The sequence below is a fragment of the Podarcis cretensis genome (genome assembly GCF_951804945.1).
Source record: "Podarcis cretensis genome assembly, chromosome: 8".
NCBI classification, from domain to species: domain Eukaryota; kingdom Metazoa; phylum Chordata; class Lepidosauria; order Squamata; family Lacertidae; genus Podarcis; species Podarcis cretensis.
In genome coordinates this window covers 62,239,050-62,311,138 of record NC_137177.1, presented here as the reverse complement: position 1 = coordinate 62,311,138, position 72,089 = coordinate 62,239,050, and the positions used below count along the sequence as shown (strand labels likewise).

General features: G+C 44.8%; 1 protein-coding gene across 2 annotated transcripts; it reads right to left on the bottom strand.

The window, feature by feature from the left end:
• Positions 1-22,761: 22,761 nt before the first annotated feature.
• VSTM2B (V-set and transmembrane domain containing 2B) lies at positions 22,762-67,980 on the bottom strand. Of its 2 annotated transcripts, none has more exons than XM_079988926.1 (6): positions 67,960-67,980; positions 66,207-67,064; positions 64,984-65,168; positions 57,336-57,365; positions 52,104-52,584; positions 22,762-23,521 (listed from the first exon to the last, which is right to left on the bottom strand). In XM_079988926.1, exons 2-6 carry the CDS (start codon positions 66,277-66,279, stop codon positions 23,433-23,435), a joined length of 858 nt encoding a protein of 285 aa, XP_079845052.1. In that variant the 5' UTR covers positions 66,280-67,064; positions 67,960-67,980; the 3' UTR covers positions 22,762-23,432. The 2 variants fall into 2 exon arrangements, with proteins under 2 accessions (XP_079845052.1, XP_079845051.1); XM_079988925.1 differs by lacking the exon at positions 67,960-67,980 and adding an exon at positions 67,637-67,845.
• Between the last annotated feature and the right edge of the window lie 4,109 nt (positions 67,981-72,089).

Genomic DNA, 72,089 nt, shown 5'->3' with positions numbered 1-72,089 from the left:
TAGGAACATAGGAAGCTGCCTTATGCCGAGTCAGATGGTTCGTCCACCAGCCCAGTATCATCTACAGTGACAGGCAATGGCTGTCCAGGGTTTATGACCAGGAATCTTTGTCAGCACCACCAGGAAATGCCTGGCTGGGATCGAACCTGGGACTTTCTGCATACAAAGCAGACCTTTCTACCACTGACAAGCAGCCCTTCGCATAAAATCCCCTTGAAAGTTGACACTTGTTGTTACTATGCCAAATTTATGGGTCACCAGCTGAAGCGTGATCTGCATAGGGACATAAGAAGAGTGTTCTGGATTAGGCCAATGGCCCATCTAGTACAGCATCCTATTCTTGCAGTGGACAACAGGATGCTCCAAAGGGAATCCACAAGCAGGACCTGAGCACAAGAGCTGAGTGCGAGAAATGGAGATATAAAACCTAGGAGTTAAATGGCGCCTTAAATCTAGGCTATGGTCACCACAACGCTAAGTCTAGCCACTTATCTTTGTGTGTGAAGGTTACAAAGCAAATGGTCTGTATGGCAGGGCGGCATCAAAAGACACACAGTGGTGCTGCACTGCCCCACAGACCAGCTGGCTGGTACTGCATCACAACCACACCAGTCAGATGGAGATGTTAGGTGCCAAACCTGGTGACCAGACATCTCCACTTCCTTGCAAAAGGCTGGTTGCATGTTGCAAACCGTGCCGGGAGCCCAGTTCCCCTGTCAGTTGCTACTAGGCATTTGGTAACTTGCCTAATGTCCTGCCTAAACTTGTTTTTCTTCCTTTCTACTAATGCTGTAGAATCAAACAGTTTTTCCCCTACTGTACCTACATTTCATGTCAGTAATTCTCAAGGCTGGTAAGGATCCAGCAAACTGTGCCAGTTATGGGCTTATCTCTTTTATTAATGCAGAGTCGGAAAGCCTGACAGTGGTCCAAGCTGAGAGGCTGCAGACTGTAATATTTACTCTAAAACATAAAAACAAAGCGGGTTTTGATAGCGAAAGAGGCTGACAATATCAGACATTAACAATTATCAATGCCCCGTGCTGCACTCTCGGACCCGGTTTCCTGGAAGTAAGCCTCGCTGAATTCAATTAAACTTCCTTTTGAGTAGACACATTTACTAGGATTGTGCTGGCTTCTGCACTGATTGATTTCCATTCTTTGGCCCAAGCCAAATGTGATGCAGCAGCAACCGCTGTGATTAATGTAGAGAAGGCTGTTGATACTGTTCATCGGCATTTTCTTGTAGCCTCCCCCTCCCAATAAGCCTTTGGGTTCATCAAATGGATTAACCTTTATATACCTCTGCTTACAATTTCACATGGTTGCCAGTTGCATAATCTCTCAGCCAGTTCTCTCCATGGCTACTAACCGCAATGGCTATTTTCCTGCCTCCGCTGTTGGAGATGCATCTGAATACCAGTTGCTGGAAACCACAGGAGGGCTCTTGTGCTCAGGTCCACCACAGGCAGGTTCGCCACAGGCATTGGGTTGGCCAGTGGGAGAATAGAATGCAGGACCTGATGGACGACTGGCTTCATCTAACAGGCTCATCTTATGCTCTTAGGTCCAGTTCTTTTGCAACATGGACCCATATTGGTTGTCCTCTCTGCTACTTTTCAGTCAAGCATGTATTTTCAGGCAAAGGGCAAAGATTTGAAAATTGGTATCGTTGAGTAAAAAGCGACATACAGTTGTGCCTTGGAAGTTGAACAGAATCCGTTCCAGAAGTCTGTTTGACTTCTGAAACGTTCGACTCCCAAAGCACGGCTGCTGATTGGCTGCAGGAAACCCCTACAGCCAATCAGAAGCTGTGGAAGCCCTGTTGGACATTCAGCTTCCAAAAAAAACATTCAAAAACTGAAACACTCCTGGTTTTCGATTGTTCGGGAGCCAGAATGTTCAACTCCCAAGGCGTTCGGGAGCCGAGGTACGACTGTACTCATTTCAATGGATGGTCCCAACTTATGGAATTTGGTCATTTGTACAATTAGACAATTCATTGGGATTATCCATTCCTGGGGATCCTGAACTGGAATCTGTGGGCCACTAGTGGTCTGTGAGCTTCATTCAGGTGGTCCATGGAGTGTCTGGGGATTGGAAGGTGGGAGGCGGTGCACCCATTATGTTAAATATTCACATTGAATTTACGCATTGTATTTTATTCATTCTTTTATTTCTTGCATTGTGTTTTATTGCATAATATATTACCAATAAAAGCAATAAAAATACATTGGCCAGCCAGTTTTTGCCCTTGATCTGCCTTCAATGCTCCAGATTCCATCTAGTGTGCTTCTGCCATGACTCCCCACTTTCTATTTAGCATTTCCTCCTTAAACTTCAAATGTCTAGCAACCAATATTTAAGGAAAGAGTAAGGATTGTGAGCCTCCACTCTATTTTTTTTAAAGTTTGGAACGTCCTCTGTTTTAATTGCCTAGTCTTAAGTGGACCTGGTGTAGATAAATGTTGTCATCCCATTTCAGAAACTTCAGTACCTCCTTTGAAAATAGTAGAAGTTGGGGTGGGGGAAACCTTGCCTTTGTTTTGTGAAAGGGATCGATTATATTCTTTTCTTTTTGTACTTCCAAAAAGTTTTGGTATTTAAGCAGAGGTCACCTTCCCTTCTTTCCTCCTTCACCTTTGAGGAAGAATGTCCTCTTCTCTTTCAATTTGATTATAGCCCATTTGCTAAACACTTCTCTCTGAATGTCTGACCTAGATTTGCAAGTGACATAACAAGAAGCCATTCTCCCCTCTCCCTCTCTCCCTCCTGGTGCCAGGAGCAAATGGTCCCAAATAAAATATTATTTAATAAAGCAATTAGTTCCAGCTGAATTTCCCCAATGGGAGGGGAAATATGCTCCCATTTTAAGCTGAATACGATGAAGGCAGGTTAAGGTCAAGAGGGAAGGCTGTAACATTGTCTCCAAAGGGCATCTAGCAAAACATTTTAAAATTTAATGTCTCCATAAGGGCACTTGGCTTCCTTCTCGTCCGCTTGTCAGTACCTTTTCTCAATCATGTTATGCAATGGAACAAAACCTCAGACAAGATGCTCTCATCTCCCAGTGTAAAAGTTGAGTTTCCTCCAAACTCTGCAGGCAGCAGTGGTGTAGTGGCAAGGCCATGACAGCTAAACTGGTGTCAAACCAGCATAAATTTGTAGTGTAGCTAGGTCTGATGTAATTGCATTGCATAGAATATATGTGGCTTGTGTTTTGTGAGCAATTGCTTGTTTTGCAAGTTCTGCCCCCCTACCAAGAACCACAACATTCAGTTTCTGGTTATCACAAATTGCCCATTACTTGGGATGTCAATTTTGCTTTTGTCCCTTGATGTCACAAGTTCAAGAGCAGCTGGAGCCTCTTCCATTGCAGGATGATTTACTTAATCCCTTAAGTCACTGGTCTGACCTTATAAATCATTCTAATTATTGCAGCTAAATAGACTGTAGAATGAGATGGGTTGAAATGATGGCATTTAGTCTCGCAATACTGTGCATTCATTATAGAAAAAAAAAATTATATTAGCCAACTTCGAGGCTAATTGTAATGCAAGAAGATAGAAATTTAATGGAAAGCTTTTGGTAAGGAATTGCCAACTGATACAAATTAGGAGATGCCTTCCGTTGTATGTTCTTAGACAAGAAGACATAGTGGTCTTTGAGACAATGAAAAATGAGACGAGTTGTCAATATCTCCCTGCATTATGTATATTCCGTTTAAAAAGCCAGTTCTCGGCAAAATTGCTGGGGTTTGGGGGCCACAGGGGAAGTGGTAGTGAATACCAGGGCCATTTCCAGGGTAAAATAATTCAGGACCCTGGACAGCTACCAGTTCTAGCTAAAGTTGCAAAGCTGTCTCAGTAAAGGCATACAGCAGGTGGGGAACCTTGGCTCGCCAGACATTGCTGAATTACAACTCTCATCGTCCCTTGCCATTGGCCATGATTGCTGGGGTTGATGGGAGCTGTAGTTTAGCAACAGCTGGAGGTTCCCACTCCTCACTTAGAGTAATCTTAACATGACTTGGCCTTCCAGTAGCTTGGCCTTCAAGGGAGATCTGCTTGCCATTTTTGAAGGGACTATGGCCTCTTCTGCCATTGTACCCATCTGTATGGAGATGGAGCAGGAAAGACTGCAGTGGAATCAATAAGGATGATAAAAGAGTCACGTCCTTAGGCTGGGTCAGTGTAGAAAGGGATGTGAGTAGGGTGGCTTGTGCACTGGGGCAACACTGAGACCCTGAGGCAGGGAACATGGCAGTAACTATACCATTATCACTCTTCAATTGAATTGAATTGAATTTATTATAGTCCCAGACCAGACTCACATACCATATTAAACAAAATTGAGACACAATAAAATTAAGTTTGAATTAACAATCAATATAATGATAGACAATACAATTATGGCAGCATTTATAATATGGCTTAAGTCTTAATCTCTGCAATATTATCTAAAATTTGCTTCTATGGCCATAGTCTTTATAATAGCACAGCTTGTTCTCTAAGTTTTATGGCAACCGCTCAAAATTTGGCCACCTTTAACGTGATCTCCATCCTTGTCCTCGATCAAAGATTTTAGACATTGAGGTTCGGGCCCACTTGGAATTTTTTGTATAACAGGGGTGATAAAAACCGAGTGTATATCCCTGTAAAAATGCATCGTAGCAGACATGAGAGACGGTTTCTACCTCTATCAAGCCACAGGGGCAGACTTGTTCCAAGTATGGTTTACCCGCGTATCTCCACTGCAACAAGGTGGATGGCAGCACTTTGAATCTAGCGAGGGTAAATGGCCGTCTATATTTAGGTATTTGTAATTTTGACAAATATGCCACTGGGGTAAACCCTCTCCCATTATCTTTGATTGCTGGATGCTTATTCATCTCGCTCACGTGATGCTGAGGTTCTACATCCCAGATTCGTTGGCAAATTGTTACTCTGGCTTTCTCATAACTGATGGCTAGATCACTCTTCAATGAATGGGAAATAATTTGGCGCCATAAACCCCATGTACACCAAGTGGATATATCTTCCCAAGTATGCTAGGTTTCACAGATACATACATATGCAGCAATTAGCACTTGCAGATATAGATCACAATTTTTTGACTTTAATTCTGGAAAGTTTAAATTAGCACATGTGGGAACGGTGTTTGCAAGTTGGTCTTGGAGATGAATATTGTAATTTTCACTTCTTTCTTGAGAATATTGCTATCACTGAGCGGTGTGAGATTCCAGGGGTTCCAGACACTTATGGGTCTGTGTTTCAGTTGGAAATGAGGCACAGTAGAGCCTGTGCTGTCTTTATGATATATAGCTTATTTACACATATATACAGCCTAAGCATTTGCATACTGAGGGGGTCCTTTTCCTTCCATTGCTGCAGCCTTGGATTCCAAAGAGCCCCCAAATATTGTGTCTGACCCTCTATGCAGCACAAAGCCGACCACCTGCCTTTTGCTTTCACTGCTAACAGACTCAAAGGGTCTCCTGCCACACCAGGCAACCTGCAACTCTAAATATGATTCTGCAGACTCTGACAGATCTGGAAGGGCATTCAGCAGAGAGTAACTGTTTTGATAATCACCATTACCTTTCTTTTATTCTACATGCTGACACTTCTGCAGGTGATTTCCTGAGCAGAGAAAAACTGGTTTGACCTGGGTTTTTTTGATACTGCTAAATTCAACATCTAGCACGTTCTTGTAATACCCCAAGTATTGGTTAAGTTCTAAAGTTTACTAAATCTAGGAATTATGAGGAGGATCTGGCACCCAGGAATTTAGGGGATCCTTGCCCCCCACCATTTATAAAAAAATATTTATAGATTTTCATCAAAATCTAGCACAACATACTGACATCGGGAGATCGAAGGATCTGCCAGTTTTGGTTATCTTCCCTTCTTAAATTCAGTTCTCGATATTTTTGCTGCGATTTGCGATTTATTTATTTATTTTTTAAAAAACCTTTGTGAAACTTCATCAGCATTTCACTGTGAAATGTCCCTTAAAAAAGGTAAAGGAACCCCTGACCATTAGGTCCAGTCGTGGCCGACTCTGGGGTTGCGGCGCTCATCTCACTTTATTGGCTGAGGGAGCCGGTGTACAGCTTCTGGGTCATGTGCCAGCATGACTAAGCCGCTTCTGGCGAACCAGAGCAGCGCACGGAAATGCCATTTACCTTCCCGCCAGAGCGGTACCTATTTATCTACTTGCACTTGATGTGCTTTCGAACTGCTAGGTTGGCAGGAGTAGGGACCGAGCAACGGGAACTCACCCCGTCGCAGGGATTCAAACCGCCGACCTTCTGATCGGCAAGCCCTAGGCTCTGTAGTTTAGACCACAGCACCACCCGTGTCCCTTTTTGTGAAATATCCCTAATAAACACATTTTTATATGCAGGTTTGACCAAGGAGGTCCACAGTTCAACCTCCAGCATTTCCAGGCAGGGCTAGAAAAGATTCCTGCCCTAAACTCTGGAGAGTCACTGCCAGTCATTGCAGACAATACTGAGCTAGATGGACCAATGGGTCCGACTCAGTATAAAGCAGCTTCCCATGTTCCTCGGTCTACTTTTCTCTCCCATTCGCTGTTTTGTATGGGTGGTTAAACCTTTCTTTAGATCCTCAAGCTCTGCAGCATTTGAATTACCCACTTCATTGAACCCCAATTAGGTGGGAATGAGCAGTGTAAATGATTTACCAGTGGGAATCATTCATGGAAGTGCCATGGTTTATATTGGGTTGAAAGCATTTCGAGACTTTCTAAACATTTGCTAAGCGACTTTTGTGATTACATCAGGCCCTTTTGAGATGAGCACAAAGTATTCTTTTCAAACTTTCTGGGCCTTGTTTGCACCCAACCCCTTTACAGTAAAGCAGAATTCTTAACAGGGCAGGGGTGCCAACTTGAATATAATATTTTTTTTGGGGGGGGGGCAGGTAAGCCCTGCCTTGCATAATCGATGTGGTGCACACACACTATTTGAACAGCAATGCCGATCAACTTTGGAGGGCCCAGTCCCCTCAGATATTTTATAGGGAGGGCTGAAGCCCTGTCAGACCCTAGGAGTTGGCTCCTTTGTAACAGGGTAGGATTAGACCTACATCAAAAAAACTAAGATCATGGCCACTGGTCCCATCACCTCCTGGCAAATAGAAGGGGAAGAAATGGAGGCAGTGAGAGATTTTACTTTCTTGTGCTCCATGATCATTGCAGATGGTGACAGGAATCACAAAATTAAAAGACGCCTGCTTCTTGGGAGAAAAGCAATGACAAACCTAGACAGCATCTTAAAAAGCAGAGACACCACCTTGCCAACAAAGGTCCGTATAGTTAAAGCTATGGTTTTCCCAGTAGTAATGTATGGAAGTGAGAGCTAGACCATAAAGAAGGTTGATCGCCAAAGAACTGATGCTTTTGGATTATGGTGCTAGAGAAGACTCTTGAGAGTCCCATGGACTGCAAGAAGATCAAACCTCTCCATTCTTAAGGAAATCAGCCCTGAGTGCTCACTGGAAGGACAGATCCTGAAGCTGAGACGCCAATACTTTGGCCACTTCATGAGAAGAGAAGACTCCATGGAAAAGACCTTGATGTTGGGAAGGATTGAGGGCACAAGGAGAAGGGGACAACAGAGGACGAGATGGTTGGACAGTGTTTTTGAAGCTACCAGCATGAGTCTGACCAAACTGCGGGAGGCAGTGGAAGACAGGAGTGCCTAGCATGCTCTGGTCCATGGGGTCACGAAGAGTCGGACATGACTAAACAACAACAACAACAAGGATTAGACCTTGGTTTTGAAAGGCTTGATAAGGTAGGAAACAGACAAGGGTGGGTGGTGGAGGCATAGGCTGCGCTGGGAGACAGGAGGTGCCATGCCGCCCTCTTCTTTTGAAAAATTAGTTCTTTAAATTTCCCTGGAGACCTCCCCCCAAATATATTACGAAAACCTGTATCTCCATACATACGCTACTATTTATAACACTACACACCTGTAAAACACATTCTTATTACACAGCCCACAAATTAGTATAAGTCTGTGGTTTTCTGGAGAATTTGTGAGCGAAACCATGCGTCACTCCTGCAAAGGTGTCTTTGTGCTTTGTTCCTCTTGCCAATCTTAATTGGTGAGTCAGTTTTTCCGTAAGGGCACTAGGTTGTGCTCACTTGTACCAAGCATACAAGTTTGCAACTTTTAAGTCCCTCCAGAATGTGGCCATGCCTTCGCCTCCTCAAGTCTCGAAGAGTTTTTCCAAAGGAGAGGAGCCACCTCCAGCTGAAGATGCTCAAGGATGGTTAATAAATCTAATGGTAGGGATGGTGATGGTGATGATTCTATGAATTTTGTCACTGTGCTTATTAGTAGCATCCACTCGTCCTTCTGCTCACTCACTTACTTGGGTTGGTGGTGGGAAGGCAAAATCAGGATTGTGGCCATACACTCCCCCTGTGAACTAGGTGCACTGCCTAGTGGATTGTGTGAACAGACCCTACACAAACTGCACACATGTGTACTTTTTGCAAGGTTTCCAATGGCACGTCAAGCATGTGTGTTGTGTCTATTCACTGCAACACACTGAATGCATGTATACTAGGGCCTAGGGGAGAAGCTACTGCTGTGATCCTGCTCCCTGTTTGTGTGTGTGTGTCAGTCTGCATTGACTGTCTAAAAAGGGTTACAACTGCTGTGCTGCACCATCCTTCACTATGCCAATTACTGTATATTTCTCGTCTCCCCTTCAAGCTAGCCCATATGCAGGAAGTGGCTGTGTAAGGATGTAATCTCAGCAGGCCTACTTAAGGGAGCCAACTAATTTCAAATACCAAGTTTTATTGTGCTCTCTCTTCCCATTTGCGGCTGTCAGACGCTGTGCTGCATCCAGGTAAACAGCTCCTGCGCTCCCTGTTTCATGATTTAATTGGCTTTTCCATTGTAAGCAACAAATCAGGTGGCTGCTTTGTCTCCAGCTCTGCAAATGCCACTGGTGGTGGCGGCGGCGGCAGCAGCAGCAGCAACAGCAGATGATCGCCGAATGGAGTGAGACGCGCAGTGTGAGACACATGGCCTTTTCATGGCAGTGAGCATGAGCTGTACACTTCCTGGCACCACACCGCTGCAGCGAGGTTTAAATTATCTCTGGGTAATGATCCCTAAACTTGCTGGAATCACCCATGCGCATTTATGATCGTGTTGACAAATTCTTCTCCTTTTTTTGCAAAACAGAAAACCGCTGGATGTTTCCTTTGCAAAAGTTTGCCTCTGTACACGCTCTGGGCCGTTGCACAAGAAAATGAGACACCCTAAAGAGACTGATAATAACCACATCTTTTTAAAACAAGGTTGGAGTTTTTGGATGAATGAAGTCGCTGAAAGCCTGTTAAATCTCAGTGCCTACAATTCCAGGAGTCCTGGGATTGTTTCCATTTTTGAAGGTTGTAGTCTTAGGCATCCTTATCTGGGAGCAAGCCTAGTAGGACTTACTTCTGAGTAAAGGTATGCAGCATTGCATTGCATGACAGGGAAGGGCAATGGCACTGAACCAAGATCCCAGTCCGTACCCCCATCCATTTTCCCCCCGTGTACTACCAACACAGCTACTGTATATAAATATATGCGTTGTACTGAGTCAGACTCTTGGCTTGTGTGTGCATTACTGTTTACTTTGGCTCCAGAGTGTTTCCACCGCTGGTGTTTGAAGCCAAGGACACTTGATATTAGTCACAATCCATCCTGTATCCTGTAGTTTCTTGAGAAATACTGCTGGTTGATGTGTCTTCCATTCGATTTTGAAACCGCAGCTATAGTTATGCTGAGGTGCCTACACTCCAGACAGCCATTGCACACATGCCAGCTTCAGTTGAGTTTGGCCTGGGGAAACAAATTAAGTAAAGGGTTATGGGTGAAGACATCCCCATCTCTTCTCTGGCATGTACAGCAATGTAAAAATGTGACTTGAAATACATCGGGGGTGGGGGGAGACTGACCTTGCTGTGTTTCAAGCCACTAATCTCTATGTAACCTTGGCCTATGTTGCCCAGGGCTGCTTTCTCTGACACCTCTGCAAGTTCTCAGGGCCAAATGACATATTATGTTAAATGCATGACTGTATCCACATACCTTTAAAAATAAAATAAAATTACTGAAGCTATGAAGGAATGTCCAAACAGGGTAGGACATGTGACATGCAAGATTATTTTTATTTATATACATATATTTTAAAAAATATGATCTGTTGATGCTGCAGCCTGAACAATAAGATGCGATTACCCTCCCACAGAAGCAGTATTGGTTTGTGAGTGCGTGATTTTCATCAGGAAATGTGATGCAGTATAGGAATGGTTCAAATAAATGCATAAAGGAGACAAGGGGGAAACTTTGGGTGCATTTCGAAAGCCCTTTCACGATGAGTGATCATGTAAACAAGCCCCGTAAGCAGCGCTGTTAATTTTAACAGACCTATTTGATTCATCACTAGGTAAAGATACATCTGGTTTTGTCAGTACCGGTAAAAATAAATGAAATAAATTAAAACCTGCATGTTGAAATACTGTAACTAAAGCTGATCTATCAATATGGAACAAATCTGGCAAAATTTGGTAGTGTATGTGATGTTACCTTGATCCAAGGCTAAGCATCCTTCTTTGATTCGTGTTAGCTGGCATTCCCTCAGAATCCTACACTGCTTGTCCCTGCAGAGTGCTTATGGCCTCCTGTTGTTCCAACAGGTTGATCAATAGCCACAACAGGCATTGCTTGTTCTCAGGCAATGCTTGTTCTGGATCGTTGCCCAGAATAGTTATTCCTCCAGCTGACTTCAAACAGACAAACACACAGGGGCAGGAGCTACTGAGTACTGTTTGCCCACAGGCCTCAATTATCCTGAACTGAAGTGTTGGCGAGAAGGGGGATAACATCCCCTGCAGTAGACGGTGGTGTGGTCCTTCAGCCCCTGCTGAGCAAGGCATTTCATGTTCAGCAAATGCCCTGATTATTCCGCTAACTCAGCAATAACTGGGAGTAAGACTATGGTCTTCAGGCAATTAATTAGCCAGTTCAGTTCAGATCTTTTTGATTGACTAAAACTGTGCGTTGATGAATCAAGTAACCAATATACTTTCATATAAGTATACTTAAACAGTGCAATCTTGTACAAGTCTACTCAGAAGTAAGTCCCACTAATTGCAACAGGGCTTACTGCTAGGCAAGCAGGTATAGGATTGTGCTCCCAAAGCTTCATCAGAGATTGAGAAACCCAGGCTGGATCTATACTGATAAAAAAAAAAACCGCTATAGAAAAAAGTGCTATAAAAGTTCTCAGTGCAAAATCCCATTGGTGATGGATCACTGCCCTATAGGGCCACCTGGTGTCTCATGTTTATGACGCAGTTATAACGATATAATTGACAAGTGTTGGGAGCTGTGGTCCAACAACATCCAGAGGACTGCAGGTTCTCCAGCATGAATTGGACAGATTTGCCTATCCCTACTTGGAAATAAGCACCATTGAACAAAGTGGAATTTACTTCTGAGTAAAAAGGCATACTGGCACACAGTTAGAACTCTACTGATTTCCATGGGAGGACTGCATGTTCAACTCTGCTACTGAAATCAGTGGGATATAAAAGTACTTAAGGGATATGTGTTCTCACCATTGCCCTTTCTGGCTGACCAAACCCCTTAAACCCTCAAGCCTGCTTTTTAATTTTTATCCACTGTCTTTCATTACGGCTGCTAGTGTTTTATTGTATTGTCATTAGGTTTAAGCTAATTTATTTTCTATAATGCTGTTGTTCACATTACCGTTGAAAGAGGCCATGGGATCTGTTTTGATGAAGGGCATTTTAAGTAAATGAATAAAAATAAATTAAGGTGGCCACCCTGTATCCACTTACCTGAATTAAACTTGCTTCTGAGTGGACAGGAATAGGAGCATGCTATAGGCATTGGTTGTAGCTTGCCCACTACTTTTTCCTTTTTAACTGCGCTGCATCATACTTTTTGAATTAATATTCTCACAGTTACCCTCCACCAATCTTCTCTTGGCTAAAAGCATTAATTAAGACATTAACATTTTTGATCCCATCAAATTTTTCAGTTCCTTTTTTATTAAATAGAAGTACTAAGGGACTTGCAATAATAACTGCCTGAATTTCAGGGATAATGAAAAATGAACTTGACGAACCTCTGGTTGAGCCTGAAATATATTGGGTCCTTGAGATGCTGTGGATACGAGCTTGCATGTTAACCACTAGTCTGTGCCACCTCCTGCATGAAGAACTCCATTGTGCCCTCCTCTCTTAATCTTCTCTTTTCCAGGCTAAGCATGCCCTGCTCTTGCAATCATTCCTCACAAGTAGAGGTGCAGTGGTATAGGATCTCGTGTGTGTGTGTGTGTGTGTGTGTGTGTGTGTGTGTGTATGTGTAGGTTATTCTTTCTGTAGCAGGGTCCCTTTCTCCAGCATCCTAGAGCCACCCACTTAACATGAAAGGGGAGCTTCTTAGCCAATATGTCTTCTCACCTTTCATGCCAATAGGAGTCAATCGGAGTGAAAAGAGGAGAGTCGACCACTGAGGATGGGCTCCTAAGGTCCCTCTGGAGAAGAAGGGGAAGAACTCCAAGGAGTTGTTGTTTCTGCATGCTCCCAAATGAAGCATTTGGGAACGTTGGTGGCATTAGACAAAGAGGATAAGGTTAACCCTTTCTCATCCAGCTGCTACCCTCTCAAGGTGTCCCTCCCCCAGTTTTCGAAGAGTGCACGCAGATGGCTAACTCTTCCTTCTGCAGTTTTCCCCATACAATGCATTTAGGCTTGGGATGGGGGAGGTCCCATTTGCACTAATGGAAGCTCACCTCCCAGCTGATGTTGACAAGATGGGGATGAGCAGGGGCAGGTTTGAGCTGAATCCAGACTGCTGGCCAGAGGTTCTCTGCCCCTACCATAGACAGAACGCCAAAGCCAAAAAGATCTCTCTAGTTGTCACCCATTTCACCACTAACAGGGAGGAAACAGAGACAAACACACACACTTAAGCTGGGAGGAGTCCAGGAAGGAACACATTCAGCTTCTAGAGGTTCCACACCTGTTTAAGCATTAACATTCATTTATCATTGTGTTTTGAGTCCCTTCTAATTCCCAGTGAGGGTTTGCATCTACCAGGGGAGCTTGCTGGTCAAACATTTTTTTGTTTTGTATGACAATGTCCTCATCAGTTTCCCCAAAGAATGAGCTAGGTTGCAAGAGTGACAACTAAATGATGGTGCCATATAGGGTAATGGGTGGGCCTTTCCTCCACACACCTGCTGCTAGGTAGGAGAACAAAAGCCAGAGTGGTTTGTGCAAGCTAAGCAGGAAGCAGGCTGGAAGCAAGAGACAGCAGAAACATGCTCGCTCTGTGCAGGATCTAAAGTGGTGCCAAATAGAGAAGCCAGATCTCTTGGGGTGTTGAGGCTGGGAGCATCTCCATTTTAAACTCAGGTTTTATATATCTGCCAATAAAACCATATATTCTAAAGACACCAAAGTCTCTGCTGACTTTCATTTCATGGAAACAGAACCCCTGGAATCTCTCACGACTTGGAGTGGCATGCAACGTCACGTTCATAATTCCCAATTTGGAAACATTTTAAGAACAGTTTCAAGGCAGGGATGAGATTAGAGAATGGAGTTGGTGATGTCACGTGTGCTAGCCAATGCATGCTCAGCATAACTGGCTTTTCCTCTACATGCTAGAAAACAGTGGGACCATTCCCCCTCTCCACAGCTGAGCTCTCCAGGACAGAACCCCCCCCCCCACATGTAAGTGCATTGCAGGGCAGTGAAGTTGCTTGCCAGCTATTTCTCTTGCTTTTTAAAGGACATCTATGTCATTGTCCTGAGTATCTTATGCCCCAAGCCACATAGGGCTCTGCTGGTTAAGAAGAGGGCATTGCTTTGTGCATAGAATGCTTAGAAGAAGTCAATGTAGATTCCAGAGCACTGGTGTAATGTGCTTAAAATAGACACTCTCATCAAGATGCAGGCTGTTGGGTTGCCTGTGATGTCCTTTAACCCTGCGCTGCTCGGTGCTGTGGCACAGCCAGAGTTTGTGACCTGTTTTGATGCACACTGTCCGTACAAGTTAAAAACCGTCCACAGCACCCAGATGGCACTTTGAATTATCGTAGCACATCAAAGGTTCAGCTAACCCATCGTTAGATTCCGAAAGGCTTCAGAACTGAAGGAGATTAGGTTTGGGGAGGATACACACACACACACACACACACACCCAAAACCACAAAGCCTTCGTACAGCTAGGGCAGTGTCCATTTCTAATCCACCATGACAGCCTGCACTGGAAAGAACATAGACTTCTTCTGAAGGAGTAAGGCTTGCCCCAGGCCTCTGTCGATCAAAGCCATGGCAGATGCACTGTGCCCATCTCTCGTCCTTTGCAAAAAACGGTCAGTAAATAAAAAGTAGGACTCTCAAAGCACCATGGGGAGGGGGAGGATTTCAAAGCTCCTCTGCCTATGACGTGCGCCCACTCGACCACTTTAGCACTATTTTAAGTGCTGCATAAGAACTCAATCATAACTGGATCTTTAAGTGTGGCAGCACCTACACTTTGGAACTCCCTGCCTATTGATATCACAAGGGCGCCTTCCCTGTAAACTTTTTGGTGCCAGCTCAAAACATTTCTTTTAGGCAAGCCTACCCAAATGTTTAGGAAGTAGAGTTTTAATCTATTGTTATTTTTAACTTTTCAAAAGTCTTAAATGATTGTTGTTAATTCTTCTTATTGGTAATTTTATTGTTGTATCTTCTTATTCTGTAAATTGCTTCGAGGGCTTTTTTTTATTATTACAATCAAATGGTATATAAATGTTATGAAGTACTAAGAAGTAAATCTAATCCAAATCAGGAAATTCACTGCTACACTTGACGAGCTGTGAAAAGCTGGAATTAACCTCACCGAAAACAGGTATGTATAGAAATGATGTTTTCACCACTTGGAGAGGCTCACATCACTCTCTCCAGTCTTTCATTTTTAATTAATTAATTTTATAATGAATGATTTTAGAGTGTTGCTTGTGCTGTACTTTTGTACTGTTTTATTGTTGTTAGCTGCCCTGAGCCCGGTTTCGGCTGGGGAGGGCGGGATATAAATAAAATTTATTATTCTTATTCTTATTCTTATTCTTCTTATTATTATTATTATTCATCACATGGATAAACTCTAGTGATGGTTAGGGCGCTAGACCAGGACTTGGGAGAGACCAAGATCGAAATCCCCGCTTAGCCATGAAGCTCACTGGGTGACCTCAATGGCCAGCCACCATCTCTCAGCTAGCCTACCTCACAGGGTTGTTGTGAGGATAAAAATGGGGAAGGCACACCACCTTGAGCTTGTTAGAGGAAAGGCAGGACATAACTGTAATAGATAAATAAAAAAATAAGGCTGAAGTCAATATGGATGACAGGCAGATCGACTTTTTAGAGTGAGGACTGATTTTGTGAGTTGGGGGGGAAAGGGGTACAGCAAAATGCAAGACCTGCTTTCCTTAGCCATGCTAGCCCTAAAGAAAAGGAATAATCCAGTTGGGGGGGAAGGTAATTATGTCCCCAATAACCTAATGCAGTGTTTCATCCCTGTCATAATTCCAGAGCGAGGACAGGACATCTTCCATCATAGACACAGGAAAGCTGCCTCTTGTTGAGTCAGACCATTGGTCCATCTAGCGCGGTTCTCCCAACACTGACTGGCAGCAGCTGTCCAAGTTTTCAGGTAAGCAGCCTTACCTGGAGATGCCAGGGGAGGAAGAGGATGGAACATGGGACCTTTGACACGCAAAGCATGTCCTCTGCTACTGAGCCATGACAGTTCCTTTCATTTTTTAAAAGTTTGTAGTTGCTGGATCATCCAGATGAATTCTGATTTCACTGTTGATTAAAAAAAAAAGCCCTCCCCACCTCTGCTTCTAATTCTTCCCTTCGTGCTCCCCGCAGCCCATTCTTCTAATGTGATTAAAGGCTGATGCAGGGGAGATGGGGGAAAAAAAAGCATAACACCCCTTGGTTATTACATACGGTTTCTCAGCACACACAAAAGCCTTTAACTGATGTCAAATCCTCGCACAGATAATTGATTGTATGACTAAAATGTAGCGAGTAAATGTAGAGGGAAGACAGGGAGTCAAGGGCAATGTCGCCAGCTCAAGTCATGTGATTCATTTGGACTGAATCGGTGTTTATCCAGAGCCCAGAATTTCAGAGGGCAGCTTGGATTTAGAGGGGCCTTGGGAGACAGAATCTTTTTGTTTCAAAATCCTCTACCAGGTTTGCAAGGGCATAGCAAGAATGCATGCCTCTACAGCAGGGACAGATGGGAAATTCGATTCCGTTTGCATTTAAACCCAGTTTGATCCCGTTCACACTTCCGGAAACAATTCATTAACTGAACACAGCCATCCCTCTGGAATCTATCCAAATTTTTCCAATGCAAAGAGCATTTATAAAAATGCATTATATTAAGGCAGCATGTGCACAAGAACTGAGATGTTGTTGAAAATGACATACACAAATGCATTGTGTTAGGAGAAATAGCTTGCAAAACTGTGTGCTTTTATCAAAATTGCACACAGAATCCGGATGGATACTGGAATCAACAGGGGAAACCTACATGACCTGAAGGTGTTGCTGTGTAATGCCAGGTCAATGATGAATAAAACCACTGCCATCCATGACCTGATTGTGGATGGAGGATTTGACCTGGCATGTGTGACAGAGACCTGGTTGGAGGAAGCAGATGGGCCTGTCCTTGCCACTGCTTGCCCACCAGGTTTCTCTTACGCACAGCAACCCAGGTCATGTGGGCGGGGAGGGGGGGTTGCAGTGATTTTTAGGAAGTCACTAGCTTGCACCAGGCGTCCTACTGGGAAGATCCAGTTTTCTGAGTGCATGTTCTGGAAGTTGGGCAATAGGGGCAGTACAGGATTCCTTTTGGTGTACCGACCTCCCCGCTGCACCAAGGATTCCCTGTCTGAGCTGCTTCAGGTCGTGGCGGATTTTCTCCTGGAGACACCTAGTTTGGTTGTCCTAGGGGATTTTAACATCCATGCTGACACGACCTTACAAGGGGCTGCTCGGGACTTCGTGGAAAGCATGGCCTCCATGGGGCTGTCCCTGAATAAGTTTGGCCCGACTCATAGTCATGGACATGCCTTAGACCTGGTGTTCACCTCTAGTGACGTGGGTGATCTGACACTAATTAAAAGTGAAACAAAAGAAGTGCCATGGTCAGATCACTTCTTGGTGCAACTGGACTTCTCCGCGACCCTTCCTCTCTGCAGGGAGGTGGGACCAATTCGGATGGTCCGCCCCCGCCACTTAATGGATCCAAATGGTTTCCAGAGAGTGGTAGGGGATGCTTTATCCCATGTTGATGGCCTTTCAGCTGATTCCCTGGTGGCCCGCTGGAATGCGGAGTTAACCAGGGCTATCGACTGTCTGGCTCCGAAGCGCCCTCTCCGATTGCATGGAGCCCGGACAGCCCCGTGGTTTTCTTCAGAGCTGAGGGCGATGAAACAATCGCTGAGACAGCTAGAGCGTCGGTGGCAAAAAACGCACTCCGAATCTGACCGGACACAGGTTAGAGCTCATCGTCGAGCCTACCAAGTGGCGATAGCGACGGCGAAGAAGACTTTCTTCACCGCCTCTATTGCATCTGCAGAAAATAGTAGCAGGAGACTATTTCAGGTGGTTCGTAATTTAACGGAGCCACCTTTACCACCGGGGCCTTGTAAAGACCCCAAGATCTCCTGCAATGATTTTGCAAAGTTTTTTGCAGATAAAATCACTCATATTCGGAAGGAGCTAGACACCACCGTGGGAGCAGGGCTGGGGCGGGAGAGTGCTAGAGCCCTGTCTGGTCAAGTTGCATGGAATCAATTTCAATCCGTTACCCCCGAGGATGTGGACAGGCTGCTTGGACGCGTGAAACCAACCACCTGTCTCCTGGATCCTTGCCCATCCTGGCTAATAAAAGCAAGCTGGGAAGCGCTGGGCGATGGGCTCTGTGGGGTGGTGAATGCTTCCCTCTGTGAGGGAACATTCCCAGATCTGCTGAAAGAGGCAGTCATTAAACTGCTTCTTAAAAAACCATCTTTAGACCCGGCCAGTATGGCCAACTATCGGCCAGTCTCAAATCTTCCATTCTTGGGCAAGGTGATTGAGCGCGTGGTTGCTGAACAACTCCAGGCACGCCTGGAGGATGCGGACCATTTGGATCCCTTCAAGTCAGGATTCAGGCCTCATCATGGGACTGAAACTGCCTTGGTCGTGCTGGTTGATGATCTCCGGCGAGCTAGGGACAAAGGTGAGAGTTGTTTCCTAGTTCTGCTGGATCTCTCAGCAGCCTTTGATACAATCGACCATAACATCCTTCTGGACCGTCTAGAGGGGCTGGGAGCTGGGGGCACTGTTATACAGTGGTTTCGCTCCTTCCTCCTGGGCCGTGTTCAGAAAGTGGTGGTGGGGGATGAGTGTTCAGACCCCTGGGCCCTCACTTGTGGGATGCCTCAGGGTTCCGTCCTCTCCCCCATGCTTTTTAACATCTATATGAAGCCGCTGGGAGAGATCATCAGGGGGTTTGGACTGGGTGTCCATCAATATGCAGATGATACCCAGCTCTACCTCTCTTTCAAATCAGAACCAGTGAAGGCAGTGAAGGTCCTGTGTGAGTGCCTGGAGGCGGTTGGAGGATGGATGGCGGCTAATGGATTGAGGTTGAATCCTGACAAGACAGAAGTACTGTTTTTGGGGGACAGGGGGCGGGCTGGTGTGGAGGACTCCCTGGTCCTGAATAGGGTAACTGTGCCCCTGAAGGACCAGGTGCGCAGCCTGGGAGTCATTTTGGACTCACAGCTGTCCATGGAGGCGCAGGTCAATTCTGTATCCAGGGCCAACTCCACCTGGTACGCAGGATGAGACCCTACCTGCCCGCGGACTGTCTCGCCAGAGTGGTGCATGCTCTAGTTATCTCCCGCTTGGACTACTGCAATGCGCTCTACGTGGGGCTACCTTTGAAGGTGACTCGGAAACTACAACTAATCCAGAATGCGGCAGCTAGACTGGTGACTGGGGGCGGCCGCCGAGACCACATAACACCGGTCTTGAAAGACCTACATTGGCTCCCAGTACGTTTCCGAGCACAATTCAAAGTGCTGATGTTGACCTTTAAAGCCCTAAACGGCCTCGGCCCGGTATACCTGAAGGAGCGTCTCCACCCCCATCGTTCTGCCCAGACGCTGAGGTCCAGCGCCAAGGGCCTTCTGGTGGTTCCCTCATTGTGAGAAGCAAAGCTACAGGGAACCAGGCAGAGGGCCTTCTTGGTAGTGGCGCCTGCCCTGTGGAACGCCCTCCCATCAGATGTCAAAGTGATAAATAACTACCTGACATTCAGAAGACATCTTAAGGCAGCCCTGTTCAGGGAAGTTTTTAATCTGTGATATTTTAATGTATTTTTGGTTTTTATGGAAGCCGCCCAGAGTGGCTGGGGAAACCCAGCCAGATGGGCGGGGTACAAATAATAAATTATTATTATTATTATTATTATCTCCCCCGCCCCGAGTTCAGATCTTACAAGCTGCTGTGATAAAGTATAAAATGTGCTTAGGAAGGCTAAGGAAACATCAACACAGACATGCACACTCAGTGGAACAGGTGTTTAATTTATTTCAAAGCCCAAATAGTCTAAAGAGTGAAAAGAACCACATGGAAGAGAATGAAGTTGAAGAGAGCCAGTGTAGTGTAGTGGTTTAAGTGTCGGACTAAGACCTGGGACAGACCACGGTTCAAATCCCCACTTGGCCATGAAGCTCACCTTGGGCCAGTCACTGCTTCTTAGTCTAACCTACGTCACAGGGTTGTTGTGGGGATTAAATGCAGAAGGGAAGACCCATGCACAGCACCTTGAGATCCTTGGAGGAAAAGGTGGGACATAAATGCTATAAATAAAACAGCTAATAATAAAATGAAATCATTCAACGCTCCACCACCAAACAAATTTAATTCATGTTCATTTCGCCCATCAATTCCGGGAACTACTTGCTGGTGCAGTTCCAAGATTCAGTGAACTTTGTGAAATGGAACTACCGGTAGTTCATTCCAAGCGCTGAGCTCAACTACCAAGTCCAGTACTCAAAATTCCCTCACTGCAACCACTAGTTTGAAGAGAGGATTCTGAACAGTTGTGGCTCTGAAACAGCTCTCCAACTCTACGCTATGCTTCTGAGAGGAGGATGCAGTTAATCATAGTGTGAATCTGTCAGTGCTTTGACTGCAAGTTGCTGGCATCCTTTTAAAGCACTGGTCCTGTAGATTCTGCCATCTTCAGATTGCTTTGTTTGTGGAAACAATCAGCCAGGTTGCCCATTGTACAGCGGCAGCCTCAGCAACTCCTTAATTAAGTGCTTTGTTGAGGTATATTAGAGAGAGAGAGAGAGAGAGAGAGAGAGAGAGAGAGAGAGAGAGAGATATGCATTCTGCCAAGGACTCTCACATCTGTTTCAGGGTTTTCAACCTCTTGAAATGGCACTCAGGGAACTGCGTCTTGGTGGGGGCTTGGAGCTCCCTGGAGGCTCCAGACAAAGGAATAAAAACCCCCCTCATTGCTCTGATATTCAGGCTGCTGTGCCAGCAGGGTAAGATCCATTCATTCCATTCTTACGATGCAGTGATCAAGTAGCGAGCGGACAGATTCTCTGCTGGAAGGCCAAAAGCCACCAGCTGCAGGCAAATATCAGAAGAGATAGTCCAAGTCAGTTTGGAGTGCCTGAAAGTTCACATGATGCGCCCCTCCCCTTAGTGGTGCATCTATCTATCATCTATTTATCTATCTATCATCTGTCTCTATATCTCTATATATCAGTGGTTCTCAACCTGTGGGTCCCCAGATGTTGTTGGACAACAACAACAACAACAACAACAACAACAACAACAACAACACTAATTTATTATTTATACCCCTCCCATCTGGCTGGGTTTCCCCAGCCACTCTGGGCGGCTTCCAACAAAACACCAAAATACAATAACCTATTAAACATTAAAAGCTTCCCGAAACAGGGCTGCCTTCAGATGTCTTCTAAAAGTTTGGTAGTTATTTTTCTTTTTGACATCTGGTGGAAGGGCGTTCCACAGGGCGGGTGCCACTACCAAGAAGGCCCTCTCCCTGGTTCCCTGTAACTTGGCTTCTCACAGCGAGGGAACTGCCAGAAGGCCCTCAGCGCTGGATCTCAGTGTCCGGGCAGAATGATGAGGTGGAGACGCTCCTTCAGGTATACTGGACCAAGGCCATCCCTGACTTGCTAGCTAGGGGTGATGGGAGTTGTAGTTCAACAACATCTGGTGACCCACAGGTTGAGAAAGGCTGCTATATGTCTATATCTATATTACCAATCGTTCACAATCTGACATGCATATAAATATCAGCTGCATGAGATGGCCACTTGGATCTGCATGCCGTGGTCCAGGACCTCAATTATGAACTGTTGAATTGGAAGGGACCCTGAGGGTCATCCATTCCAATGCCCCCTGTGATGCAGGAATCTTGCCTACAGCCATCCCTGGGTGGGCTCAAACCACCCACCTTCTACTTAGCAGCCAGACACACCAACCCATTGCACCACAGAGATAGAGCTGTATCCTCCTTGGTCGAGGAAGAGCTCCTGAGCCGAAGATGACTGGGTCTCTGAATGTACCTAGTAGTGGCATACGAGAGCCAAAAATATTTCCAATATATTTCACATCCGGCAACCAAGGTGCCCCTTTGGTTTTGATAGTACATGGGTAGACGAGTCTTCAAAGCTGGGGACACCAATTTTCACGGCCCTCTAGCAGCTGTGTACCAGAAGTAATATATTAAGCAGGTAGCGTCTCTGCATGTATATTTTGCTCTGGGAGGCTTAGTTTGGCCAGAATTGAGTATACACTTCCAGAGTGTAGCTGAAGTGAATGGGAAAGGCTGCTTGTGCAGGAGCAATGTGCTCACACAGTATGGGTCAGGACAGAAGACTCTTGCTTATAGGATTATAGGAACATAGCAACATCCACTTTTGTACAGGGGAGGTCCCTTACCTCGAATGGAGGGGTTCATGGGATGGTGGGCTCCAAACTTAGCATTGTGCAGGTGTGTAGTTGCCGAATGGTGGGCAGAGCCCCGTGTCGGTTGCTGAGGTCATGTTCCCTCCATCATTCACATCACCTACACCTCCTCCACTGCCTTGCAATGTCTTTTGGCAAGCAGGTCATCTCATCCTGCCCCATGGATTTCTGTTCAGTGGCAGATGCTGGTAGATTCCAGAGAACTGGCTTGCGAGCAACTGCTGGTTATGCTTAGAACAGATGTGGGGAAACTTTGGCCTCCCAGATGTTGCTGGGCTGCAACTCCCATCACCCCTGGCCATTAGCCATGCTTTCCAGGACTGATGGGAGTCGTAGTTCTACAACAGCTGGAGGGACACAAGCCCCTCACATCTGGATAGGAACAAGGACCAATTCCCTTTATGGACCCAGCTGAAAGCAGGGGAGAATGAGCATTAGGTCTAAAGATTAATGGTATTTATGTGTGTGTCTTTACATGAGGAAAAAAACCTATAGGAAGCCTCCCTGCTCTAAGAAATCTAGCAGCACAATGCTGGATTTTTCATGGGTTGTTTTTTTTTGGTGGAAATTTATACCTCAATGCAGAAATGTTATTTCAAAATCTCTCTTTTTTAATTCAACTGTTATTCAGCAATATACAATACGGTTTATAAACAAATGTCTTACCTTGTTTCCAATCTTTCTCTTTTTTATATTTAAAAATAAATATTATCGACAGTGAATATCCATTATGGTAAGATGTGCCTTTTTAAAAAATCAATAGTTCCCCCCAAAAGAAATAATTTAATTAAAAAAGTGGGGGAGGGGAAGGGAGGAGGAGAAAGGAAATAATAATAATAAAAATAAAAAGCCTAACCACAATAATCTACTAAAAAATAGGACCCTTCCTTAGAAGGGCTTTGCCCCCCCCCCATGTCTTTACATATCATCATAAAAGCAACTGTTCAACAGTTCGTGCAAAATTAATTGTCAGAGGAAAGGTTTAGAAAAAAAAGACGTTGGAAAAGAGAGAAATAATAGCTACCTTGTGTGGAACAGGGCATTGATACCATAGAATCTCAAAACTAGATGCATTATTTCAGGTGACTGACCTTTGTGTAATGTCCCAAAAATATGCTTTACCCCTCCCCTTGTTGAATGTGTTCATGCTTCTTTTCCAGTCTCTTTCTGTCCATCTTTAAGATTCTAGTTTTCATTGAGGGTTCTTTTTCAGTGTGTTTTTTGTTTTTGTTTTAAATAGTTTCCTTCTCATTTGGCTGAGGATTATCAGATAAAGAAGTCCATCAGTGGTCTAAGAATAAGTGTACAAGCTTATGGAACATCAACAGGAACGAATAGAGGAAAGGATCTGTCACGTAAATTGGCTCAGTACCTAGGAGGGAACAAGAGGAAGAAAAATGAAGGAGGGAGGGAGAGAGAAAGAAAGAAGAGAAAGGTTTAATTTTTGCAGCAGTTCAGAATCATTGATAACTTTAGTGTTTTGGTGAAGTACTGAGTGGTCACAGGGCAGGCATGGGGAACCTTTGACCTGTCAGGTGTTGCTGAACTACAACTCCCATCATCCTTGGCCATTTCTTCTGGGGCTGATGGGAGTTGAGCTTCAGTAACATCTGGAGGGCCACAGGCTCCCCACATACCCCACAGAGAATGCCTTCAGTTCAGGCAGTTTAGAGCAGAGGTGTGCAACCTGTGGCAGTAGCCGGTTAGATGATGGACCAATAATGCAAGGACCATTTTTAGAAGTGTATGTCCATAAATACGACACATCCCATGTTCATTGTCCAGGCTGAGTGTCATTCTTAATGTGTATATAGGCAAAGGGAACTCTTGGATTGTTCTGTCTAGCCCAGGGGTAGTCAACATTTTTATACCTACTGCCCACAAATGCATCTTTCTTTATGGTAAAATTTCCTTACCATCCATCAGTGCTCGATGGAAGGAAGATTCAGCTTGTGCCGTAGAACCCCCTACCACCCACCTAGAATCCTGAAATGCCCACTAGTGGGCAGTAGGGACCAGGTTGACAACCCCTGGTCTAACCACTACAAATCTTTCTGGACTGATCTATGCTCACAACTGAGATAGGGCTGGCTGGCTCCATAGTCAATATTGTTGTCTAATGCATGCTGATTGTGAGCATGAAGACGTTGAACTCCATTCAATGTTTAGAGCTTCAAAGATATTCTTTTAAAAGAAATCTTATTCCCCCCCTGCCTTATTTATTTGAAAATAAATAAAGGCATACTTGGAACATAAATTCTACGGTTGATTACAGCTTGCGTGGATCGAAACAATAAAATATCATATTGCCTAGATGATGAAAAGGGATAAAAAGCAAGCAAAAACGTGCACTCTTCTCTGCCTCTATCAATTGATAACACTCATCCCCCTGTCTGCATTCCTGCTATTAGATTTCAGTGCAATCCAATTTGGAGAGCCCTGAAGAGCGTTCCAAGAAGCCACCTTGCAGGAATATGGCTGGCCTCCACTGTTCATACGCAACTGTAATTAAAAGCTCTGCATAAATATTTGTGTAGAGTTGCATCACCATGGATTAGCTGTGTGTGTTGAAAAGAGAAAGGTGAGCTGACATGCCTGTGCTTCTGGTACAAGCGAAATACCAGCCAATGTAAAGGCACATGTAAAGGTAAAGGGACCCCTGACCATTAGGCCCAGTTGTGGCCAACTCTGGGGTTGCAGCGCTCATCTCGCTTTATTGGCCGAGGAAGCCAGCGTACAGCTTCCGGGTCATGTGGCCAGCATGACTAAGCCACTTCTGGCAAACCAGAGCAGCGCATGGAAACGCCGTTTACCTTCCCGCCAGAGTGGTACCTATTTATCTACTTGCACTATGACGTGCCTTTGAACTGCTAGGTGGGCAGGAGCAGGGACTGAGCAACGGGAGCTCACCCCATCGTGGGGATTCAAACCGCCGACCTTCTGATCGGCAAGTCCTAGACTCTGTGGTTTAACCCACAGCGCCACCCGCGTCCCTAAAGGCACATATACTGCTCCCTTAAAGCAGAACAATACTGATGTTGTGTAGATGGATGAAGAGGGGAATCAGAAGAAGCTTCTTCTCCTTCCTAGGGATGGAGAGAAACTGGGTTCTTTTCACGCTTCAATGAGAAATGACACAATTCACACTTTTTGCAAAAAAAGCCCCTCTGTGCATCAAAACTTGGTTCTCTTTCCAAGATGGCACACCTCCAAATTTTGCAAGGTGTTTCTTCAACCAAGTGATGTATACAAAAAAGTGTATATGGGGAGCTGGTGTGTGTATAAGAATCCATACATTCATGACAATAATGTACGAAAATATGCATTGCATCAGCAGAAATAGTGCATAATAGGGAGAAAGTGCACAAAAACGCAGATGAATTTTTATGATTCAGTCACTGATAAGGAAATATGGAGAACAGAACTTAGAAAGAGAAATGCCTGTGGGAAACTCACAAGCAGGATTTGAACTCAAGAGCACCCTCCCCTGCTGTGGTTTCCATCAACTGGTATTCAGAAGCATCACTGCCTCCAACTGGGGAGGTAGAGCATGGCCATCACAGCTAGTAACCAATAGTAGCTTCATTTGCCATGAAATTGTCGACTCTTCTTTTAAAGCCATCTATGTTGGTGGCCATCACTGCCTCCTGTGTGAGTCAGTTCCACTGATCCTTCAGTTTGTCTAATCGTGGGTTGTTGTTTTTTTAAAAAAAGCAGTCTAAGCTACTGGCCATAGTGATGTATTTGGAAACCCAAAAGTTAATTAATTTAATTTATTAAGCAGATTTATATCCCACTTTGAAAGTAAATATCTTCACACAGTGGCATGTAATTACATGTAAAATACACATAGCACTACAGATTCACCCCCCCCAATTTGGGAAGCAATCATACAACCTCACGGAGGAGAGAATGTGATAGCTTGCAGAGCCTCTAACCAACATGGCTTGGAGCAAAATGGCTTTCTGACCCCCCAGCAATGCCATGAGTACACAGGGAAATCCCTGCGGCATGATGTATTTCGAGAGCATTCCAGGCCTGAGCTCTGTAAAACATAAACAGTAGAAGGAGTGCCTCTGTGCATGCGGTGCCTTTCTCTCTTCTACTGCTGGGTAATTTGCAAACAGCCCCCGCAGGTCTTAGATTAAATGACCAGACACTGTGCAGAAGATCCACTTAAATCAATAGTTAACTACAGCCTAAATATAGTTTGAAGACACTCGAACTCAGGACGCAAGGGAGAAACGTGCTACAAGGAAAGCATGCTTGGCAAATCCACAATGTGATCAGCTGCCACCTGGAAACCAATGTCCCCACTGTGGAAGAACGTGTGGATCCAGAACTGGCCTCCACAGTCACTTACGGACTCATTGTTAAAACCGTGTTTATGGAAGACAATCTTACTCAGCTACGAGTGATCGCCAAAGAAGAAGATAGTTTGAGATGCTTAAAATGTCAAGGCTATTATGATAGAAGCTCAAATCATACACCCTTAAAAAGACACCACCCTTCACTACAACCTGAACTTATTTCCAAGATGTGCTGTTCATTAAATATATATCATCCCTGAAAGACTGATGAAACCTGAGTATGATCCAGGAAAAGTTACACTCCATTTCACACAGGCTCACAGGTCTCTCAGTGACTGCAATTCTGGATGATTGGCAGCTGTACATAGGAACTAACAATTCCTCTGACTTGCATTGCAGACGATGCACCGTGGAATAAAAAATGCTGTCTGTGGTGCAAATCAGGCGCGGATGCAAGCCATTCTTTGGGTTTGCCCCCAAGCAAGTATCTATTGCTTTTGCAGCTTAAAATTGTGTGTGCCTGCAATCTAGTGTTAAGTCCCACTTGTACCAATGGGATTCAAACATTTCAGCTTCTCTGCTACCCAGCTACCCTTCTGCAATAAAAATCTGCAACAAATATAAAAATGAATTCATGATGATGGAAAAGCAATTATTTGCAGAATTGCTTTGCAAATTATGTGGCCTGGGAAATCCAGTGGTTCACTAAGCGTTTCCATCAAGACTCTCTTAGAAACACGGTACTGTTGGGGAAGAGTCAAAAGCTCTGCAATACAGCATCCGCTGCCAGGCAGCGTGTAGGCAATAGATGGACCAGTGGTCTGGCTTGGGATAAGACCATTTCCTATGCCTGTCAAGTTCAGTGAAGACAAAAATCAGCACAGTTCACCTAGACAGGATGGGACAGGATGTAGCGCAGTGGCAGAACACCTGCTTTGTGTGCAGAAGGTCTCAGGTTCAATCCCTGGCATCTCCAGGTAGGGTTTCTGCCTGATACCCTGAAGAGCCTCTGCCAGCCATTTTAGACAACACTGAGCAAGTTCTACTGATAGTCTGGGTATAAGATAGCTTCCTATGTCCCTATGTACCATCTTTAAAGGTAAAGGGATCCCTGACCATTAGGTCCAGTCGTGACTGACTCTGGGGTTGTGGTGCTCATCTCGCTTTATTGGCTGAGGGAGCCGGTGCATAGCTTCCGGGTCGTGTGGCCAGCATGACTAAGCCACTTCTGGTGAACCAGAGCAGGGCACGGAAACGCCATTTACCTTCCCACCGGAGTGGTACCTATTTATCTACTTGTACTTTGATGTGCTTTCAAACTGCTAGGTGGGCAGGAGCACGGACCGAGCAACGGGAGCTCACCCCGTCACGGGGATTCGAACCGCCAACCTTCTGATCAGCAAGTCCTAGGCTCTGTGGTTTAACCCACAGCGCCACCCGCATCCCATGTACCATCTTTAACCTTTGCCATTTGGAGTATCTGAAAAGGAGCTGATGGAAGAGCATTTAGTACAGGCACGGCTGCTGCAACCAGTCCGTTTCAGAGCTGATCTAACCCCAGACTGTAGCTTTCTTTGCACTTTGCTGTGACCAGACAATGGCCTCTGCCCCATCTGCTTGACACATCTGCATTATAAGTTTATTTAAACAAGCTTGAAACCAGTTCAAATGTCATGGCTTCCAGCCCACTGGATAGAGGCAACATTCTGAAAGAACTGACAATGACATGGCACAAAATTCCTGGCTGCTTTATAGAAGCACAACTCTCAGGGATGTGCAATCTCCAGCGGCTGTTAGTTAGGATGGCTTCATTACCTCCCAAATCGGAGAGATACTTTGAGACTGATTTAGGGCTGAGCAATACCTGATTTTCAACATCACAATATATCACGATGTCTGAAATACGGATGAAACTATGTAGAAGGGAACAGCAGGGTTGGGTGATATCTGGTTTTCAGCTTTGTGATATATCAACAGCTAAACATTGCAATATACTAATATATGAAATAAGGATGGGATTATGAAGAGGAACTGGCTAGGTTCAAGGTTTTTTTTTTTCTATATTGTGATTTTTGCATAACACGCCCCCCCGATTTGCAATAAATTGTGATTTTTGCATAACACCCCCCCCCCGATTTGCAATAAATTGCCAGGTCAAAAATTATGAAACCACTACAGTGGTACCTCAAGTTAAGAACTTAATTTGTTCTGGAGGTCTGTTCTTAACCTGAAACTGTTCTTAACCTGAAGCACCACTTTAGCTAATGGGGCCTCCTGCTGTTGCTGCGCTGCCACTGCACAATTTCTGTTCTCTCCTGAAGCAAAATTCTTAACCCGAGGTAATATTTCTGGGTTAGCGGAGTCTGCAACCTGAAGCGTATGTAACCTGTAACCTGAAGCGTATGTAACCCGAGGTACCACTGTATCATGATATGGACCTCAAACTGGTTTTGGACGATATGTTGATATATCGCTCAGCCCTACTCCGAATACCAGTTGCTGGGAAACACAAAGGGGGATGGTGTGGGATAGTTTCTGCCTCACACTTTAATCAGTCTTGGCTCCCCCCAAAGAATTCTGGGATCTGTAGTTTGTTACAGGTGCTGAGAGTTGTTCGCAGGCCTCCTATTCCGCTCACAGAGCTACAGTTCTCAGAGTTCCCTGGGAAGAGGAGTTGATTATTAAACCACTCAATGCATATTCATCTTTTCCTGCATGCAAACTGCGGAAGTTTAAAAATGCAGGGCAAATGTTAGTTTACAACAGATGGCTTGTGGAATCCCCAGGGATATTTCCCTGTCTTTTGAGAATAATCTCTTATCTGTCTTGTGAGTAGGACAGCAAAGAGCTAGATAATTAATCTTTAAAGGGATCAGGTCATAACCCTATAAAACGTTAGGCTTAGCATCATAGTTCAACACTTGGTCAGTTTTTTCAGACCAGTGGGTCAAACTGAGTTGAATTTGCTTCTTCCGTATGCCTGTGTGGATCTCTTAGATGAGTAGTGCAACGATGCTTAATATTTGTACAGTGCTTTCCATTGCTTAGAATACTTCATGAGAATGCGAAAAAAGCTGGATCAGATCAAAGACCAGTATCTAGGCCAGTATCCCGTTTCTCACTGGACAGAAAGGTCCCTCTAGAAAATCCACAAGCAGAACCTGAGGGCAATAACTCTCTCCCAGTGTTGCTCATGAACCACAGGCATTCAGAAGCATACTCCTGGAGGTAGCAGCGCACAGCCATTTGATAGCCTTATTTGTCACGAATTTGTATAATGCCTGTTGAAAGCTGGGAGCAGTCTTGAGGAATTTGGGGCCAATGTGCCATCATTGTGCTGTTGACACTCAGCTCTGTTTCTCCAGAACATCTGAGTTAGGAGAGCTGTGCAGTCCCTGTATCCGTGTTTGGATGCAGAGGTGAGAGGGATGGTGAAAAGGAAGCTGACCTTGAATCCTGGCAAAGCAAGGCCAGTAGTTCCCATGACCAAGACATTGGTACAATTGCCTAACCTGGATGGGATTGCACTCTCCCTGAAGGAGCAAGTCTGCAATCTGGGGTGGGTGCTTCTGCATCCAGTTTTGTCATTGGAGGCCCAGGTAGCCTCAGTGGTTAGAAATGCAGATTGAAGCAGATGCTTTACGTAACTGTTTTTTGACTGGTAATTTTGCTGTGTTGTGCTTTTTGAGGTCTTAAAAAAATAATAATCAAACAGTATGTGCATTTTGTGAAATAATAATAAAGAAAGCTGCCTTAAGTCTGCAGCCATCAGCATGTCTTGTGGCAGTGAATTCCACAGGTTAACTACGCATGATGTGAAGAAGTAGTTCCTTCCTAGCCTGTCCTGAATCTCCCAATCATCAAGAAGTGGAGGAAAACATCTCTGTAGACACTATGCCCAATTTTATAGACCTAGGAGCATAGGAAGCTACCTTGGACCAGGTCAGATCTTAGCTGATCTATCTCAGTATTGTCGAAAGTGATTTACAGCTGCTGTCCATGGTTTCAGACAGGAGTCTGCACAAGTACAGAGACATTTTGTTGTTATTATTGGGGGAAGGAAAAACTTCAAAAACAGCCATGTGAAGACAGAGAGCACTTTGTAGCTGCTATGGAATGCCAACTGTTTGGGGTGGGGTAGGGGATGCAAAACCAGTTGAGGGAGGAGGTGGAATGGAGTATCATTTCAGGAGGGCATGGCTGGCTGCATGGCTGGAAGATCTCTGCCCTGCCTCTCTTCAATAATAATAATAATAATAATAATAATAATAATAATAATAATAAATTTTATTTATATCCCGCCCTCCCCAGCTGAAGCCGGGCTCAGAGCGGCTAACAACAATAAAATAGTACAACATTCTAAAATCATTTCATTATAAAATTAATTCAAATCAAATTGATGGCAACCATTGGGCTAGAATTCTGTGAAGATTGCCGAAGGAGGGAGTCAGGCTGTGCCCTGGCCAAAGGACTGGTGGAACAGCTCTGTCTTGCAGGCCCTGCGGAAAGATGTCAAGTCCCGCAGGGCCCTAGTCTCTTGTGACAGATCAGAGCCATTCCATCATGGAATTCAGTGCGGCCTCAGGTTTTCAGCCAGTCTCCCTCGTACCTCCGCGTGTTCAGCAAGGGCTGGCGCATCGCATGCCTCCCAACCATCATTCTCTCCCTACTAAGCTTTGTCCTTTTGAAGTCGGAACTGGTGCCGCACTGAATGGTGACATCCTTTCCTTGCCCAGAGCCATATTCGCAAGATACAGATTCCGCTATTCTGCTAAAGTGCTCCACTTCTCCGATGACAGCAATTTGCCTCCCCGATGGTAACAGCCCAGCAATGCAAAAATAACGGTTGCTAAGGACTGTTGTGACAAATAACCCCCCGTTTCACTGACACCCCGGCTTTTACCAATGCAAAACCCAACAGGAGCTGTTTAATATTGATGCACACAGTTGCTTTGTTCCTGCCTTGCTCGCAGGAGCGCAGTGGTACATACAGGCATTGTGCACTTGCCACAAGACGCACTCCTTAAATTAAAAACCTATAATCAATTCATCTTCCTGCTAATACAATGCTGTCAGAGATTTGTACGGGGGGGGGGGGGAAACAACAGCAACAACACAAACCGGGTCCTTTCAAAATACCCACAATTGCTGTGCTTTTCTTCTCTACTTCCAGACCTTTTTGGCCCTTGTTAATAAAAACATTGGCTTTGCTTCACAGAAAAGAAAGAAGGAAAAAGACTCCAGCATGCAACCAACTCCAGTGTCAGAGACATCATGTCTCTGTATGTTTGTGGCTGAGAATCACAGGTGAGCAGGGTGCTCTTGTCCTGCAGGCTTCCCACAGGCATCCTATTGGCTACTTTGAGAACAGGATGCTTGGACCAGACAGGCCATTGGCCTGATCCAGCAGGCTCTTCTTATATTCTTAACTAAGGTTGATTCATGGCAGATGAAAGGAAGGACTTATTTACATAGCACATAGTTAGACTATGGAACTCACTCCCACAGGAGGCAGAGATGGCCACCAACTTGGATGGATTTAAAAGAGGAATGGACCAATTCATGGAGGAGAGGATTATCAATGACTACTAGCCACCATGCTCTGCCTCCACAGTTGGAGGCAGCAAGGCTTCCAAATACCAGTTGCTGGGAACCACAGAAGGGGAGAGGGCTCTTGAGTTCGAATCCTGCTTGCTGTTTTTTCACAGGCAGCTGTTCGGCCACTGTGAGAACAGGATGCTGGACTAGATGGTCTGATCCAGCAGGCTCTTTTTATGTTCTAATGTTTTGATCTTTACCTGGGAGTAAGTCCCATTGAACTCAAGGGGGCTTATGCCTGGGAAGGCATATACAGTGGTACCTCGGGTTACAGACTCTTCAGGTTACAGACGCTTCAGGTTACAGACTCTGCTAACCCAGAAATAGTACCTCTGGTTAAGAACTTTGCTTCAGGATGAGAACAGAAATCGCATGGCAGCAGCTGGAGGACCCATTAGCTAAAGTGGTACCTCAGGTTAAGAACAGTTTTAGGTTAAGAACGGACCTCCAGAACGAATTAAGTTCTTAACCCAAGGTACCATTGTATACAACTGCACCGTTAAACACCTATTTGCTGTTGCAGTTCCTGCTACTGCTGCTGTATTATGAAAGGAGCTGTCCAGCAGATCAGGAAGAAGGTTTTCAAAAAAACAGGACTTGTCCAGCTAAAGCAAGGATGAGAAACCTGTGGCCCTCCAAACATTGTTGGGCTCCAACTTCCATCAACTTCAGCCAGAGTGATCAAATGTTGGGAATCCAAACCATATCTTAAGGCTCACAAGGTTCTTTACCCCTGAGCTAAGAAGTAAAGCAGAACTAGGAAATGGAAAAGAAGGGGTGTTGCATCAGGAACAGCTAAGCGTCACGTGAACAGTTTTTTTTAGTTGCCCCACCACTTTCTAGAGCATCAGCATAGCCATAATACAGAGCATGATTCTGAAGTCATCTTCCCACATAGAACTCAATACTGGAGACCTTGTGTTGCTAGATAGTCACTGAACCTCCTAGTTTGGGTATCCACTTGGCCTCAGTGCTCCTCCTGTTGTCCCAGGGATTTGGGCGGTGAGAGCAGTGAGGGTATCCTAAATTGGCAGCATTTCAAGGTAGTGGCCTTAGAGGCAGATGCTGTTGTGCACTGTCATTAGCCCATGATCCTGGGGCTTCAGATTTCAAGCTGCTAACATACTATCAGTGACTACTATAGGTATATGAAAGCGACTGCGCTAGCAAAACTTTTGTCTTTTTGGGTAGACTCACAGCATTGTTGGATGTATTTACTAGCAAATCTTGGGTTTGTGAACTCTCAGCAGGAACAGTCTCTTTTCTCAGACATTTCACAGTTAATGACTATATTGGTTGTATCTTCCAATTTTTTTTTTAAAGGAGAGAAGTTTTTACAGGGTGCCTCTCCCACCTACTACACATAATTATATATCTGTAAGTCATCCCACACACATCTGGATTAGAGGAAAGACCTGCCCCATCAGATAATGACAAACCCTAAAGGCATAAATGTGATTCTATTACTGCAAACACCCCACAAAAGGAGCCTTATAACTTAAAATATTTCTGTTGCAAACTGTTAGGAGATCCCCTATGCCACTTACAGAACTACTCTTTGATTGCTGTACAGATTGCTATAGCAATCTGTGATAGGAATAGGAGTCTCCTAACAACTCTCAGAACCCGTAACAAACTACAGTTCCCAGAGTTCTTTGGGAGATGCCATGGCTGTTTAAAGTGGCATACTACTGCTTTAAATGTGGGCCATTCTCAAGGTGCCTCTGTGGAAAGAGGCAGCAAGAATTCAAGTCAGACTCTGGCTACATCCAGGCTTTTGCAAGGGGGAAGTCAAGTGCAGGTTAGAAATCTAGGTTTGGATAATTAAAGTGGATCTGCTGCCCTGATGCAACAAATCCATGTTTTTTGTTTGTTTTTGTTTTTAAATGGTACCTTTGTGGTTAGGAAAATGAACTGAAAAGGATGGGATGAATGGATCACCATACAAACAAATCTTGATGAATTCACGACAAATGCTCATTGTCATATAATCTCTCCCAGGGCCAGATTAAAACCTTTAGAGGGCCTAAACACTAAAAAGATGATGGTGCCCCTCCATACATAATTCTAAATAAAAACAACACAAAATTATAAAATGGAAAGAATTTGTTTTTTTAAAAAAATGTGTCAAATCTACTATTCATGCTGAAATTAAAATGGCTTCTTTCTAGTTTTCTGATGGCAAAATTCTTGAAAAGTTCATTGAAGCTGACTCGACAAAGCAGGCCCGCTTCCAGACACGGTGGAGAAAGTGAATCAAGTCTGTCCTTACATATTGTTGTTATCTGAGGATTTTTTCATTTCAGCCAAGAAAAAGAGTGATCTGCAGAGCATTTAGTAATAATCAGCATTAGAAAAATGATGACTACTTTGATGATTTTTTTTAAAAAAAGTCAATTTTTTTTTTTAATTAAAAAATTTCCTCAATTCTAGTTGGGTGTTCCTGTTTTGCTGGTGGCTTAAACACATGCTTAGTCTACCTATTTGGCAATCCAGCACTGGCCTCTGCACAAACAAATCAGGACTGAAATAGACTGAATCAGGACTGAAAAGACTAACCTCTCTGTAAGCTTGGAGGAGCCCTAAGCTACAAACTTTGCAGGTTTCATGTAGCACCCAGGGTTGCTGGAAAGATGAAACATACAAAAGCCAATCCCCTATTTTGGGAAAGATAAAATCCAGCTCTCATGCAGATCCACCTCCATTTTTAAGAGGCAGATATTCTGCGTACCTGTGAATAATCTCCTGTGTACCTTTGGGGACTCCTCTTTTTGCATTCCTGTCTGTACATCAGCTATCTGAGAACAATGTTCCAGGCATGTATCAGATGAAATGAGCTCTAATCTAGGACCACAATAAATCTACTAGTCCTTAAGGTGCTTGGAGACTCTTGTGTTTTTTTTTAAAGAGTGTGCATTCATAGCAGGGACTCCACATTCTGGGCATGTCTGATCCCTCATTTTAAGAATTAAGCACTGCCACATATAGCTCTTGACCATCACAAACCTTCCAAATGAGGAAGTTCAACCACCCATCTGTTTCCTCTGGTGGACTCTAAGGACATTTTTCATACTCTAGGAATTCATCAACATCCCATTACAAAAAAAAACAACCCCTTGTTCCCTCGCTTGACCTCACCGCAATTCAAGGGAGTCCTTAATAAGACCGGCTTTAAAAACCTCTAGTGATGCTTGTTTAATAAGAAGTTCCTTTTGCATGTTTCTTGCCTAGTGACATTTAAGAACCCTATCTTGATTTCAGTTATGGCAAATATCCTTTCTGGTATTTAATATACCTAGAATAAGTAGACTAGATGCTGGGCCCAGATCTCTTCTACATCAGGGAGCAATGCTGTAGCCCTTAGTTGTTAAAATGGGAAAAGTTAGTGCACACCTTCTCACATTTCTCTGATGAAAAGACGAATGTCCTATTTCACCATCATCATCACCATCATATTTATACCCCACCTATCTGACTGGGCTGCCCCAGTCACTCTGGATAGCTCCCAACATATATAAAAACATAATAAAACATTAAACATCAAAAAACTTCCCTATACAGGGCTGCCTTCAGATGTCTTCTAAAGGTTGTATAGTTACTTATCTCCTTGGTTTGGGAGTTGCATAACTCTATTCCCACCAGCATTTCTCCAATGAAAATAGGGACATCCTAAGGAAAAGTGGGATATTCTGGGATCAAATCAGAAACCACAGACGGCTTCTGTAAATCCAGAACTGTCCCTGGAAAATAGGGACACCTGTAGGGTCTGTTAGTGAAGTGACAGTACTGTATGTACCATGGGTAGCCAATGTGGTATTTCTCTCAGACACTGCTGGACTCCAACTCCCATCATCCTTGACCATTTGTCATGTTGGGACGGATGGGAATTGGAGTCTAGCAACCACAGAGGCGCCTCCTATCATAGGAAGCTGCATAGGAAGCTGCCTTATATCGAGCCAGACCATTGGTTCATCTAGTTTAGTAATGTTGGACTAAACACTCATCATCCCTGATCATTCACATGCTGGCTCAGCCTGATAGGAGCTATAGGGCATCAGGTTCCACATCCAAAGTCTATTGACTAGGATAATTGGGGAAGGACAATATTAGCAACATGGGAAGTTGACTTACACCAGGCCCAAATATTTTCCCCGGCCATCTCACAGCCCTGACCATATCAATACAGTAATTATAATGTATTATCAATTTTAATCCCATGCTTTGTTACCCCCAGGATGGTATACACAGCTATTAACAGTTGTCCTGTGAGCTTCCACAACAACATTTCCCTCTAATTCTTGTGTTGCTTTGCAAATTTTGTATTTTGCAAAGGTCTTTGGCTATGCACAATTAACTTGACTGACTAGAGCCCACTGTTATCTGCTTTGAATGGCAGTAGCTCGTTAAGAGTCTCAAGTTCCCATCACTTTCTACCTGATCCTTTTAAGACTGGCGATGTCAGAGATAGGGATGGAGAAGAAATTCAGTACACATGCAAAGCCAAATCACACTCTCAGTATGCAAACTGAAACACAGCAGTGCTTTGAAACTGGCATTTATCCAAATTTTGCAATTCAGTAGTCCAACCACTGTTTAGAAAAAACGCATATATTATGGGAAAGTGTGTGTACCGACTGAAGATATTAGTGAAAATAACATGCAAGAACACATTGTATTAGGAACAACGGCTTGCAAAGATGTGCTCATGAGTCCAAACTGCATCTAAAAATGTGTTTACTAGGAGACATTCTCACTAAAATGCTGATAGATTTTAATGAGGATTTTATAAAAGAAAAACCTTCCAATCGCTGCAAAAAGGCGGAGATCTGAATTTCAGATTAGAAAAATGAGAAGCAGAGTCAACCAAAATTGTCAGGTCCTTCCATCCCAAAATAAACTGGGATGCATGCATATATATATATATATATATATATATATATATATATATATATAATAAAAAACACATTATCTTAGGCAAATGCATTAAAACATTTAATGAGTTTAGTTTTGAGCATCTATTTCTTGTACAGATGCTTTTAAACACATTATTCACAGAGCGTCTGCCAAAAACACACATTTTATTAACCTCAGGATCAGAAAGGTTAAATCACACAAATGCAGAGGTGCTATTAATGCTTCAGTAATTAGGCAAGGTTACAAAATGTACTGCAAACATCTGCTAGTATATCACAAAACTGAAGACCTCCTGGAAGCTCCCTTCACCCTCCAATACAGAGACTTCCACTAGGCATAGAGGCCTAGTGGAAAAGAAATGTTTTTTCCCCTGGCTCCTGCAGATATGTAATGATGGTGCCAGGTGAGCCTCCCTGGGGTCAGCAGTCCACAAGCAAGTCCATGATGCATTCGTGATGCACTTATAATGAACCATTCACTCCTCATTCCACCTTTTCCGGAGGCCAAAACTTGACGCACCCCTTTGCGCTGCCTTCCCTGGCTAAGCAAAGCACTGGGAAGGAGGCGCAAGGCTCTGGCAGGATCCTAGAGCCCCTCAATCTCCTTCCCCCAAGCTGGGAAAGCACTAACTAGGCTTTAGGAAGGAGGATGGAGGGCTCTACAACCCTGTCAGAGCCCTCATGCCTCCTTCCCAAAGCCCAGTGGGGTGTCAAATGTTGCTGAGGGCAACCAGAAAAGGTCTCAAGGGCCACCTGTGGACTGCCCGCGGATAGACTGTTGACGGAGACAGACTTGACATCAGCACGTAAATCCGGTGCTTAAGAGCTTGCACCAGAACTCTCCCATTGTTTGCTTATGTGTTTCTTCCATTCACATGCCATTGTTTCACCATAATGGAACTCAGGGAAGCTGCCATGTTTTTCCTGTCCCAGGAGTCCTCAGAGCCTCAGAAGGCCTCTTCACCTCCTGGAAGAGGCTTTGCTCTTAGAGTTTAGTTATCCCTTTGCACCACTGGATACCCCTCTGTTTTTGAGTCCCAGCCAGGGGGAAATGGGGGGTGGGTATAAATAAACAAATAATTTTCCTGTCAGATCTTTCCCCTCCCTCCTTCATTCCCTCCCTGCCGCTGGCCTCCCACTTTTTACTCTTTGACTTTTGCTCTTTCCCTCCTGCACTTTTCCCTTTGAGGTACTGCTTCGCTGTCTGTCTCTTCTGCCTCCTCCTCCATCTCCCCTCACCTGCCTCTCTTCCCTTGTCCTCTCAGTGTCACTCCTGTTTCCCCCTCCTTCTCCTCCTGCTTCTCGCTGAGGATAGAAACTGACTCTTCCTGGATGTTGCCTTTTCATATTGCTCTGGAACACTGTCAGCATCCTCCTGATGCCTGTTGGGATCCCTTCATAATAGGGCTTCCTCCCCAGAAGATGCCCCATGAAGGCACTGACCAGACCCAGACCTGCAAAACTGTGCCTTCAGAACACATTCTGGGACCGGCTCCACCCATCACACACCTTCTCACTTTGCACTGAATTCTCTTGTCATCTAAGATTGCCTTTCCGTTAACTGGCTACAACATTTTCTGCCCAATCATCAGTGCAGGAGGCTTCAAATGGTTTGTTAACACGGTGTTCCCTGTTCACGAACATGCCCAACCACCAGAGATATAGAGCAGATAGAAAAGATAAGGCCAGATTACCAGGGGCAGGGGATCTTTGCCCTAACAGACATATCTGACATGCTCTTTTAGCTGCAAATGTTTATGCCCATCTGTTAGCGTGGCTTTGTGCCCATTACAATCTGATCTGGCTGTTTCATTAGGGCATATGCACTTCACAACCCACAGGCAGTCTACGCAAGGTTAAATAAATCAGCTGTGCAGGAAGCTTGGTTTTTCTCTTTGATAGACGGAAGGCTCAGGCCCCATCTGCACTGTAAATTCAAAGCAGTATCATACTGCCTCTCCCCATATGAACCAACCCAGACCGTGCCATCATCATCTGAGGCCGTTCTTCATGTGCCTCCTTCGCAAGAGTTTGGGGGTTTGGCAGCTCGGGAACGGGCCTTTTCTGTGGTGGCTCCCCGCTTGTGGAACACTCTCCCCAGGGAGGCTCACCTGGTGCCTTTGTTACATATCTTTAGGCACCGGATAAAAACATTCCTCTTCTCCCAGGCCCTGGACTAATTCAACCATCTATGGCATTTTAAATGGTGGGTTTTTGTTCACTCTGTGTTTGTTATTTTGTTATGCATTTTCATGTTTTTATATTGTAAACCACCCCGAGATCCTCAGGATGAAGGGTGGTATAGACATCTTAAAAATAAAAAAATAAAAGCAGTCACGGCTTCCTCCCAAAGAATCATGGGAGTTGTGGTTTGTTAAGGGTGCTGAAGGTCGGTAGGCACAGTGGCGGCTAATAACACTTTTACTTGGGAGGGATGCAATTTTTTCACCACAAGAGGTTCTGTTGTTGTTGTTTAGTCGTTTAGTCGTGTCCGACTCTTCGTGACCCCATGGACCAGAGCATGCCAGGCACTCCTGTCTTCCACTGCCTCCCGCAGTTTGGTCAGACTCATGCTGGTAACCTCGAAAACACTATCCAACCATCTCGTCCTCTGTCGCCCCCTTCTCTTGTGCCCTCCATCTTTCCCAACATCAGGGTCTTCTCCAGGGAGTCTTCTCTTCTCATGAGGTGGCCAAAGTACTGGAGCCTCAGCTTCACAATCTGTCCTTCCAGTGAGCACTCAGGGCTGATTTCCTTCAGAATGGAGAGGTTTGATCTTCTTGCAGTCCATGGGACTCTCAAGAGTCTCCTCCAGCACCATAATTCAAAAGCATCAATTCTTCGGTGATCAGCCTTCTTTATGGTCCAGCTCTCACTTCCATACATCACTACTGGGAAAACCATGGCTTTAACTATATGGACCTTTGTTGGCAAGGTGATGTCTCTACTTCTCAAGATGCTGTCTAGGCCTGTCATTGCCCTTCTCCCAAGAAGCAGGCGTCTTTTAATTTCGTGGCTGCTGTCACCATCTGCAGTGATCATGGAGCCCAAGAAAGTAAAATCTCTCACTGCCTCCATTTCTTCCCCTTCTATTTGCCAGGAGGTGATGGGACCAGTGGCCATGATCTTCGTTTTTTTGATGTTGAGCAGGAAACCGGCAAGCCACTCCAGTATCCCTGCCAAGAAAACTCCATGGACAAAGACAAGAGGTTCTACCCAACACTTATTTAGAAAAGTGTGCCATTATACACACACAGAGTGCCCTTGTCTCCTCGTCTCTACCCCGCTATCTGTTATTCTCTGCTCTTCTATGGACAGGGAAAGGGCTTCCATGTAAGAGGACCCAAGTATGATTTTCATACAAGATTTACTCCATTCCTCTTATTTAAAAAATATTTTTTTTTGTTTTTTTTTATAATAATTTTTATTAATTTTCCACACAGATAATAAACAGCAATATAACACAATATAACTTCATACTCATCGGTTCATAACCTTTTTTCTTTGACTTCCCCATACCTCCCTATCCCTGCATCCTTGTTTAATAATTCTTTAGCAACCCTTAAGTCCATTGTCTTAATTCCTTTTCGTAAATATTTCTTAAGTTTTTTTTTTTTTGTTTACTGCTGCAATTCTTTACTTCTTACCCCCTGACATCTTAACATTCCTCAATTTTACAATTATTTTTAAGATATATTTTGAAATTCTTCCAGTCCTCTTCCACTGTCTCTTTCCCCTGGTCCCGGATTCTGCCCGTCATCTCGGCCAGTCCCATAAAATCAATCACCTTTGTTTGCCATTCTTCCAGAGTAGGTAATTCTTGCGTCTTCCAATACTTTGCCAGTAGAATTCTTGCTGCTGTAGTGGCATACATAAAGAAAGTCCTATCCTTTCTTAACACCACTTGGCCCACCATACCCAAAAGGAAAGCCTCTGGTTTCTTAGGAAAAGTCCACTTAAGGACCTTCTTAATTTCATTATAGATCATTTCCCAGAAAGCTTTAACCTTTGGGCAGGTCCACCAAAGGTGGTAGAAAGTGCCTTCAGTCTCATTACATTTCCAACACTTATTATTAGGCAAATGATAAATCTTTGCTAGCTTGACTGGGGTCATGTACCACCGGTAGATCATTTTCATAATATTTTCTTTTAGAGCATTACATGCAGTAAATTTAATACCGGTGGTCCATAATTGTTCCCAGTCAGCAAACATGATATCATGACCTATATCTTGTGCCCATTTGATCATAACTGATTTCACCGTTTCATCCTGTGTATTCCATTTTAACAGCAAGTTATACATTCTTGATAAATTCTTAGTATTGGGTTCCAACAATTCTGTTTCTAATTTTGACTTCTCTTTCTGAAATCCTATTTTCCTGTCCTGTTTAAACGTCTCATTTATCTGATAGTAATGCAACCAATCTCGAACCTTAGGTTTTAGTTTCTCATAACTCTGAAGTTTCACCCTTTCACCATCGTATTCTATGATCTCATGATATTTTGGCCATTTAGAATCCATATTAAGCTTTTTTACTTCCCTAGCTTCCATTGGTGACACCCACCTAGGGGTTTTACTTTCCAACAAATCTTTGTATCTAATCCAAACGTTGTACAATGCTTTCCTTACAATATGGTTTTTAAAACTTTTATACACCTTTACCTTGTCATACCATAAATATGCGTGCCAACCAAAACTATTGTCATACCCTTCCAGATCCAAAATGTCAGTATTCTCAAGAAGTAGCCAGTGTTTCAACCAGCAGAAGGCTGCTGATTCATAATAAAGTCTTAAGTCCGGCAGGGCAAACCCCCCTCTATCCTTTGCATCAGTTAAAATCTTAAATTTAATTCTGGGCTTTTTGCCCTGCCAGACAAATTTTGATATGTCTTTCTGCCACTTCTTGAAACAGTCCATCTTGTCCACAATCTGCAACGTCTGGAATAAAAACAGCATTCTAGGCAATACATTCATCTTAATAGTAGCGATTCGGCCTAACAAGGAAAGTTTCAGCCTTGACCATATTTCCAGATCCTTTTTAACTTCTGACCAACATTTTTCATAATTATCCTTAAATAAGTTCACATTCTTGGATGTTAAGTTTACCCCCAGGTATTTTACCCTTTTTGTAATTTCCAAACCTGTTTCATTTTGAAAACTCTCTCTTTCTTCCATTGTTAAATTTTTTTCCAACACTTTCGTTTTTTGTCTATTCAATTTAAAACCTGCTACTCGACCAAATGTTTCAATTAGTTCTAATACTCTTTTAGTACTAGTGTCTGGCTGTTGCAAAGTCAATACTAGGTCATCTGCAAATGCTCTTAATTTATAATGTCTAACTCCGACCTGAACTCCTTTAACCAACTGGTCCTTTCTAATCATGTTTAACAAAACCTCCAGGACCGATATAAAAAGCAAAGGGGATATTGGGCAGCCCTGTCGTGTACCTTTTTCTATAGGTATTTCTTCTGTTACCACGTTATTTACAATTAATTTGGCCTTTTGTTGAGAGTATATTGCACCTATACCGTTTTCAAAACCTTGCCCTACCCCCATCCCTTGGAGATTCTTTTTCATAAAAGTCCAACAAATATTGTCAAAGGCTTTCTCCGCGTCCACAAAAATCAAAACTACTTTCCTATTAATGTCAACGTCCAGCAACTCCAAAATGTCTATAATGTTCCTCACATTGTCTGACATATGTCTACCTGGGAGAAAGCCTGTTTGATCCTTATGAATCTCTTCTGCCAACACTCTTTTCAATCTTTTTGCCAAAATGTCTGCAAAAATTTTGTAATCCACATTGAGTAAAGATATAGGGCGGTAGTTTTTAACCTGGTTCTTCTCAGTCTCTGTTTTCGGTATAAGTGAGATGAAAGCCTCTTTCCACGATTCAGGTGCCTTTTTCCCCTTCAAAATTTCATTGCAAACTTCCTTCAATGGTTGTATCAGCCGTTCTTTCAGCATTTTGTAGTATTTGGCCGTCAGGCCATCTGGTCCTGGTGATTTTCCCAATTTCATATTTTGAATGGCACCCTCTATTTCTTGTTCTGTTATTTCCTCGTTTAAGATCCTTTTACTTTGTTCTGAGATTTTTGGTAAACCGTATTTTCTGATGAATTCTTCTATTTCTTGCTCGTTGGTTGGCCCTTGTGCATACAATTTCTTAAAAAAGCTTTGAAAACAATTGTTGATCTCGTTGGGTTTGTGGATAATCTTTCCATCCATTTCTAAACTTGTTACCGTATTCATTTTCTGCCTTTTTTTCAATTGCCATGACAGAAGTTTCCCACATTTATCCGCTGATTCAAAAGTTTTTTGTCTCATTTGCTTTATCTTCCATTCTATTTGTTGGTTCATGAGTTCCATGTATTGCATCTGATGAAACTTTATTTCTCTCAAAATCTCATGGGACTTTGGTTTGGACCTCAACTTCTTCTCTCCTTCTTTTATTTTTTCTAAAATTTTTTCCTTCTTTTCATTTTGTTGCTTCCTCTTAATAGAATTTTGTTGAATTAGGAAACCTCGCATCACGGCTTTGCTTGCGTCCCAAATTATTCTTTTTTCCACATCTGTTTTCCTGTTGATCTCAAAGTAATCTTTTAATGTTTTAAGGGCCTTCTTATGGATCTCTTCATCCTTGAATAGGGTGTCATTCATTCTCCATCTAAAGGAACCAGTTGTTGTTAGTTTCATCTCCATCTTGACCGCATTATGGTCGGAGCACGTTTTTGGGCAGATTTCTACTTTTTTTGTTCTTGACGCCAGACTACTAGAAATCCAAATTTGGTCTATTCTTGTCCATGTCATTTTTGCTTCTGAGAAGAAAGTTCCCTCTCTCTCTAAAGGATTCTTTGTTCTCCAAATGTCAATCAAGTCCATTGTTTCAGTCATTTCAAAAAAGATCCTTGGTAGTCTCCCTTCTTTCGAAATCACTTGTCTCTGTGCTTTATCCATGTTTGTTGAGACAACTCCATTCATATCTCCCATCATTAGGATTTTATAATCTAAAAAGTCAACTAATGTCTCATGCAACTTCCTAAAAAATTCAGCCTTCCCTTCATTTGGGGCATAAACTCCCACAATTAATATCTTTTCTCCTTGAATTTGTATTTCAATTGCCAGGTATCTTCCTTGTTCATCTTTAAATATTAATTTTGGAGCCAACTTTTCCTTTGCATAGATCACCACACCTCTTTTCTTTACTTTGTCTGATGAGATGAATTCTTGACCGAGTCTCTTATTTATTAGTAATTTCCTGTGTATCCTGGCAATATGGGTTTCTTGCAAACATATTATGTCTAATTGTTCTTTCTTCAAAATGTGAAAAACCTGTCTTCTTTTCCGAGGAAGGTTCAAACCATTACAGTTCCAACTAAGGAGTTGCAGAGACATTTTGTATTTAGGTAGCTGTTCCTCCAACTGCTCCAAGCTTCTGCTCTTCCTCCGATGGTGGTAATGAAAGTCCAAATGACAGATTTGCTATATCGGGTGGTTCCCTCTCCTCCACGGTTCCTTTCTGCAGATCCTCCAGGTACTTCTCTAGAAATAGTTCTTTGTCCTGAATTGTTTTTATTTTAATCTTCCTTCCATTGAAGTTAAAGGACAATCCTTGTGGAAACTCCCATCTGAATGATATGGTGTTTTTCTTCAGCAGGTCTACTAAACTCTTGTAATATGTTCTCACCTCTAAAATGTATTTAGGAATGTCCTTAAAAATCTGTATCTGGCAATTTTGGATCACCAATGCCTTTTGATAATGCAAATTCAATATTCTATCTCTTTCTTCTTTTGATCTCAATGTAATTAGGCAGTCCCTTGGTTTTTTGTCCTGCCTTCTACCCAGTCGAAAGGCTGATATTATCTCAAGTTCCTCATCTTCCTCCCATTCCTCCTGCCAAAAAGTTATGATGTTCTCTGTGAGAAATTTCACAAGGTTGTCCCCTTCCCCTTCAGGCACCAATCTAAATTTTAAATTCTTCTCTTTACGTTGAAGTTCCAATAAGGAGAGGGCTGCATCATGCTCATTCACTTTTTTAATAATAGGCCCAAATTTTTCCCTTGTCTCTTCAGCCGTTATTTTTGCACTTTCTGCAATCTTTCGTGTTTCTGAACTTTCCTGAATTAATCTATTTATAGAATCTGTGTTCGATGCAACACTAGCCGTATTCACATCCAACCTTGTTGTCAACTCTGTTAATTTTTTAGAATTCTCTGTCGAAAGTTTTGTCAATGCTTCCAGGGATTGATTTATTTTAAGTAGAGCCTGAGTCATAGGATCCATAGAAGCTGGTGTTTTTTCCTGCACAGCTGCAGTTCCTGATATAGAGGCCCTTTTCTTGTGAGATTGTTTTGCTTTCTGCCTTGTTACTATCTCTTCTGTAGGGGCACTCATATCCTCAAGGTCGTTTTCACAGAGTTGATTCCCAAGTGGAAAATCCCACTGTTACTTTTTCAAGTGCAACAGTTTCAGATAGAGCCCTCTAGAGGGAGCATTCAATTATATCCAAATGGCAGAGATAGAAGAAAACAAAGAAGCAAGGAAGTATAACAGTAGCCAAAAGTTTCCAATGTCCAAATTGTAATGTCTCTATTTTTCTATGTGGCCAAAATGCAGCAAAGTACATCTAAGGTCCGATAACTTTTTTGCAAACAAATCCCCACTTCTCAAAGTTTGACAGTCCACGTCCCGGTGTCTTGTTTGGGCAGCCCGACCCCAGGGGATTTGGCAATGGAAGGTCTTAATTCTCCATTAATTTTCCAGCAGGTTAACAACGTTCCAATCCCTTCCCCCCTTCTCCTGCCAATCTGGGGGGAGGTTTTAAGTCCGATGTCAGTTTGACAGCTTAAAAAAATTAGAAAGGTTCCCTTTAAGTGCAGCTTGATTTTCGTTGCTTTATTCCTTCTGCAGTTCCGGGGAGGCAGACTTCCTTAATTTTTGCCTTTCCCGTTTTCAGCCAAATTTTTTTTTTTTTTAAAGTCCCGTTACTTTTCCAATCTTACTCACGGGTGTTGTGGTCAAATTCCAATTGCAGGAAGGAATCGGCGCTCTCCGCTCATGGCGACGCGGCTTCACTCCGCTAGCTGGGTGACGACTCTCAGCACCGCGCTTACCCCGATGCCGCTCAGAAGCCTTTAAAAAGGCTCCCTCACAGTACCGGGGGGCGCAAAGGGTGCCCACCGAATCTCCTTTGTTCACAGGCTCCGCGCCTGTGATTTTAGGGGTCCCCCGCTTGCCGTAGCGGGTAAGACCCGAACTAACGGAGCAGTCCTGCCTCGGAGCTCGAGGCTCGGACCGCCATTAAGCGCTGGCGCCGACCGGAAGTCTCTTATTTAAAAAATAAGCCATAACACACAATGTAATTTTCTGAATTCATGCATTGTTTACACCTGCTCATCCCTTGTGCAAAAACTTAACACAAAATAAGCTTTTAAAAAGTGAATAAAACTTGTTTCAAGTTGCGTGCAGGAATGTAGATTCCTGCATCTGCCTCTCAGCCACTGCTTACTCATGGTGAGCATAGAGAACATGGGCTGTATCCAACTAACCTTTACTCAGAGTAGACCTATTAAAATTAAAGGCCATAAGTTTGTTTTGTTCATTATTTGCAATAGATCTCTTCAGAGCATGGCTGACATTGGATACAGCCCCATGCTTTCATCTCCTAAAGGCACCTCTAGATGGAACAGTTTTCAAGCATAAATTTCCATATTTGATGCATGCAAGCTGCACTAAATACCAGCTCTGAATCTAGCAGGATGAGTGCAGGCAGCACAGTCCAAAAGAGGAATCAACTCAGTTTTACTCAAAAGTAGACCCATTAAAATACATGGACAACATGGACTAAGTGCCATTCATTTCAATAGGTCTACTGTGATTCAAATTGATTACCTGCTATGGTGGCCCTAAATCTTTGCATTAGTTGGTGCTTCTACCTAATAGCATCAGCAGTAGCTGGTGCCCATTGTGACTGGTAAAGGTGAAATGCAGGGAGGCCAACAGTAGGTGGTGGCAAAGCTAGGCGGAGCCTACTAATTTGGTTGCCATTCTGTTCCCTGCTGAGGTCTACAAGGGCAATAGAAAGACTAAAGAGGAGGAAGCTGAACCCCCTGGATTTATTGCAAGTAGTAAGGTAGGCCAGTGGGTCATATTGAGGTTGGTGGGGCAGTGCCATCTTAATGGGGCAGCCTCCATTGATGCAGCAAAAGAACAACCCTGCTGGATTGGTCTAGAAGGGTTGGTCTAGTCCACTACCACCAGCACCATAACCATCATCACCATCTTATTTTCATTACTGGTTTCTTTCCATCCGTGTTCTACTTAGATCAGACACACTGAAGTTAATGAACTCTAAATAACCATCAGTTTCAAGGGGTCTACCTATCACCACCACCACTATCATCATTTATTTGTGGCTTACAATAAAAATGTTTAAAAATGACCTACAATTCTAAAGGCATACATGATACAGAATTTAAAATTCATCAGAAAGACAAAAGATCATTACTTGACTAAAAGTGCTCATCCTGCAATGCCATAAAAAAGGAAAAAAACCCAACTCCATGCTACTAAAAGATGAACACCAATGCAGATTAGGATATCATCATTCCATGTGAACAGCAACTGAGAGTCAAACGACTGGATGAACAGGAATGTCTTTGCCTGGCACCTAAAAGTTGCTAATGACGGCACCAGGCACATTTCTCTTTGAAGAGCATTCCACAATTGGAAAGTCACCACGGAAAAGGTCTGTTCTCATATTACCACCCTCTGCAGCTCCCTTGGAGGGGGCAAATGGAGAAGGGGCTCAGATGATGAATGCAGGATCTAGGTGGCTTCATGCAGGGAAAGGTGGTCCCTAACTTACTGGAGCCCTGAGCGACATAAGGCTTTATAGGTTAAAACCAGCACTAGGAATTGACCACAACTATTTCCAACACTTAAGCAAAATGCATAAGGGAAGCTCCCTGCTAAAGCATGAAGTTAACAACCTTCATGGAGTCCCCTTCCCCAGTGGCTGATTTTCCTCCTTCCTTCCTGGAAGGAGAGGTTGTTCTCATTGTATCAAGCAGACACAGTTACTGTACTTCTAGGATCTATGCCGCATTGATAGGAACCAGCGGGCAAAAAAGTACCACATACTCCTTCATGGCTCTCTCTGGAGTCAGCTCATCTATCATAAACAGCAACATGAACCAGTCTTGATACAGACAGAAATGACCTCTTGCTCTACATACTTGTGTGTAGAGGGGAAATGGTGGCCGAGGCATGAATAAAGCCTGGCGAAAATTTGTTGTGACAGTTTATGACAACATACAGCTGTAACCCTCTGAGCATAGCATGCCAGATCTGTCTCTGTTAAACATAGTGAGACCAGGACTGAACTCTGCTCAGCACTGAAATTAATGCAGTAAGAAATGTGATATTTACTTAGAACGTACTCTCTTTCATCTTGTTGGAAGGTTTTTTTTCCTGGGAAGTTTGTTTTGGAAGTCTAGTACTTTTAATTGGGGTGGGGGATGGGGAGCCAGCATGGTGCCATCCATATATTATTGGACTCCCACCAGCCCCAGTAAGCATGGCCAATGGTCAGAGATGATGGGAGTTGTAGTCCAACAACATCTGGGGGACGCTCTGCTCTACACTATACATCATATCATCAGTCAGAGTTTAAAAGCATTAAAAAATCATTTCTGGATCAGGCCAGTAGTCCATTTTGCCCAACATCCACAATGGATGTTTATGGAAAGCACACAAGCAGGACCTGAGTGCAACAACACTTTTCTCTCCAAAGTAAAGAAAAGTGTTGGAAAATGGAGGCAGTGTTCTATTGTTCTAATTTCATAACCTTTCAATGTCCAAGAATTTCTTACAACAGCACTTTTTAGGAAAGTTCAGCATTATTGTTACCATTTCACAGATGAAGCCGAGGCTTGAAAAAGAATGGCTATGAGCGTTCATAATGGAGGACTTTCTAGTTCAGAGCACACATACTTTTACCCTCCAAAATGCTCTTCTATCAGCTCCAGTTGGCATGACCTGTGGTCGGGGGAAAGGCTGCAACTCAGGGGCAGAGCATCATCAGGTCAATGGCCCACCTACTCCAACATCCTGTTCTCATTTGAGCTGACCGGGTGCCAGTGGGAGACCAGCAAACAGGATTCAAGCACAAGAGCATCCTCCCCTCCTGTGGTTTTCAGCAATCAGTATTGCTGCCTCCAACTGTGGAAGCAGTGCATACCAATCATGGCTAGTAGCCGTCAATAGTCCTCTCCTCCTCAGTGGCATAGCGTGGGGGGTGCAGGGGGGCCAGCCGCACCGGCGCAACATTTGGGGGCGCGCGCGCTTGCACTCGCAGCTCTCTGCCCCTACCTGGCTCACTCACTCTCTCTCACTGCAGTGCTGGCTGTGCGAATCCCATCCGAGCTGCTGGGTCGCTGCCCACTGTGGAGGGGGAGGGTGCCAGGCGTGTGTTGCGGTGCAGAGCGGAGAGAGAGTGAGGGAGGGACTATCTGGGGGAGGGACAGTGCAGCGGCCGCCCAGCGCAGCACTGAGTGCGGGAGAGAACCACACCCGACCAGCCCAGGCAGCAGCAAGAAGAAGCTGGCAGCGGCGGCAGGTTAGGGGTTAGGGGCGCAAATTACTTGTCTTGCCCCGGGTGCTGACAACCCACGCTACGCCGCTGCTCCTCCTAAATGAATTTGACTAATCCTCTTTGAAAGCCATCTACTAAGTTGGTGGCCATCACTGCCTCCCGTGGGAGAGAATTCCATAGTTTAACCATGTGCTGTGTGAAGATGCTTCCTTTTATCTTTTCTGAATTCCAATGTTCAACTTCACTGGATGGATGTCCATGCACTCTAGTGTCATGAGAGAGTGGAGAGGGGACTTTTCTTCATCCCCTTTCTCTATGCCATGCATCATTTTATAAACTTCTGTCATGTTCCTCTAAACTAAAAAGTCCCAAATGCAAGCCACCCCCTTGAGGGGTCAATGGTCTGACTCATAAGGATAAGGAAGCTTCTTATGTTCTAGGTATTATAGGAGCTGTAGTTCAACAACATCTGGAGACCACCAGGTTGAGGAAGAATATGCTCTCATGCGGCAGATCAATAAACAAGGGATAGTTGATAGTTTGATCTTCAGAAGCACATATATCTTCTCTTTTGTTGATATGTACAGAGCTTGTTTACTATCTGCTCTAAGCACCCACTTCCCCATGCCTGCTACCTTTCCCACAAGCAAACAGTCTTGTGGAATTGCTATCAAATTATTACATTCTCAATCACACCTGGAAATAAGCTTCTTTGAAATCAACAGGCCCTACTGCCAAGGGAGTCAGTTCCAGCACGGGTGTCGCAACAAAACAAAACATATCACAGAAAGAGTCAAGGCGGCCTCAGCAGGATCCCTATTACAAACATTTTCCCAGTGCTAATTTTTGCAGCGGGACAGAACTCTTTAAAACTGTCACCGAAGGCTTGTGTGAGAAAACATTTTTGCTTCTGCCAAATTGCAATTGACAATAGTGTACTTTACAGGACTGAAAAAAATTCACATAAATTATCCCTATAATCATTATAATAACATTGTAAGATAGTATAAACCTATTATCCCCATCATGTAGACTGAATGGCACCCAGTGAGGCAAAAATTGCATGGAGCCCACATTTTCAGTGGTGTATTACAACCACTTTCTAGTAAGGTAAAGGTAAAGGTACCCCTGCCCGTACGGGCCAGTCTTGACAGACTCTGGGGTTGTGCGCCCATCTCACTTAAGAGGCCAGGGGCCAGCGCTGTCCGGAGACACTTCCGGGTCACATGGCCAGCGTGACATCGCTGCTCTGGCCAGAGCCAGAGCCAGAGCCGCACACGGAAACGCCGTTTACCTTCCCGCTGGTAAGCGGTCCCTATTTATCTACTTGCACCCGGAGGTGCTTTCGAACTGCTAGGTTGGCAGGCGCTGGGACCGAGCAGCGGGAGCGCACCCCGCCGCAGGGATTCGAACCGCCGATCTTTCGATCGGCAAGCCCTAGGCGCTGAGGCTTTAACCCACAGCGCCACCTGCGTCCCCACTTTCTAGTACTGAGCAGTAAAAAAATAGTTCCTATGAAAAGGTGTGAGCTTTTCAACTGCACAATTCAGAGCACGAATCATTCTGAGAATCATTAAGAGCTATTTGACAGTGGAACGGACTCCCTCAGAAGGTGGTGGACTCTTCTTCATTGGGTTTTTTTAGACAGAGGCTGGATGGCCATCTGCCAGGGGTTCTTTAGCTATTATTCCTGCATTGCAGGGAGGTGGACTAGATGACCCTTGGGGGCCCTTCCAACTCTACTTTTCTACAATTCTGCGAGAAGTCGCTCAGAAATATATCTGAACTCTTACAAAAAGATTAAATGGTGGTGGTGTGGTGGGGGAATTAAATAAAAAAAACAGACCAGAGAATACTAAATAGGCATGAGCAAAAATGAATGTGTTGGGGAAATGACAATTTCCTATCCGTTAAGTTATTTCTGCCTACATGAGACTCAATTCTCAGAAATGTTACACAAACCAAGAAATGTTGCAAATCTAAGTAGTAAAGAGTTCATCTATCTATCTATCTATCTATCTATCTATCTATCTATTTCCTCCCGCTGTTGGAGGGTGATTAAATTCATCTGAGCCACCAAAATGAGATTTTAAAAACTCAGAAAAAATTAAGTCCCAACAGCAGAATTCTCAGTCCGTGTGTACATTTTGTTATCTTTTCGCTCATGTAATACTTCTGACAATTTAGCCCGACATAGTCGGGAAATATTTTCTCAAGGAAGAAGAGGTGAACAAGGATTTGGCATTTTTCCTCCAATCACACCATATGCTTTTGTTAAAAGGATTAGCAGGAACGAGCTGGGAAAGGAGACCCAAAGCGGACTCCAAACTGGCAATCGCCTTCTCCCAAGCAGAAAAGGGAGCCCAATATTTCCATTTCCCGGGAGATGCTGCTACATACACCCAGCCGTGCCCCGCAGGCTCACTTTTTGGCAAGGCCTCGACATGGTCCACATTCGCCGGCTACCAGATAAGGTCTTCCAGCAGCCCTGCGCTTCTAGCCGCGCTCCGTCGGGTGTCGCTGCGCCTCCACCTACCTGATCCGTGCTGCTGGCGGAGGATGGTGGCTTTGCCCGGCGGAGGCGAGGCCGACGACGCTGCTGCTGCCGCCGCCGCCGCCACGATAGTCGTGGTGCTGGAGTTGGAGGAGGAAGAGGACGACGACGAGGAAGCCGCGGCAGGGATGGAGGCTGCTGACGAGGAGGAGGAAGAAGAGGCTGCTGCTTCGCCCTGCGCCGGCAGGAGACGCTTGTCCCCCAGGCGCGGCTCGGCCGTGGCTCGCCCGGGCGGGCTACTCCTGCGCGGGCCGCTGCTCTGGATGTGCGAGACCGCCTCGGCCGCCTGCACGTCGGGCGGGGAGAAGCGCGCCAGGACGCGCAGCTGCGCCTGGGCCTTGTGCTCCTGAGTGTCCTCGTCGCCGTAGTCCGACACGCGGCACTCGTACACGCCCTCGTCCTGTCGCCGCACACCGGACAGCCGCAGCCGGTGGGAGATGTCGTTGCCCTGGACGCGCACCGTCTGCAAAGAGAGCGAGAGCGAGCGAGAGAGAGACGCCTTAGCCGTCCAGCAGGATTGGTTTCCCGGGATGAGGAAGGAGCTTGGGGTCTCTTCCAGCGCACAGCTCGAAAAAGACTCGCGATGTATATAAGGCGCTTGCCTCCCACTTGTCCCCACCCTCCACTTGCTGGACTCCTGCCATGAACATATTTTTCTTTTGGAGAGCTGAACATGTGAGAGACAACTCGCCCCTCTGGAAATATCCTATATGCCTTCTGTATCCCCCCTCATTTCCCGTCCCCGTCTCGCCGGTGCCACCACTGTAAAGTCAAGATCGAAGCTGCAAACTTTCCTGGGTGTAAAGTTTGTAAGGAGGTGTGCAAAGGATTGCCCTGTTAGGTGCAAACAAGCAAAGCTGTATAATTTTAATAAAATACCCTCCTCGCCATAGAGGTGTGCTCACATGAACCCTCAATCCCTTGCCACCCACAGCTTACGGCTATATGGCGAACAAGCAACTGTGGGCACACACCAGACCTTCTGTTATGCAATGTGCTCCCATCTAGATTTCCAGCTATGACTGGTTTACATGCACACTATGTTTCTAAATACACGTATGCAGAACTGCCTAGAGCTTGTAGCCACTGGGAGTTTCGGGAAACTATCCCTCCCTAGTATTTCAACCTCCCCCCCCCCCCCAGTTCCTAAGTAAGTGTGTGTATGTTTGCAGCCTTAATACTGCAATTCTGACACATATTTTTAATTTATTAGATTTATATACTGCTCTTCATCAAAAGATCTCAGGGTGGTCCACAAGGTAAAATCGGGGACAAAGTCCCTCCTGCACAAAGAAGCTATCTTCAGTAACTACAGATGGGCTTTGCATTTTACAACATAGTGTTTACATGTTTCATGTTTACATAGCGTCTCCCAATAGTACACTAGGTGGCTGTGCAGGATTTGGTCAATATGCAAGCTGAAGATAAACCAGTCTCTGGTCACACCGTATGGACAAACACACACTTGAAGCTGCTTTGCACATAGGAGGTACAGTACCAGAGAGGAATTAATCTGAACCTGAGTCTGATTATGTGCATACATGTTTTTCTTGCATGCACAAGAAGTCTCAAAGCTGCCCATGTTTCCCAGGAAAATGCCAGAAACAAACCATGTGATTACTTTTAGCTGGTTGGCTATTATAAAGTTGTATATCACAAATGATGATCTGCAGAGGAAGGGCAGGTGCAGAGCACCTTGTCTATCTAGCCCAGCATTGGCTGTTCAGCAGTGGCTGTTCAGGGTCTAAGGCAGAAGTAATTCCTTTCATCTTTCCTCACAATCCTTTTTTTAAAAAAGCCTCAATAACTGGATATGCCAGGGGGTTGAACTTGAGATCTTCTGTATGCAAGCAGCTGTTCTACCACTGAGCCGTGGTACCTCCCATGAAATGCACATGTCTCATGAAATCATCATCACCAGCATCTCCTCTATTTTGAACCCTTCCCATTTCAATGACTTGTCAGAATGGCTTGTGGAGGGCTGGCGACTTCCAGTTCTGGACCTGTGGCTGGAAGCAATTTCCTATCCATGGGCTACAGCTACTACTGTCCTTGCCAATTGGCAAGAGCAGATGGGAAATGGAGCCCAGCAACATCTGGAGGTCTACAGCTCCCTTGTCCCTTCTGTAGAAAAAACACACACAATAGTTTGCTCTAAAATCCAGGTTTCTCAACTGTATTCTGAAATAAATATCTGCTTCATCTCCTCCTATTCCTCTGTTTTTGAAACCTGAGATGTATGGTTTCGGGACCCACTCTATTTTTTTGTGATTGCATTCCCCCCCCCCCCCAGTAACTGTAATACCACCACCAATAAGTTATTGTGAAAAGCACAATAAAACTCTGGAAATCTGGCTTCAAGCACATTGGCTGTAAGCAGGAAAAAAGTCTACCTCCAACTCCCTGGAGACAAAATATTGAAACTGGCTGCAAAAGCACTCTAGTTGATTCTAATTCCCCATTAAGATACATAGGGAAGAAGTTGAAGGTAATCAGATTACAAGCAAAAGGGTGCTTTGTAGGTTAAACCAGAGCTCAGTTTGGAGCCTCAGCTAACCAGTCCTCGAACCTAGAAATACAGAAATTACATTGTAATGCATTAAATGAGAGTGTCCCTGAGCATGTGCAGAGCATCTTTAATCGCAGGTCCTCACACCTGAGGGATCATGGATCTGGACTTGCAGGGGACATGAGGCAGCTCCTCAAGGAACTTTAATCCTGCCCCTCCCTTTTTCAAAAATAGACATAGTGACATAGTGTTAGAGGGACAACTCCTTGCAAAGACGCTCTGTGGAATTAAACAACAACAAAAAAGCTTTTTGATGCTGCTCTTTCCCTCTGTCTTAAAAATTCAATTTGTCTTCCTCCCCAAAATCAAATATTTCACTGCTGCAAGTCATTGCTTTTGGCCATTTCTATCCGCCCCCTGCACCAAGGAATACTTCCAAGCATGGGGTCACTCATCCGAAATCAAATGCTGGCCACTAATTCCATCTCCTCCTTCCCTTAATTAAATGCATTTCTCCGTTGCAGTCAACAGCTAGCCACTAATCCTCCTTGCTCCCCCCTCTGCTTCCAGCAATAATGCATTTAAAATGTATCATCTGTCCAAAAGCAACCTCACTGTGCTGGCTCTCTCTAATCCTGCCCTCGTACTCTTGCAGAAACAAGTGCAGCCAACAGCATCCAGCCATTCATGCTTCATCTCTGATTCCCCCAAACAAATGCAGCCCTTCATATTCCTCACCCGATAATAACAATGAAAAACAGGTTCTGCATTTAATCCTCTGCAAATCACACAAAATCCCAGTCAGAGAAAGGGGAGAGAGAGAGAAAAGATGCACCAGGTCCCTCAAAGTTGAACACAGCCATGTTGCCATGAGTGAGTCCAAATCATCTTCCAAAAATAGATGCATTGGGACCAATATATTTTCCCCTTTTCCCTCCCGTTCCCCTGTCTGAAATGCAGCCCGCAACATCTGCCTCTGAAATTCTGTCTCCAAACACTTTATCAATTTCCCTCTCCTCTGATCTTGTCCATATTTAGACGTGCATATTCTCTCTCTCTCTCTCTCTCTCTCTCTCTCTCTCTCTCTCTCTCACACACACACACACTCCTATTGTTCTGTTTTCTATATTTTAATTATTCCTTTTTTGTCACCAGAAATAATAGTAGGATTGCCAAGATGCCTGTTATTATCAGGGATCCCTGAGCTTGACCCTTATTTAAATAAGGCTCAGCTCCAAAGTGCTTCATCAAAGAAACCCCAACGATTCTGTTTCCTATTGATCTACGTTCCACACACCAGCAAACAGCTTGTAGAGAAACCAATTACAGGTGGGTGCTCCAGATCTAAGGCAACCTCCCATTTGCAATAAACAAATTTTATAGAGGCAGGCCAGGATGGCTTTGCCTCCAAAGTTTAAGATGCAACCAGTCCAAATAATCTAAAAACAAAAACAAAAAACACAATGTAGCAGGTGGGAAAGTGTGTGCATCACCTCATTTGGGTAGGGGTGAAACAACTTCTGCAAGATGTCACAATGTGTGATGTATGAAGATAGAAAACTTAATTTTGGTCTCTTGTGCCAATTTAACAGTAACAAGCTCTGAAGAATTCTGGGAACTGCAGCTTGGTGATGGGGCAGGGCATAATCTATTAATGACTCCCCCTTCCATAGACCCTGGGTTCTTTGGGATGGGGGAAGTAAGAATATTGACTGCAGTGCAGATATATACTTGGAATTAAGTTCAGAGTACATATTTAGTCAAAGGAAGTGACAAAGCTCCTAAACCAGTGATTCTCAAAGGGTATATGAAGCATGCCACACTGGTGTGGCAGGAGAGGATGGCTAGTATGGCAGGAAGTCTCAAGAACAATCAAAGAAACATTTCAGTGTAGTGTAATGTAGTATAATTTTTAACCTCCACCACAAGAATATGGGTATATATCTTTTCAAAACAAGAGAAAGAGCATCGAATGATACTGAGAACAATCCTAGTTGTGTTTTCCAATACATCTCTTATCAATTAAACATGTTGGTGTGGCACTGGCAAATTTTCATTCTGAAAGTGTGGCCCAGAGAAAAAAGTTTGAGAGACACTGTCCTAGACTGTGGCACTGCAGTCGGGGGGTTTATATGTTTGCAAGTTCTGCCATGAGAAATGCTCCCTTGTAGCATTCCTTTCATGGAAAGGGATATAGCTCAGTGGTAGAACATCTGTCCTCCCTGTTGATGTCTCAAGTTCAGTCCCTGGCATCTCCACATAGGGCTGAGGATGTTCCCTACCTTAATCCAGTGCGGTGGGGGGACGGACCTGTGGCCCTTCAGATGTTGTTGGACCACAACTCCCATCGGTTTTTTTAAACATGGGTGGTGCTGGCTGGGAATGATGGGCATTGTAGTCCAAAGAGGGCCACAGGTTTCCCCATCCCTGCTCTGGAGGGTTGGCATGACGTGGACAAGGAGGACATGCAAGGATTGCAAGGATACCACGACGAATCAAGGCCCCATCTTTGTGAGGTCTCATGCACAGCCCCTCTCCAAGGTCTCAGGAAGAGGAGGGCTCTTCCAATCCCTGCTCCCTGAGATTCTTTAAACTGAAATCGACAGGGACTGGTTTTTCCTATGTGCACAGGCTGTGCTCTACACGATAACCCCTGCTCCAGCTAGATGCCTACAGAAAAGCAGAATGTACTGAGACACACTTACACTGATCTTTGTTGCATCCTTATTTGTTACCTGAAAAAGAAAAGAGGGAGAAATTAAACAGGGAGAACGGATGCATCAGAACAATATTTCTCTCGCATACATTCTCCCTCCCTGTCCCTACCTCACATGCACCCATTAAGCAGACAATTCTCTTCCTCAAACAGGGTTAATGGCAGACCACCTTTCCTTGATTGGGGATACACTCAATTGCTTCTTAACTTACTGCGTATGTGGTTTGGGTGAAAGACAATTGGGTTGACTGGGTGGTAGTAAAACAGTTATCACATTTTGCCATTTGATAACAGCCTTTGAGGGCAGGGATGGCCACAAGTCGGTTAACTGACATATATCACAAGCAGCTGCAATTCCAAAGGCAACCTTGTAACGCGGAATAGCAATGGCAGAAGCAAGAAGGGGAACTTGGTGAACTGGCCTGGGGTAGTGGGTTTTGATCCATTGTATTTCCACACAAGTCTTTCTTGTTACTTATTATCCATTATTATCCATTATCCTGATCTTCAAATGCATGGTAAAGGTATCTGATGATGTCATATTAACAGTCTTAATCAAATCTACTCAGAAGTAAGTCCTATTCCTACGGGAGTGGGGTTAGGATTGATATTAAAATAAGCAGCGACTTATAAAAGCAACATCAAAATAAAACCTCAATTGATGTTAAAAAGCTGAAAAGGCATAAGAATTTATTTTTTTTAAGTCTTTGCATGGCACTGGAGAGGCATCAGAGTGGGTGCCAGGTGAGGTTTTCTGGGGAAGACATTTCAAAGCCAGAGTGCCACCACTGAAAAGTCCATCTCCTGGCAGCTGCCCACTGCACTACTGATGGTAGAGGAACCTGGAGAAATGTTCTGATCAGGGCAGCTTGCCATGCTGAGAAAATCACCTTGTCAAGACTAGCTCTACAGCAGGGGATCATAGAATGCTTTAGTTGATGGATTACAAGAACCCAGTATGGTAGCATATTGAATCACAGAATTGTAGAATTGGAAGGGACCCAAAGAGTCATCTCATCCAATCTCCTGCAAGAGAAGAATCACAGCTAAAGAAACCCTGACAGATGGCCATCCAACCTCTGCTTAAAAACCTCCACTAAAGAAGAGGTCACCACTTTCAGAGGTCATCTGTTCAACTGTTGAGCAGCTCATACCATCAGGAAGTTCTTCCTAATGTTTAGTCGGAATCTCATTTCTTGTAGCTTGAATCTACTGGTTTGGGTCCTACCCACTGGAGCAGCAGAAAACAAGCTTGCTCCATCTTCCACATGGTATTTGAAGAAATAGGTTTTTAACATGGCATCTAGAGTGCAGTTTGCAAACAGCTCTGTCATTGTTAGAAATAGGATACTTCAGCTGGGCCTCTTCATTTACACCATCCATTTAAGGCCCTTTTATGCTACTTTAACAGCTGTGGCTCCCTGCAAAGGATCCTAAGAAGTGACGTTTGTTAAGGGTGCTGGGAATTGCAGCTCTGTGAGGGGTTTTCTAACAACTTTCAGTGCCCTTAATGAACCATAGTCCCCAGGATTCCTTGGAGGAAGCCATGGCAGTTTAAAGCGGTATAATGTTGCTTTAAACTTATGGTGCAATGTGGATCAACGCTGCAGGTAAAAAAAAGCTATTGAACATCTCAGGCTCAACGGTTGACAAAGGAGGCCCTTAGCAGTGGTGCCCGTTGGCATTAACCCACAACAGGACCTTCTCGGTGGTTGTTCCCTGTTTCTGGAATGCCCTGCCTGGTGAGGTGTATCTGTCTCTCCCATTATTAACTTTCAGGAGGAATTTACAAACATAACTGTTTTCACCCAGGCATTTGATGGCAAAAAGATGTTGTTCATGGCAACCTTAGAATTACTAGCTGTGAAAGTATATTATTGTTTTAGAATGTTTTTCGATGTTTCAATTTGCTTTTAGAGGTGTTATTTTTTTACATGTTTAAAACATGTTTTTATTTTTTATTGTTTTTTAGCGGATGTGTTTGGTGCCCTGGGCTCCTTGGAGCGGAAGAGCAGGATATAATGATGGTGGTGATAGTTAGATTGGAGATGGGACCAGCAATCCAAGCAGTCCCTTTCCCATGTTGTTGTTGTTTTAGGAGAAGAAAATGAGATGGGGTGGATGGAGCCCTGTCTCAGATCTCCCACATATTGTCCAGTTTGTCTTTGACTTTTATTATGAGGCTAAAGGCAACATGTAAACCTCATCTATATGTTTTCCTTTCCGTTGCCACCCCAGCCGATATTGCTGGGCGAGTGCATGTTTTGCAACTCCATTTGAGCAGAGCTGGCATGCTATACATTCAAAAGAAGCAGATTTTCAGCAATAGCTTTGTGACCTGGAAAGGACACTCTAACAAGAAACACTGTTTTACAGCTCCTGCCTCTGGTTCTATCATTACATCTATTTCCAATGTTCCAGTGGTGAGTGCTGTTCTTTTTGTGCCTAAAATAGCACCATCCAAGCACAAGAGGGAGGCTTCAGAAGATTTGAGGAAACCCTTCCAGAAATGAAAATACCTTCAGGGCAGTGGAGACACCAAACATGAGACAAAACCCTTAGTGTCCCTTCCAACTCTGCCATTCTATGCGTCTATGAAACATGGTCACTGGCCATGAAATGCTGGTTGACTTATTGGTGCTGGTGCTGGTGAATTGTGTATATTTCTGTGGAACTGAGTGCCTGGAATCTTGATTGACAGGGCTCTCCACTGCAACATTTCGTTGCAGGTCGCCTTGATCACATGTGAAAGCCAATAATCTGCCAGACTTTACTGTGACAAAGGAACAGAACCCTGGGCGGAGCTATGCAGATGGCTACATGGGGCTTCACAAATGAGAACAGGCTTGGTTATCAGCGGCTCCAGCTAGGTTTCATAGGAAATGGTTGCAATTTGGGATGCAGCTGGAAGGAGGCTGCATGTCTTCCTTATGCAAGTCACTGAGAGCAGCACAACACCCTCCCTAAAAAAGTAAGAAGACCCTGCTGAAAGAGGCCATTGACTCATCTAATTCAGCATCCTGACCTTGCTGTGGCCAACCAAATGCCTGTGGAAAACTTGGAAGCAGGACCTGAGCAGAAGAGCTCTAACCCCTTCTGTGGCTTCCAGCAACTGTTATTCAGAAAGGTTACTGCCTACTGTGTCTAGTAGCCACAGATAGCTCTCCTCCTTGAATGTGTCCAATCTTCTTTCAAGGCCATTCAAGGTGGTGGCCATCACTGCCTCTTGTGGGAGTGAGTTCCATAGTTTAACTTTGTACTGGTTGAAGGAGGAGGAGAAAAGCTTTCCTATCCACTTTCTCCATGCCATGCCTAATTTTATGAACTGCCATCATGTCACCTCTTCCTTGCCTTTTCCCTAAACTAAAAAAAATCCCAAACACTGCAACCTTCCTTTGCAGGGGTGTAGGTTCATTTCCACTCCAATGGTTATTCCGAGTGATCCCTTTCTGTTCTCCTCTTTAAGTGAACATGGGCCATTTATTCCCACAAGGATTCAGAGTTGTAGTGGGGGTAAGGCATGCTCTGCACCCCTACAGTGGATGCCTTGCCCTTTGCCAACAGAATCAATATGCGGGAGTGCAATTTGTTTCCATTCAGAGAGCCACCTTATGCTCTTCCCTGCTGTATACAAGCCTTCTCTCCAACTGAGTGTGCACTTGTGCACACACAGGCATGCACTCATAACTTACAGGTATTTTTGCTAGTGCCAATTCACCAGCTGAAGCCCCAGTAAGTGGGCTGCACAGTTTTAGCCGATGTTGGTCTGGGCTTTAGCCATGGGACACCCCCCTACGCAGGTTCTCTTCTACATTTTAATTATTACGAGCCAGAGCAAAGATAAATCATTCTGCTGCAGAGTTATCCCGCATCTTCTCCAGGGGGGTGGACATATGCACAGGTCACATCCCACCGGAGGAGGTTTGGAAGAAGAAAGAAAAAAGCTAACAACTATGAATCATCGGCAGAGAAAAAGTTCCCTGTGCCAAACAACCCACCTCCTAGATTTGTTTACTTGGCTGGTGGATAGAGGAAATGGAATGCTCACTTGACAGCAGTGGAGCAGTGAGTCTGTGATGAGAATAAGGCAGTGGAGGCTGGTCCATTGGGGAGAATGAGGAACAGCACCACCAACCTTAGCCTGTCCTCTGCCAGCTGCCTGGCTGCTTGCTTACATCCAGTCCAGGAGGTGGCCTTGCCCACCAGCGTCCTCCTTCCTAAGTCTCATTGGGGTGGAAGGATGGGGACAAAACCAGAATTAGTCAGCTTTCCCTGTCATTGGCTCTGGCACCACCTACTGTTGAGCTCCCTGCTTTCTGCCCCACCAGTCCAGATGGGCACCAAGCGCCGCTGGAATAAGGGGCATTTCACATATGACATGGAAACAAAATTGGATGCCCTCAAAAGAGAGCCATAGCTAAACCTGTATTTTTTCACAAGTGAACCTAGATAATGCACCTATTCTGCAAGCATGTGAGTCATATTGATGCATTACACTTGCATCATCTTAGATGTACCCCCCCCAAAAAAAAGTGGTATACCATTCAGCAGAATCCTGTTTGTTCATATTTAATTGTTTGGTGTGATCCGTTTATCTCACCATTAAGTAAAGCAGGTTATGGATTTAGCAGTGACTGGCAAATCTTATATGCATCTGATTACCAAAGAAAAAGGCAAATCAGTAGTAATTCTGTTACTAGCTCTACTCTTACTAGAATGAATAATAATAATAATTTCCCAAGGACTGCAACATTTAATCAATAACTGTTAAATTTTTTAGGGGTAACTTAGACTGCAGTCCTATGCACAATTACATGGGAACGCAATAGAAATTCCTTCTAAGCAGAGATTCATGAATTTTGCCATAAAAAGTGGTGCCTTAATCAACCAGGTCCCTACTTAATTTCTTTATTGAAAAGTTTTCAGCACAAATACTTATGCAAATTACAGATGGCAAGGGCTACCTTAAAAGAGGCATTCCCTCTTGTGTATGAGAGGAGGATGCATCTTCTAAGATAAAGTCGTCTGCAAGGAGAGTCGTACATCACTTGAAAACAAAGCAAGCCCCCTTTCTCCTTCAGAACAATTGCTTTTCTCCTGATATGCAAATTTAACAAATTAATTCCCATGCAATTAATGAACTGAAATTAACATAATCAGGCCCCAGTCCTATTAAATTAATTGCATTTTCATTTCTCCACAGTCTTGGAGTAGCTTACCTAGTCATCCTCACATTTTGTCCTCTCAACAAACCTGTGAGGCAGATGTCATTAGACTACATCTCCCATCACCCCTGCCCATTGGCCATGCTGGCTGGGGCTGATGGGAGTGGTAGTGCAAAAGATCTGGAGGGCACTAGGTAGGGGAAGGTAGCTGTACAGTAAGACTGAGATTTAGCAGCTTGCCCAAGGAGAACTTCACATCTGAGACAGTCTTCCCAGCCCATGTCTAGTTCACCACAATCACTCAATGCACCCCTTATGAACTCTGCAGTTTCTGGTGCAGATCAGCCTCCTACCTCTTAACTCTGAGTGTTCATCAGGAGATAGCTCAGTCAGTAGAGCATGAGACTCTTAATCTGAGGCTTGGAGCCCCATGTTGGGCAAAAGTTTCCTGCACTGTTGAACCATCATGGGCCCTTCCTATGATTATGATCAGTGGTTGCTGGTGCTCATTGGGACTGGTGGGGTGGACGGCAGGGAGACTAACAGTAGGTGGCGCCAGAGCCAATGACAGGCAGAACCAACTAATTCCAGCTTTGTTCCCTCCCTCCCTCCCTGCCTTCAGGTCCTTCCAGGGCAACACTGAAACAAGGGCGACCGTCAGTGCCACCTACAGGAACCTTTGTGCAAGTAAGGAGGCAGACAGATGAGAACCAGCTGAAGGCAATGTCCCATGGAACAACCTTCACTATAAAAGCAGGGAGAGAGGGAAGGTCAAAGGTGGCACAAAGGGTGGAAGGATAGTTGGTAAGCAGAGGCACAGTGGCACAGCAGCACCCAGGCCACATTGCGATATTTTAAGTATTTACTTATAGCACTGATAACCCACCTTTCCTGTAAGGAACTCAAAGCGGTGTCCCCCCCATCCCATTTTTATCCTCACAACAACCTTGTGAGGTTGGCTACATCTGTGATCGAGTGACAGGCTCAAGGTCACCCAGGGAGCTTCATGGCAGAGTAGGGATTTGAACCCTGGTCTTCCAGGTCCTAGTCTGACACTCTAACCACTACACTGCACTGGCTTATAGTCCAAGAATATAGTCCAAGTCTAAGCCAAGGATGAAAGGGAAGTTCACCAACAATTACCATTCACAACAACCCATTTTAATAATAATAATAATAATAATAATAATAATAATAATAATAATTCTACCCATATCCTTCCCCACCTTTCATCAAGGGCAGATTTACAACTTGATTCAGTGGGCTTCAGATAGCGCTGATTTGGGGACTTATAAACATTCACCCCATGGAGGTAGCTTGCATTTTGTGTGTCCGTTTCCCTGTGCCGAGAGAGTCCTTGTCATTTAATCTTAACTGTATGTCATAAATACCCTACAGCAACATTTGTCATGTTGCAGATAACTACTGTAATTATCACCAGCCCAGGAAACATGCTCAAGCTCCCCAGCTGTTCCCCACCTGCTCTGAACCAAAAATGCTCTGCTCCTTTCTGCTGTCAGTCCATCTTGCCTCCCATGCAGACAACCAGTTGATGTCCTCACGGGCTGATTCTTGCTTTTGAGTTCCGACTTCCTATGTGGCTGCTATGATGCATCATCATCAAAATGCAAAGGTTGTAGCTCACCCTGCAACCATTTTTTAATATATATATATATATAAACCGATGAACCTAGGGGTGGTGCATTGGAAATGCACCACTGAAGGCCTGTTCACACATGCACGTACACCTCTTGACTCCTTGTCACTGGAGAACTCGCAGCAGAGTGGCTGGATGTGCTGAAGAATCCTGCACCCTGGATGTGTGGCAACATGTGAGCTCCACAAGTGAGCTTTGATCGTTGGCCATCGCTCACATAGGCTCGCCACCGCTTGAAGGGGAAGGCCTGTAGCTCAGTGGTGGAAAATTTGATTTGCAAGCAGAAGGTCTGAGGTTTGATCCCTGGCATCTCCAGTTTAGGGCTGTGGAGGAACCCTGCAGAGCTGCTGCCCATCAGTGTAGACAGTACACTGTTTGATGAAACAATGGTTTCACTCTGTAAAAGGCAGCATCCTATCTCCCTATGTCCCCTTGATTCTGAAGCCACCAAGTCCCGTCTGTGTACCAGCCATGGACCCTTCACATTCCTGAAAGTCCCTGCAAGTGCCCCCTCTGTGGCAAATGTTACACCCCCTAGTGGACTGCATTCCTCACTTATTTGTCTGAATCCATTCTGTTACGTGTGGCAGAGATGGAGATAAGCAGAAGCAACCCCAGAAATACCGCTTTCTTGATGCGTGTTGCTGGACTGCCTTTCTTTCTTTCTTTCTTTCTTTCTTTCTTTCTTTCTTTCTTTCTTTCTTCTTCTTTCGTATTGGGTTTCTGTTCCTACCTCCCGTGGTCTGTATCAAACCTTGCTAATTAATGGTCTATGCATGGGTGGATATATATCTCTATTTGTGAGGATTTATTACCTTGGTTCTGCTGCCGGGGCCACTGATGGCTAATTCGTGAGCAAGCTCTCGTGCTGGTTCCTTAAGATACCACCATTGGATTTCCAAGGAGTAAGAGGTGGATCCGCTGGCCCGGAAAGCACAAGGCATCTCAATATCATCCCCCTCTCTAACAGTCACATCTTTAGGAACTTCTGTAAATGTAGCTGGAGACCAAAAATAAAAAAGGGGGGAGAAGGATAGGGTGGCAAACAGGGAGAGATGGAAAAAGACACAACAGAGCTGTTCTGCTAAGAGTCCAAAATTCACAGCAAAACGTTGCAGAAGGAGGGGCTTTTATCAGCTTTCCTGAACTAGCCAACATGCCATGGATGCCGCCCATGCTACATGGAACTAAAGGGTGGCAGGGACCGGGAGGAGGGAACCCAGAGGTCATGTTGTCAAGTCCCTCTACCCCCTGAAGTGCCCGGAAATGGACTCATCTGTAAGACCCCAATTATGGTGTATCACAAAGGGCGAGGTTTTCCACCCATCTTTGCTTGTTGACAAGGGATGGCTGCCATGCCCCCCACCCCCACCCTCTGGCACCCCCTGGTGATCACTGCAGTCTGGGCACCCATCCATATCAGACAAGTGTCAGAGGAGAGAATGTAAAAGTTTGCCGGATAAATTCCTCCCCCAGCAAAAACAAAAGCCTGCAGGGAGACACATTTCCCCACCCTCTCCACTTTCTAGGGACCACCACATTTCAAAGGCTGTGTGTCTGGGACATGGTGGTACCCACCCCTACTGTTTTCACCCCCCCCCTTTTGCTCTGGGTTCTCCTCTGCAGCAAGAGTGCAGGCATCCCTCAGTCCTGCAGCCCGGGCTGTGTTCTCTTGCCTGCACCCTCTTCTTCTCTTCAGCATCATTCCCCAGACCCCTGCATTTCCAACGGCATGAGCTCACTTGCCTCTTTCTGATACAAGCAACCCACAAACCACTCAAACAGTGCAGCATCTACCTATCTCTCTCTCTCTCTCTCTCTCTCACAAAAATATATAATGGTGCACATATCAATTTGCCTGGCTTCCAGACATCAGTTCAGTTATGCATCTATAGCCAGCTGTCTGCACAGATTATGGAAACAGAAGTGAAAGGCAGTTAAAATACAGACACTTGCTGCAGACTGAGAACCAGATCCTTGATTTTGCTACCAAAATTAAAGCAAGCGCGGGGGGTGGGGGGAGAAGTTTGGGACTTACCCTGGACCATGAAGAGCAAGGGGGCATTGAGCATCAGGTAACAAAGGGAGCCTAGAAGCCCTCGATTTTCCATCTCATATATGTGGACTTTGGAGTACAGGGCAAAGCGAGGGGATCGGAGGGGGTGGTCAAAACAACCAGGCTAAGATATCTTCACATCCCATGCCAGTGCCAAGGCATTGGAGAGCCTGGTCCAGCGATAGGATCAATACGAAGAGGAATACTTTAAAAAATGAAATGAAATAAATAGCCACCGAGCTCGATTTCTTTCCTCCCCCACTTCTCTCTTCTCTCTGTTCTCTCTCTTTGGAAGCACATATAAAATCCACAGCCAGTTGGTCCAAGGGAGAAAAAAAATTGCTGTCGTGACGTTGGAAGAAATTGATCCTGAGAAGCCAAAGCGTAAATCTGCCGGTTTGATTGTAATTATTAATTCCCACCAGCCAGAAGCCGCTTCTTCTTCCTCCTCCTCCTCCTCCTCTAACAACTCTGCGGCAACCACAATTCAACTTCCTTGGTCTGAACGGGGTTTTCTGGAGCCCCCAAACGAGGAAGCAATCCCAGGTTTCCTGCCCAGACCCATCTGGGCTCTCCTCTTCCAAGGGAGAGTGAAGAAGCCGAGAGAGCGATTCCCAGTCTCCCCCCGCGCTCTTCCAGTCGTTATTTCCAAGGGATTTCCCTCTCTCCTTCCTTCTTCCTGACACAGCGAGGAGGAAGAGCTTCCTTCTCCTCCCTTGTGGTGGTGTGTAGGATCCAAATCAGGCGCAGGATTCGAAGGGTTGGATCCTTCTCTTATTTTTTTTAACCCCCTCTCAAATCAAGATGCTTTGCTCAACCTATAAGAGGAAATTTCACCATCTGACGTTCCGGCGTGGAGGCAGCGGTGGGAGAGAGACCAGTCCAGGAGACGGAGGGAGGGAGGGAGGGACCGAGAGAGAGACAGAGAGAGAGAGGAAAAATTAAGTTGTGTTTCCCTGAGATCAAATGGTTGGATTTTAAAGCTGCACACACGCAGACAGGCAGAGGACGGAGCAAGTCACCCAAGCAGAGGAGGCACGTTGTCAATTGCTATCTGCTCTGAAGGCGTTTGTTTGCGCGTCTGGGAGAGGAAGAACGCCTTCTATGACAGACTTAAGTCCCCCAAAGTGCAATTCCCCTCGTTCATCGCCACCGATATTTCCCAAACTGGGGGACTGGGGCGGGGGGAGAGAAGGGGATGGCAGAGCGAGAGCAGAGAGACAGAGAATGGGTGGCAGAAAGAGAGAGAGAGAGAGAGAGAGAGAGAGAGAGAGAGAGAGAGAGAGAGAGAAGGGGGTGGCAGAGATAGGGTGGAGGGAGGGAGGGAGGGAAGGAGAAAGCCGCCTCCACATCGTTTCCCGAAACTAGTTCCCTTCCCATCGAGTTTTTCTTCTTAAGGGAAATTTACTCACATCCTACACAGACAGACAGAGGCTGGCGCCGTCTCCAGCTGGTCCCCACTTCCCCGCAAACGCGCAGCTGGGCTTCCAAGTGCCCAGGAAGTGAGACGCTGCTGTCCCCGAGCCAAGAGCTGGATTCGAATCCCCCCCCCACACACTCGCACACGCACCGCGATTAACATTCCGGCGGCGTCCACAGGGCGTGGAAACAGTCTTTCTCTCTGGCCCCCCTCCCTCCCAGCCGCAAAACGATTCTGACTGCGCGCACACACACAGCCCACTCGGAAGCCACCACAGCCCCCGGTCTGGAAGTCTCACTTTTCCAAATCTCTTACCTTGGTTCTTCTCTCCAGCCTTTCTGAGGTTGGGAAATCATCCGAGGAGAGGAGGAGGAGGAGGAGGAGGAGGAGGAGGAGGAAGAAGAAGAAGAAGAAGAAGAAGAAGAAGAAGAAGAAGAAGAAGAAGACCGGCGCTGGTCGAAAAGGAGGAGAGGCGTTCGGATTTAAAAGGAAATAAAATCTAGGAAGATGATGAGCTCCCTCCCTTTAAAAAAGCAACACGCCAGCCAGAGTCCTTAGAGAGAGAATTGGGGGCGGGGGGAGAGGCGTCCCTTGCAAATAGACAGTGATGGGGGGGGGAAAGCCCCCTCCCGGCTAAAAGTCCGCAATGGAGACCATGAAGAAGTGATGTCGAAAGGGAGGGGCGCGAGAGAGCGATGGGGCGCGCGGGAGCCGGCAGGTGCCTGGACTGGATGCAGGGGCAGATGTGGTGGCGGGGGAGGGGACCAGAGGGGGAGAGGGAGCTGGGGACAGACTAGTTGATTCAGAGCAAGTTCGGTTTCCGGTTTGGGATTGGGGGTGGGCCGCTGTGTGTGTGTGTGTGTTGCGGTTAGAGCGTGCGGTGCCCATCCTCCATAAAGGGAGCGGGGGTCTGTGTATCAGAAACGCAAGCTTGATGCCTTCCTCCTCCTGCCTCGATCCCGGATAGGGGTGAAGCCTGGTGGAGGGATGTGGGGGAGTCCTGGCAGGTCTCCCCCCAATAGTTCACCCCCCCACCGCCCACATGGCCGGTTCCTCGGAGGGAAGGCGCTGCATCCTCAGCTCGGGATGGGGGTTGCGCTTGGCTGAGCGGCGCGGATTCCTACGGAAACTAACCGCTTCCAAACGAGGAGGGCTTCCGAGAAGAAAGGGTCTTCAGGACGGGGAGGGAGAAGGCGAAATGCCTTGATGGGATTGCTCTCGGAATTCCAACAGGTGAAGCTCGCCCCTCCCTCAAAATGCGCTTTTCCCTTCTGTGCACCCCTCTCACACCCCCCCCCCCGCAACCCGGATCTCCACGGATGAAAAATAAGCAGGGATTTGTATTGGAAGTTGTTTAGTACTGCATTTCACACTGTCTGCTCAGGTTTCTAGTCCCTGCATTCCATACATTTAGGGACTAGAAACCTGAACAATGAGAAATATTGCGGGGGGACGGGACCAGTTTGTTTCATCACGTGAGAGCACATTTACTGAGATAAGCTGTTTTAAAACAAAAAATAATTTCTCATGGTCTGTTCAGGTTTCTAGTCCTTAAGTACAGGAAATGTAGGGCTGGCGACAGCACTTTTTAATCCTTAAGTATGTGAAGGCTTTCTTCTGCTCCCTCCATGATGCTATTTCACAGTCTTATATCATTTTGATTGATGATTAACTGGTGACATTTTATTTTATGGTAAATTCTGATGTGCGTTAAATATGTTGTGCAACAGTTTGAGGGTGTTTGGGTCCAAATTGTGGTTCGGATGTATGCAGATCTATCTTCTATCAATCTATCTGTCTATCTACTGATCAGTCAGTCTCAGTTTATTTGGTCTACAGACCATAAATAATAAACCAGAAACATGAACAACATCAGGCATGTCTGCATGCCAGCTGGTCAGTAAGAACAACTGTTTATAAATCAGTGCTTGAGTTTTGATTTTGATTTTCCTCTTCCCTTCATGTCCCTTTTCCCTTGTGTGTCTTTTTATTTTATTTTTATTTTTTAGATTGGAAGCCTGCGGGCAGAGATTGTCTTCTATGTAAGCCATCCTGGGAGACTTTTCCACTGAAGAGCAAGGCACCAACGCTTAGAATAAAGAAAGAAACAAATAAGCAAATAAATAAACATAAGCATAAAACACAATACAGCAAAGCAAAAACTCAGTTGTACATGTATACAAATAGGTTACAGTCGCCATCAGTAGAAGAATCATTCTAAACACTGATAATGGCATTTGGAAATCTTCACATAATTTCACATCCAATCCATGCTTCTAAAGAAGCAGCAATCAATGGCAGTGCTATCACAATTACTATTGTAGAGTTGGAATGGTCATTCAGTCCAAGCCCCTGCTATGAAGGGATCACAGCTGCAAAACCCATCACCCCCTGGGTAGCTGCTGGAGCCCAGAATCCCTTGGTGTGTTCACTGGTACCAATGCTGGGCACTCCTAGCTGCATGTTTATGGCTGTGGTCAATGGGCCTGCCAATCCACCTGCTGTTTAAAGCATGGGTAGGCAAACTAAGGCCCAGGGGCCAGATCCGGGCCAATTGCCTTCTAAATCCAGCCCGCGGACGGTACGGGAATCAGCATGTTTTTACATGAGTAGAATGTGCCCTTTTATTTAAAATGCATCTCTGAGTTATTTGTGGGGCATAGAAATTCGTTCATTCTTTTCTTCCAAAATATAGTCTGGCCCCCCATAAGGTCTGAGGGGAACAGTGGACCGGCCCCCTGCTGAAAAAGTTTGCTTATCCCTGGTTTAAAGTCTCACCTGGAGTTCCAGTGAGATCCTGTTGTTGGGGCATGATGGGTAATTTAAAAGGCAGTTGGCTCACAGCCACCTTATGCAGTGGTGTATAGCACCTGCCTGATGCTCACCTTGACCATAAACACTAATTTGGGGGTGGGGCAAAAAAATGATGGGGGTGCAGACCCCAATGACATTTTGCTGACCACCCCTCATAAATGGAGCCTTACAACAACATAGCCATAGAAACCTGTGGAACCCTCTCCTTACAGTGGTACCTTGAGTTACAGACGCCTCAGGTTACAGACTCCGCTAACCCAGAAATAGTACCTCTGGTTAAAAACTTTGCTTCAGGATGAGAACAGAAATCATGCTCCAGTGGCGCGGCGGCCGCTGGAGGCCCCATTAGCTAAAGTGGTGCTTCAGGTTAAGAACGGACCTCCAGAATGAATTAAGTACTTAACCCGAGGTACCACTGTACTGAGTTTTGGACAGGTTGCTTTCCTAGCTGAACCTCAGGTACATGGCCAAGAATTTCTTCCCATTTTAAGGCAGTGTTTGGGTTTCCAATGGTTTTATGATGAATTTTGATTACTTTGTTTTCTGCATGGTTTATTTTGTATGCACACCGCTTAGAAATGCTAATGACCAAGTGGTAAATAAATTCAAATAACAATAATAGTCCTGTAGACCTCAGCCACATTAGGCTGACAGCTTGTGGTTGCTTGTCTTAGACATGCCACACCAGATTGTGATGCGGGAGGACAAGAAGACAGCAGGCAGCATCCAACTAAGTTCTACTCAGAGCAGACCCTTTTACATTAATGGACCTAAGTGAGTAATGTCCATTTATTTCAGTGGGTCTACTCAATGAGTAGAACTAACATTGAATGTAACCCAATATTTCTAGGTTTTGGGAGTCTTATTATCCACCTTTTAATTTCTTTTCTTGAAAACCTTCCCAAAGGTTTTCTGCTTTATTTCTGCAGTTTTAAACTCTTGTTAGTTTTTTTTAAGTTTTGTGTACACTGCTTGAGAGTTTATAAATTCTGAAACAAACAAACAAACAAAAAACACCTGCAGCCTGTGCACTTGCTGAGTTTATTTTATTATTTTGTTGTTTTGTTTTATTAGAGAAGTTGGCCTCTGGACTGCTTTCCAGCTCTGGTACCTGAGATCCTCTTTAAATTGGAGATGCTGAGGATTAATCTTGGGGCCTTCTGCGTGCAAAACGTGCTTTGCCTCTTAACATTGTGAACATAAGAGCATAAGAAGCGCCCTGCTGGATTTAGATCCCTTGACGCATCTAGTCCAGCATTCGCTGCTCACAGTGGCCAACTGGATGCATATGGGAGACTCACAAGGGGGGTATGAGCACAACGGGGCTGTCTTTTATCTGACCTCCAACAGCTGATATCCAGAGGCAGACTGCCTTTGCTTCTGGAGGCAACATGACCATCACTGAACTATTAGCAACAGATAGCTTTATCCTCCATGAATTTGCGGGATCCCCTTGTAGCAGTGACTTCCAGGCATGCCCAAAGTCCATTTCGGGGGCCTAATCTGGCCCACTGGTTGATTTAACGCAGCCCTTGTGGCAGTATATGTCCTGGGGTAAAATGCTAAAAAAAAGCTCATCAACTTCAATCCTAAAAAAGCTGAACAACTCTGGGATAAAATTGTAAAAAAAA

What these genes read in the sequence shown, in the direction of transcription:
- VSTM2B (XM_079988926.1), bottom strand. Translation starts at nt 66,279, where the DNA reads ATGGAAAATCGAGGGCTTCTAGGCTCCCTTTGTTACCTGATGCTCAAT. An exon ending in CTTGCTCTTCATGGTCCAGG is followed by an intron (nt 65,169 to 66,206) that starts GTAAGTCCCAAA and finishes TTTGGTCTCCAG; the next exon opens with CTACATTTACAGAAGTTCCT. An exon ending in GCCCCGGCAGCAGAACCAAG is followed by an intron (nt 57,366 to 64,983) that starts GTAATAAATCCT and finishes TTTCTTTTTCAG; the next exon opens with GTAACAAATAAGGATGCAAC.